Here is a 72,089-nt window from a genome sequence, read left to right as displayed (position 1 = left end):
ACAAGCGGCATGCCAATGTAACAATTCTCTCGTGAAGAAGCAATGAAGGTAAGTCCGGCGGAGGGCTTTTTGGCCTATGTTCATTGTACTACATTGATCTTTCCACTTGAGCAGGAGTAGCCATGAGTTTAGGAGAGTCAAAAAAATCCAAATACGGCGGCGTATCGGGATTAACCGGACGGTTAAGAATCATCTCGGGGGAAGAAGCGGCAATAGAAGCGACCTTCGAGAGAAATGGATCCTTAGGGTTTATAAGAGGAATATGCAATTTAACAGCGTTTTTTTATCGGAGCTCCAAAGAAGTGGTGGCCATGATGGTTTTAGGCTCCTGGTTATATCTATCAAATGAAGAAGTAGATGGGGTGTGAGAGAGAGTGAAAGAAAATCACAAAAGATAGAGTAGTGGGAGTAAAAAAAGCAAAGACACTTTGGTCCACAACCAGTATAACAGCTTCCAGTTCCGTTCCCTCCCCCTTTCTCAAGTAAGTGGCCCTTTTTAAATAAAAAAAATACTAAAAGTGGATTTAAAAGAGAAAGTGGCATGTGGAAAAAATAGAGAATAGTGGAATGGGTAGGTGGGGTAGTGGGCTGTTTGTGGTTGAGATAATGGTGGGTGCCTGCAAAATAAAATAAAAAAAAATAATAAATAAATAATAAATAATAATAAATATATATGTGTATATATATAATAAAATAAAAATATATAGAAAAACAAAATAACTTCGGGCGAAAATGAGTGTCTACAGCTTCCCCTCGATTCAATTTCAAGTAAATTGTGTCACTTCGAGTTCAATATCCTTCGCTGTGAAGTTGAAATTGACTTTGAACGAGACTCAAAAAGTTATGAGGTCGAGCAACCACCCTCAACTTTTGAATGTGCTTTTGAATCGAGTATCTTTCATCTTGAAGTTGACACTTGACTCAGAAAGCTGCAAAAAATTATGTATACTAAAAATGATAAATACGATGTCTAAGATGCATGCAACATGAATTAATTCTCTTTTATCTCTTGGATGGAGCCTCATTCCTTGTCTGTTTGTTCCTGCATGTGGAGGAAAGGCCTTCAAAAGATCTGATAATTCACATCAAGATGTTGAATCCCCAAAGATGCCACAATATTCGATATTGAATCTTCAAAGATGCCCCCATTGTTCCTCATTTCTTGCTTCAGCATTGATTCTAAGCATGAGTTTTGTGTTTGAGAACCACATGTCATTTACCAAGATCCACTTTAGAGAGATTTTCTTTTTTTTTTAAAAATATTTTTCTTTCTCTTTTATTTTCAAAGTTCTGAAAATATCAATTAAAGGAGTTTCGAAAAATGTTTAATCAAAAGTTTTGAAAATATTACCCCTTTCATGGTTTTACAATTGAGACGAATCATAAAACTAGAGTTAATTAGATATCAAAGAATTAATTACATTGTTAATCCTTCAATAAATTATAGTTATTTGACAAGTGCCAATATCAAAGCTATCTTTGGGAAATGGTTAAACAAGAAAAAAAATCTCAGGTTATTGTGTTTGGTCAACAGTTTGACATTTTTGTTTATTTGATTCTCAATGGTTTCATGGGGTAGCTCGCATGCTCCTTTACTGGAAGTGTTCTCTGACTCCCAGCTCTCATGGTCACACTCAGATTGTGCGATACCTTATCAAGGAATTTGTATATTCGAGCTACCTTTTTAGGTTTTCAACTTGAATCCTCCTTTAATTTCAAGGCATAATCAGAATCTACATCTTGAACCCCCTTTGTTTTTTCTCTATCATGCATTAGAAAACTTTTTGCAAACAAAGATTAATCCTGATGGGTGGGATGAAATATAAATATAGTCTCTTCTATTCAGAAATCCATGTATGATTAGAACGGACTTTTAAGGCACGTAACATAGACCATGGTTCATGGTTATGAAAGAAAAGGATAAATATGCCCAAATAAGTGTTTTAGGGTATTAAACCAAGGATCAATTCATTCTGATGCCTTGAATTTGCTCGTATGTGTTTCTCTTGATTTTCTTTGGATTCTACATGAACTTCGAGTGAAGTGATTCGGGAATGATTGTGCTTGATCAATCTTTGTTTTTATCTTTTTTCTTCTTCTCTTTTTGTTCTTGATTGGATCTTCGCACTTGGCATTTGGTTTACCTTTTGGTATCTCCTTGGATTGATGTCTTCACTCATGTGAGAAGATATCTTCCAGCTTACCCCCCATTGTGGAGGGTGATCCTTGGTTAGGGTTTAATCAGAAGAAAAATACTATAGGCTCAAAAGGGGACACAAGGGATTTATATTTTCTCCTGTTGTGAAGTGATAAAGAAAGAAAGTCGTTCATCATTTCATACATGGATGTCTTCAAAGAAGAGGTATCCCCAGGGGATAGATTTTCAGGATTAATTTTATTCACATGAAAATAGTGTAATTAATGCATGATATAATTATTTAGAATGAATTATTCTTTCTGCTTCTTGCTCTCAACATGTCTCAGTGTTCAGGCTCCCTACGAGATGCCCCAAGTTGTGTCTTAGAAGAATGCTCATGTTCAAATGAACAACTCAATGCCTTAGGTTTTAATGGTATAAAAATGTCAATTTTGAGTATAAAAAGACAATGGTATGATTTTATTGACTCAAAGAAAGGTATGAGTATAACTCTTTGTGCATCGAAAAGATAAAGGCAATGTTCAAAAGTTTCAAAGGGAGGTAATGTCCAAATCTGGCCTTTTGAGTAAAGAATCAAGGTATTTTATTTTGGGTTTTTGACAGGATAAGAAAGGTCTGATTTTGTCATATGTCAAAAATCAAGAATTCTTAAGGAATTAAAAGAATATTTAATTTATTTAATATTTAAAGAACTAAAGATTAAAACTCGTTCAAATATTCCACCTAAGAAGTTAGCATAAATTCAGTCGTTTTAAAGATTAAGCAATCATGAAAGATCAAAAACGCGTTCAAACAAAACAATGCTCCCAGTACAAATGGTAGGTGCAATGCCCCTTCTTCGATTGTCCATGCCCCTGAATCCATTAGGTTTTGGATATTGCTCTTCAGTTTCTTACAGTTCTCATAGAAATGTCTGGAGCTTCCTATGTGGCAACTGCACCCAGCTTCAACGTCGTAGATCTTAGGATATGGGGACTCTTTTCTCAGATCATCCTGGCATGCTTAATCCTACAACCAGTTGATCAGGCTCTCACTGTACCGATTTCAGCTCTTTTCTTTAATTGTTAAAATCTTGTTTCCATGTGGTGTCATGTGGTTAAGAACACTTCATTGAATCCTCCATGAAGAAATTTCATGTTTATGAAAATTCTTAAAAATGAAATGTAGATACAAAAATGCAAAATGTAAAAATGCATGAAATGTTCGAGGTATTGATCCTAAAACATGTATGTTATTATAAATAACTTTATTGGGACAAAAGTGTTTTATCTTTTAAGAGACAAAAATATCAAAGGCATATTATGATTAAATCCTCTAAACCCTGAACAATTTCTAACAGGTTGACTAGTCCTCTGCCTTTGTCTGTTATCAGCTGAATACCCCGTCTAACCGCTCTAGCCTCTCTGATTGAACCGTGCAAGTGTCGAGCTACTTTTTGTACTTGTTTCAAGGAGTCTCGAATGACTGCATCTGTGGCTTTCATCTTTTGTTGAATCGGTACCCGACGAGTACGTCATTGGAGCCCTCCATAGAAAGGAAATATCTGAAGTTTACTTGCTTGCTTCTTGAATTCCTCAACAATGGCCTCTAATTTCAGCTGTCGTTTTGTCACCCTGCTCTTTTTGTCTTTAAAGAGACTCTCCAGGTTAATAGCCTTTTTCTCATCTTGCCCCTACAAATTTTACCAACTCAAAAGGTTGACTTTTGATGTGCTCGATGTAAATCCCGGTCTGTTCTGAGTCCTTTGCAATGCATCAAAGTGGCTTATTTTTTATTGTGGGTACCACGTATTCTTGATTGAATTGTCTTGCAAATTGTCTCTCTGACCATAGCCGGACCTCTGCATTTTTCACCTCTTGTATTACAACCCTTTTGTCCATTAATGCAAATTATTTAGGTTTAATGAACACGTTTTAGTAGATCAACACCTATTTTGAATGATGCAAATAATAAAAATCAAATGAAAAAAAACAAACAATGAAAGGAAAAAGTTAGTGAGATAAGGATAATAATGAAAATAAAAAATCCTACCCCACATGCTTATTATTTCTGCCCAAACATGATCTCTATCCCGCAAGTTGATTTTGAATAAGTCCTAACCGCATAAATTTCTAGTTCACATGCTTTGAACAAAAAATAAAGCGGGAAATAATTCAGGCATCAGAGGGTTTGAAATGAGGTTTTGGGGTGGGCTCTAATTCCATGTACTCTCTGTTTAGATCCTAAAAAGGTACTCGAGTTCTCCCTGTTGGTGCCCCCTTGGGCTTGCCAGACCCTTATTCCTAAGCCCATTACAAGCTTGTGTTGACTAAGTTAAACTCGAGAGGATACATTCCCTTATGCCTATGCGATGAATAAATTCACACGAAGACATAAGGTATATGAATCCCGAAGGTTACTTGCTAGGCCTGTGCGAGAATAAATTCTCACAAAGGCGTCGTTTTCACCCCACTTAAAAAAGAGGTTTGGAGCTCTGGTATAGAGCTAGAGATAGAAACTTTTCAAAAATTTGAAATTATTGAAAAAAAATGTCAGTACAACTATTTATTTGAAAAATAATCAAAGGTAAATAATTGGAATCGAAAAAATAAATTAAAATAAAAATTTAATATTTTCGCATAAAACGATAAAATTAATTCTGGCATGAATCACTTACTTGTCCCCATCAGAGTCGCCAAGCTGTCGTGACCGTCTTTCGGTTGGGCCTGGAATTGGGCTTCGACGTGAATAAATGGGTTAGAGTCACCACCGATCACTTTAAAAACATTTAGATGGATCATTTAGGTGGATCAGACACCATCTTACCTGATCTGCGCTTTGCCAGAAATATGTCAGGTTCGGGAATCGGTTACGGTAAAGGAAGGGTTAGCACCCTTGAACTGCCCTTTCGGTACCAATTAATTTGTCGATTGTTTTAATAGAGAAAATTGAAATTAAAATTAAAATTAAAAAAAACTATTCAAATTACTTACCTTTGATTGGTTGGAGTTTCTTGAAAAAAAGGGTCAAAAAATTATATTGTAAAAAAAAAATATGAAAACCATGATACTGTTAAGAGATTAAAGGCCATTCAGGTTCATATTATAGCCTTGTTCCTTTTCACCAGTATGATTTATTTAATCTACAAAAAGAAATGTCGAGATCCAACTTTCAATATAACTTGGCTTACTTCTTGTCTTAAATGATATAACATATGATTGTAACAACTCCAAAAGTTATATAATACAAATGCATCACATTTATTTATTCAAAGCTCACCTTTTCACCATCATCACGAGTTGTTCCAGTAGAGTTTATGTAAAGATATATCGGTTGCTTGGGATCCATCCACTGAAGATACATTAACTCAGCAACTACAAGCTCGGTCACCGTAGGCACAAGCGGCATGCCAATGTAACAATTCTCTCGTGAAGAAGCAATGAAGGTAAGTCCGGCGGAGGGCTTTTTGGCCTATGTTCATTGTACTGCATTGATCTTTCCACCTGAGCAGGAGTAGCCATGAGCTTAGGAGAGTCAAACAAATCCAAATACGACGGCGTATCGGGATTAACCATACGGTTAAGAATCATCTCGGGGGAAGAAGCGGCAACAGAAGCGAGCTTCGAGAGAAATGGATCCTTAGGGTTTATCAGAGGAATGTGCAATTTAACAGCGTTTTTTATCGGAGCTCCAAAGAAGTAGTGGTCATGATGGTTTTAGGCTCCTGGTTATATCTATCAAATGAAGTAGATGGAGTGTGAGAGAGAGTGAAAAAAAATCACAAAAGATAGAGTAGTGGGAGTAAAAAAAGCAAAGTCACTTTGGTCCACAGCCAGTAAAACAACTTCCAGTTCTGTTCCCTCCCCCTTTCTCAAGAAGTGGCCCTTTTTAAATAAAAAAAATACTAAAAGTGGATTTGAAGGAGAAAGTGGTGTGTGGAAAAAAATGGAGAGTAGTGGAATGGGTAGGTGGGGTAGTGGGATGTTTGTGGTTGAGATAATGGTGGGTTTCTGTAAAATAAAATAAAAATAAAAATAAATAATAATTATAATAATTATAATAATAAATATATATGTATATATATATAATAAAATAAAAAGTATATAAAAATAACTCCGGGCGAAAATGAGTGTCTACAGGCCTTATTCCTTGGTCATTAATAACGTGTTTGACAAAGTTTAATTATTTTTTTATGATTTATTAATAAAATATTAAATTAATTGTTCAGATTAATGAATATACTTTTGTTCTGTAGGATTTATTTTTGAATTTTCGCTTAGGGTCCAAAAAATGTCTAAGATGACTAATTTAGAAAGAGTGATATAGTTTAGGGATGGAATTAGAATATTTAAAAGTTTAAGGACTAATTTAAAAGGAAAATCATAATTTGAGAATAAAATTTAAATATTCAAAAATTTAATGACCAGTTTAAAATGAAGGTTATAGTTTGGAGACATATAATGTAATTAAGTCTTCTTAATTGTAGATGGTTGATAAAAAAATGATAAGACTTATTATTTGATACAATATTAGTAAAAAAAATGAAAGTTCTTAAATAATGTTAAAATGATGGCATGCATATTTTTGAATAGATTTGTTTTTTTACAAAAAAAATAATCAAAATTTATCAAAGTCTTTTAATTCTACTTATGTCAATTTTACGTTTTACTCTTAATGTACATGGTGTGTAATTATTTTCTTTTAATAAATGATATATTTTTCATTCACCTATAGTTTTAATATAATAATATTTTACTTTTTTATTTTATCAAAAAATTGATATACATATATATACACACACGTACAAATTAAGTGACATAAAATTTGATCAAAATCTATAAATTATATTCAAAATTTTGAATAAAAAGAACTCATCAAATGACTTCAGTGGTTAATAGAAGTATAATTATTCTTAGAGATTCTGAGTTCGAGCATGTACATCCGCAGGATGTGTGTGCGTTATCAATAACTAAAAAATATTATAAATAGATATTATCTTATAACCATACTATATTATCTTTTAAAGGCTTAATATATTTTTAGATGCCCAAATTATACCTTAAATTTACTTTTGGTGCCTAAAGAATTTTTCTCTAAAAATAGGTTCATAATATTCTCAACATTACACTTTTAGGAGTTTTGACCATAACGACCGTTAAATTTAGTCGTTACCTGTCGCGTGTCACGCATATAAAATTTCAAAAATAAACTATTTAATATTATAATTAAAAACTTCTAATTCAATCATCGATCGATCACCGTCAGTCCGTCACTCCCCGCCTCCCGCTACCCAAACCCAGTCTCTCGCCTACAGTGAAATTGCTCCGATCGTTATGAAATGCATCGCGAAGGATCACTGATTTTCTAAGTTTCCTCTACAGTTTTCTGGCGATTCCAACAGCTACAGCTAGCCATACGTTACTACAACCATCACCATTGTGCTCCTCATCCTGCTCCAAACATAACTCAATAAGTGGTGACCCTTCATCGTAGTCAGAGATTGGGGGATGGGAGGGAGAGGAACGACAGGGGGATTTGCCTTTTTTTATTTTTTTTTATTTTTTATTTAAAACAATATTTTTTATTATTAAAAATAAAAATATAACGGTTGACACCTCAAGTGTAACAGAGAAAACGTTAGACACCTATTTTTAACGAAAAATTCTTTAGACACCAAAAATCAATTTATAATACAATTTAGACACTTAAAAGTGTATTAATACTTATTTTTTTAAAATGAAAAGAAGAAATATTTAGTCCTATTGACATATAACTTTACCAGCACTGATGATTTGTTGGAGGAGTTTGGAAGGGTAACTAATAGTTTTGTTAAATTATAGTATATTTTTTTATCAAATATTTAATATTAATGAATTATAAATTCGTAATCTTAAATAAATTAAAATAATCCATACCGATTGGTTTAAATGCTTGATACTACTTTCAGTGCAAGTTTTTAATGGCTTAATGGCATGAGTTTTAAAGGTAGATTGTTAGGGGCTTTTCATAGAAACAAAATTTTATTTTCATACATAAAAATAATAAAAAAAATAAATATTGGGATCAAATATACACTTACAAATTTTATTTATGATTAGGGATTTTAGTAGGAATGCATAATACGAACTTTGGGTTTAATTGGATTGAGACTCAAAATTTTCGAAAAATATTAATAATAAATATTTAATAAAATTTTATAATCAAGTGGTTTGTTTCCATTGTGTATTTTCTTTTAAATAATTATTTAATATATTGATTATGTATTTTCTTCATAATTGATTTTAATTTTAATTACACATCTTTAGTTATTTATTTAAATCCCAATTAAGACGACAGATTAAATTTGATCATAAAAAAATCTCTCACACTAAGAAGTTAATACAAAGAAAACAGCTAATACCCCTACGAGAATTAAAGAGGCACATTTTGCGTGATATAAGTAAAACTGTAGTCAAGGGTGGATGCAGTAATTACATCCTTATTATTTGTGGATAAAGTGTAGAGTTTAAAATCAAAATAGCCAAATATCTATACATCCATTTTTTTAAAAAATTCAGATATTCTATAACTTGAGGAATTTTATGCAAATATTAATTAAATGAGATATTAAATGTATAATATTGAAATTACAAGTTGTGTTATCTTTGGATTTCCTCGGTAAAATGACTCGTCACACATTTAGACCTCTAGAGAACCCCTCCACAGTGGAAGTCCCTGGAGAACATCAATAGAGAAAGGACCTAGGAAGCCTTGTATCCCTCATAAAGTGAACGTAGGTAGTTGGAAAAGAATTAAGCTTAGTTTAGATGGTCCAACATCGTCTCACCTCTTCTTTGTCAATGATCTTGTACTCCTTTATGAGGCAACATCATAACTGTAGAACATAAGGAAAACATTAAAGGATTTATGTGGTAGCTCGAGACATCGAGTTAGTAAGGCCAAAACTCAAATATTTTTCTCTAAGAACATGAGCATTTTAAACTGCAAGGATATTGTTTTCGGGTTTATATTTGTCGAAATTTGTTGGTCTTGGTAAATAACTCGATATCCCTCTCTTTCACCAAAGAGTAAATAATGCCACATATGCATATGTGATAACTTGATAAAAAGAGATATTTTGTACCCCTTTACAAGAATTATTGTTTGAACTTAAGCTCATTTAGTTGCATATGTACATTTTTCTTAAATATATTTGAAGTTTTTGCTATTTGTAACTCATCTTATGTTTATGTTTCTTTTGGAGGAGAAAGTGTTGTTGTTGTGTTATCTTTTTTTGTATGATAGTTGTCGAAACAAGGAGAGAGAGTTTTAGAGATTTTCAAGGCGAGCGAAGTGAGAAAAAAGATCTGTCAATTGTCAGTCGTGGTTTACTGTTCCAATTGCCTGTCATTTGACCTAAGAATATCGTCGGCTCTTTGTAGATTTAAAGGGAAAGAAAAGGGAATTTGAAATTTAGAGATTTAAATTAAATGAGAAGATAAAAAATTAGATTTGTTTTAAATCGTTTCCTCTTTAAAAGGAGATTAGTGAATATTTAAATTTTTTAAATTATCTCCTAAGAAAATATTTAAATTAAGAGAATATTTTCTCTTTAAAATGGGGAAACGTCGATCACAATAAAGGAGAAAATAGATGAGAAACCATAATCTCCTTTTTCCATCGTCACAAGAGGAATGAGGACAATCTTTCACTTCACTAAGCTATCGACGGAGGCTTAGCACTACACATTGCTCAGTCTTGGGGAGAAGAGACAGAGGAGAATCAAAACAAAATCTCCTCTCCAGTTTTTATCTATCTTTTCTCTTGATTTTATATAATGATTTGGGTTGTAATTTCGAATGATTTCCACCCAGCCATGAACTGATTTTATTTGGTTGTGGTTATTGGGGTTTATGATGTTATGAATGGATGATATTTTAATTTAGGGTAAACTACTTGAATGACCACCCAACTACAGGATTAATGTCGAAATGACCACCATTTTCAAAATTTTGTCAATATGATCACTTGACCAATTAATTGAGTTCAATAGCTACCTATTGTAGTACCTTAATCCGATTCGACCCAAAATCTAGAGGATTAAAATATTATATGAAATCACCAAGGTGGTTAAACATTTTTTAAATCAAAATCCATAGCCATCATTTAAACCAATAGTTCAAAGACAATAATAAAATACTTTTTCTTAAGTCGGAGATCCATGACGCATAGTATAAATCAATAATACAACTCAAAGTTTACAATTTCAAATACATAAGTAAGGGTCCGATGAATACATATATTTTAGCACTGATATACTAAAGTGCCTTAGAACTAATACACTTAAGTTCCTTAGCACTAAAAATGGTTGTCCCTTTTTCCCATATGTATGGGGTAAGGGGGAGGTAAGATAGTAGGCTACCCCCAACACCAGGTTGAGAGCAGCTTCCGTAAGAGACCTCCGGTGATATATCCGGATATTACACATACATATAATTTAGACAATCGTCATACATATAAGTAGCTTGAGTGTCCTCATTGTTTCATGAGTGTCAAACAAAGGCATAAGTCTTATAAAATCTTATCTCATAAAGTTCTTATGATTATCACACAAATAACATTATTATTATCTCATTATTATTATAAAGCTCTTCTCTAGAGCTAATGTCCCAACACAAACGTTAACCAATGCCACGAAGGCAATCGAAGTTGCTCGACTACTCGCTGTCGAACTCATCATAATCATGTGAAGTCATCCCTTCACTCGACTTTATCTCACTCGTTCTCTCATATAGAACATTATGAAAGGTATTTTTAGTTTTTTTTAGTATTTTATGCCCTTAAGGAAATCAATATTCCTTGCTACCACTTGGTGTATTACTTCTAGCCCAATACTCGATTTGGGGTTAATTGTTGGATAATGACTCCCTAGTCGCTCTCATCACACTCCTCGTTGGTTCACCCTTGAACCGATAAGATAACTTGTTCATCTTTGATTGTAGGTGTTCATGTGGTATTCAATTCCATCTCTTTCAATCGTCAGGTCATTTTTCGTTTCACTCACTGACACATCTTTCACAATGATCCTTCGTTCGTTGTTACTTGATACATATTCGATTAGAGATATTTGGAATTATTATTCCTAATATGATTACTTCAGTCGTAACCTACCTCTAAACACCTCCTTAACACTTATTTTAGTGTTTTATACATATTCGATCCCATTTACAATTATACTAGTCCATGGTCTTCTAGGTGACATTTTACGCCTAATCGGTCTCCGTCTTTATCCCTCCTACGCTTCATGCACACTCACTCTATCTCGCCTAACCAGAGCATCAAAGTTCCTTTCTCGATGGGTAACAACTCGACTCCTGATATCATATCTGACTCAATTCTAGAATTTCAATCACTGATCCAACTCGATGTCCATAAGCACAGTAGTATAGCGGCTCAATCTGATGAACTTAATCATATAACCCATGACAGACATGTCACCATGCTCCAAATTATGAAACTCTTGATGTCGCTCCTGTGGGTATCTCTCTCCGATGTAGAGACTCTAAAAACATTCCTTAAAAAGATCTCAAGTCAACTAATTCACCGGGATACTTATAGAAATGAAATGCCACCATCTAAACCCTTCTTTCTTAAGCAAGGCTAGCACTTCCTTTAACTTTTGCTTGGGACTTAACTCCATCTCATCCATATTTCTCCCTATATTCTCCAATAAGTACTGAATATCAGTCAAAGGTCCCCAGTAATGCCCTCAAATGGAACTACTCAAGTAGCCACCAGAGACGTCGATATATCTATAGTAGACATATTAGCAGGAGCTCTAGTCGTCCTCTAAAACATACGATAGACAACTCTATCAATGGAACATTCATTCATCTCAATATACTAGTCCTCAATGACGGGAAGGTATCTCCTAAGTGTAATCAGATCCTATCGGGAATTAGACGGATGGACATGTAGAGAATAAGGATCTCTAGCTAACGTCGGGTTATCTATAGAAACAAAAGGTTGAGTCGCTCGTCTACAACTACGGTCATAACATGGCCTACGACCTCGATCACTCATTTGACATAATTATGAGGCTCTACAGGAAGAATTTAAACTTAAGTTAGACTATCATCATAAATCTCGAATCCTTTTGAAAATTGTAAACCAATGTGACATGGTGTTTATAAATATAAAAAAATATCTTTTGAAAAATATAAGGTATTTATAAATCATCTATAGTTCGAGTATTTTGAAAATTGAAAGCTCTGATACCACTAAGTGTAACACTTAAACCCAACCTGAAGGTTATGACCGAATCTATGCGGTCACATATTGTATTCAAAATTCTTTTCCATGTTCAAAACGTAATTAAAATCCATTTAAGTGAATAAGATATATATATATATATATATATATATTAACAATAGGGTCTATATGATAAATATCAACATCAGAAGTTTGTATGAAAACATGTTCAGAACACAATATTGGTAATACAGACACATAAAGACAAAAACAAAAACATGTATCACCAAAATATAACAGCGATACGCATAAGAAAATGTACAGTTGTACAAAAATGGAGAACAGTAAATCCGCATGATGCAAAGTCTTCTATCCTACTATCGGATAATATCTAAAAAGTTAAAAAAAAATAAAGAGTGAACTAAAAAGTCAGTGTTCTCCTTGCGGTGTAAGAAAACATTTAGATAAATACTTCAGTAAAAATTAATTCATAAAACATGATTTTAAAACATAAACACTACCCCATCCAAACACCATAATGTGTAAGTTCCCCCTAAACCATAAACCCACGTGTACACCTAGTAAGGTCTTTATATTGATATCATAAGGACCTATGGTAAGGACTTACAATATGCACAGAGCAGAGGAACCTGCGATAAAGTCTTACAAGTTAGAGACTAGTCCTGACATACTTCCTTCAATAATATCTCCAATGATAGTAAATATGCATGTATTTGAGTAAAAATGATAGTTTAATTCTTTAAAACATGAAAATATTTCTTATTCTAGAATCATATACATAAATACACTAACTTGAGATCTTGTGAGAAATATGTTGTAAATCATATATCAGAACTCAATACATAAGATAAAGCATATATCATGCAATCAAAATATTTAAAATCATATGAATTCCAAAATAGTTCAGACAAATAGTTTAAACATCAACGTAACACCATTAGGAACACATCTGTATCGGTCTGAGAAATTAGATACGGTAGCCTACTGCTAAGTCTGCCTATCACGGTTAGTGGTAGTGCTAGATCATATAAGTCTAAAAATTGTATCAGAATCATAATGAAATAACTAATAAACTATGTTTTAATAATTTATGAAAACCTACGAGTAGCTCTCGAATAACGTGGATCGTACATATATGATAGATAGGAAGCATCGGATCTAGTCAACCCTCGATTAGGGAAAATACGAGTACCTTCATAAAAGTACTATTCCAAATCAATACTATATTCAATACCCAAGTAACCATGTAAAAAGTGCTAAAACTACTAAGTATTTTCAGGTTAAAGGGCTTATTTTGGGGCATTTAGGTTAGAATTTAATGAAACAGACCGTAAAATCGGATTCAGAACGTCATAAAATATCAAGAAAGAGTTTTTGAAAAAATTCAACGGTAGTTAACGGTCAAATTCAATGCATGTTAATGGTCAATGATCAACGTTCAATGATCAATCAGTTCATATGGATTGGTTCAGTCTGATTCAGATACTCCGATTCGATTCGGTTCTGTTGGGTCGATTCAATAGTGGGTTGATTTAGATTTTGGGTTGGACGGGTTTGATCGGGTCAACGGGTCAACTTGACCCATTTCTAGAAGTTTCATTAGGTGGTGGATAAGCTTCCCACGCAATGGCGATGCTTACAAGGGTTTTGGTGGCCGAAAAAATTTGCAAAAAAATCTTCTAAATTATTTCTATGGTTTTAAGGCACTTACTAAGCTCGGTTCACAATTATGAACGGTGCAGAGCTCAATATTGACTCAACAAAAAATTGTTATTGTTGACCCCTCCACACACCGGCAGCAACGATGACAAAATCAATACCGATGGTTTCGGGACAACAAAAGGAACACGATAGTGTGGGTGATGTCGAAAACAGAGCTACGATCAGTAATGAAACGTCGTTTGAAGTTTTCCCGAGAAAGTTTCTAAAAAGGAAAAGTTTAAGAAAGAGATTTTAGATCTCCGAAGATAAAAACTTTCTTATTTTGAGGGGTTTAAACCCATCCAAAAAGGAAAATGGAAAAATCATTCCATGGGTCCTCCAAATTTTGTCATTTTCTAATTTAAATCTGATTTAATTAAAAATTAATTTTGGTCCTCGAATTTAACTAAAATTTTAATTTAATACCCAAAATAAATTTAAGAAAATACTAGCCTATTGAGTTAATCGATTGACTGAATCGGCCAAGAGGAGGGTGAATTGGCAATACAAATTTTGATGGAAGCTTTTGCAGAAAATTGAAAGAAATTGCACATCGATTTAGAGTGGTTCGACTTTATCAACCAAAGTCTACGTCCACTACCTTAGCTATCCACACTAAGGATTTTCCAACAAATTCACTAATTTGTTCTTTCTTTTGAGGCCAAAGAGATAACCTTACAACTCCCTCAAGAATATACCCCAATTCTTGAGAACACTCTTTTCTCAAAGAGAAATACAAATTTGCAAACTTACAAGAAAAACCTCACAAGGCAAATATGTTTGCACAATTCTAGAACAAAGAAAGAACACCCAAGAATAAATACAATTGAGCACAATAAGTGTTCTTGAAAGCAAAATGAATATTGAATGAAAAATAGGCATGAAATGCTCAAACTTGAGGTTTGATGCTTTCTCTTTGATTCTCTCTTGATTCTAATTGCTTGATGTTTCTTGTTATTGATCAATGGCTTTTAAGCTTTCTTAAATACACCTTGAATCACTTCTGAACGTTGAGGATGATTAGAGAAAATAATATAGCCTTTTAGTGTGAAAACAATTAATAAAACAGTTTGGAGCGTGGGGGGAATCGGTACCCCCTATGGGGAATCGGTTCCCTATGTGTAAAATTCAAATATTTCGACCGTTATACAAGGGGGAATCGGTACCCCCTGGGGGGGAATCGGTTCCCTCCGAGCATATTGGAATTCTCGGAGCCAAACCATTCAGGGGGGAATCGGTACCCCCTTGGGGGGGAATCGGTTTCCTCTGAGCAATCTGGAATTTTTGGCTTTGAAATGGTTCGAAATACTTTGTAAAATTATTTTAAAATTGTTTTAAGATTAAAACTTAATTTTACACTTGAGTAAGGATTAAAAATGATCTTTGAAAGATTTGGAGTAATGTTTTGATATTCGAATAATTCTATAGAATATACTTAGAAAATCATTTGGAAAATCTTAAAATTCATTTAACTTAATTTGTTATATCGAAATATCAAAATGTTTTCAACAATCTCCCCCTTTTTGATATAACAAAAGATTTTAGTAATTTTTAAGATTTTGAGATTTTAAAATCAAGTTTTGAAATTACTCCCCCTTACTTTAACACTTCTCTCATTTATCATTTAAAAACACATTTAACACTTCTCCCCCTTTTTGTTAAATCAAAAAGACATTTTAAAGAATTAAACAAGGTTTTGAAATCATTTAGCCAATTGATTATATTTTAAGCTGCTAAGATCACAAGCAAGAGAAACGTTAGCCATTAGTTTCATAATCAATATTCATAGTTAATGTGAAATGGCAAAATTGGTCATATATCTAATCATGAAGTAAATGATGCAATAATGAATAAATTTAATCACACCAAATAGATAAGTTCTAACCATTCATAAATCCAAAAAATTCAAAGTCAATCAATCCACAAATTCAAACATTCCAAAATATTCAAAATGTTAAAACAATAAGTTTGGAGTTCAAAGCAAAACATAGAATCACATATCAGGATCAAGAGGAGGAAAACGAGCTCGCATAGCGGCCATTTCGTGAGTGAGGTCATTAATACGCGTGTTGGTTGCTTCGTTGTTTGCACGTATCTCCCGAAGAATTTCTAATTGTTGAGCTCCCATTGTGGATAAGTGGGACTCTATAGAAGTAAAGTGTGAATCCATGGTAGCATATCGGAAATCGAATGTCTCCATAAAGGTTTGAAAATATGGAGGCATTTGATGCGTTTGTTGTACTTGCTCCTCGGGCTGCTCCTCGGTCTGCTCAGGCTCATCTTCGGCTTCATCGATGTCTCGCATTAATTGCTCAAGCTCTAGATCTTCGTCAGCTTCGGGTGGAGCTTGTGAAGAACTAGCTCACGGAGTATTTGCAGAAGATCGAATCCATTCACCGGTTTCTTATCCTTAATCCATCCTGCTCTCGTTAAGAAAAGAAGGTTAATTTGTTTTTTAAGGGGAAAAACGACATCTAGACCGACTCTAAGCCCAGCTTTGGAAAACATATTACTCAAAATGCAACCGTAAACTAGAGATGAACATAGTTTCTTGTTAGGAACAAGATTTACAGTTTTAATAATTTCAGCAAAAATAATCTGAGGTAGGTTACTTTTAATATTGTTTTTGAAACAATGTAACCACCAAAGATCTAAGGCTCTAAGAGTAGAATAACGACCTCCGGATGGTCAAAACCACCAAGAAATCATTAGATGAAGAAAACGTTCATGAAGGTCTAAGACACTTGCATTATCCCTTCTTTTATAACGAGATCCTAAAACCTGTTTTTCATTTGAAATACCATCATTATCTAATCCGAATGTATTGGCTATGTAAGCCGAGTCAATATATAATAATTGTCCTAGGAGGTAGGAACGAATTCCTATGGTTTCGGTTTCAGTTTGGTTTTTAACACAAACGGCATTAGAATAGAAAATACGAACAAGTTAATGGTAAACGATGGGTTCAAGGTCAAAGAGTTTATCAAATTTCTACTCTTGTAAAAGAGGAAGATATTTAAAATTGATAGGTAACATAGCTTGACGAGAAGGAATACGTTCTTCCCAGATTTTGTAAGAGTCGAAATATTGATAATACCAAAAACGATGATTTCTAGGACCAAGATGATTGAAACACGAATTTTGGATAGTTAAGTTAGGATCAATGGGATTGTGATTAGAAATTGGAATATGAGGAGGATTTGGTTGACGGTGTGAGCGACTAGATGATGACCTAGCACGTTTAGGATTGGACATGGTTTAGGAAATCGAAATAGAATTGATAACCTGCAATTTAGAAAACACATGTATGCAATTCAATCAATCCCAAAACTCAATTGAGTCCTCAATATTTTAAGGTTCTCTAAATCAATCCTAATGGGCAAAGTTTTTGAAAAACTTTTGAAAAATATGGTTTTGAGAAACAATATATGTATAGTTTTCATAACAACAACATAATTTAATCAAAACACAATAATTTGAAAATTAACATTTTTTTTAATTTCGAAAATTTTAAAAAAAATTGGAAAATTATTGTGTTTTTGATGAAATTAGTTGTAATATCTAGTTTCTAATCACTAAACAATCAATGCCCGATCTAAAGTTCATCCTAGAACTAATTAAAACTAGTCCTATGTTCAAAATCAATAAAATAGTGAGTTTAGAAAATTTTACCTTGGAGGATGAGATTGAGTGGATTTTGATGTTGTTTGCACGATTTTAATGATGATTGCAAGTTTAGGAGATGATATTTGAAGTGAATTCCGATTAAAATCGATGATTTGAGGTAAGAATGGAGATAGGGAGAGAGTTGAGAGGGAACGACGGAAGAGAAAGGAGAGAATTTTTGAGGATTTTAAAGGGTTCTGCCGTGTATAACCAGAACCCCAGGGGGTATCGATTCCCCTGTGGGGGGAATCGGTTCCCCTTCAAAGGGGGAATCGGTTCCCTCAAGGGGGGATCGATTCCCTCTGCACCAAAATGCTAAAATCTGATTTTAAACACCAAAAATGCTAAATTAATTTCCTCTAGTGGTATTGGCAACTCATATATTGAAAATTAATCATGTTCAAACAATTAAATTAATCTTTAAATGATATTTGAACAAAAAATTAATTTTTCATCAAGAATCATAAACTCCCTCTAACTAATATCAATTAATGCAATCAAAAATTACTATTATAAGCATTTTTCATTTATTCTTAAAAGTGGCAAAATTATTTTAAACACTAAGTGAAGATAGGTTGGTCAAACCTAATTCTCTCCTAAGTGTCCAAAATATTTCCTTGTCTAAGGGTTTTGTAAAGATATCCGCTAATTGGTGCAAAGTATCAACAAATTCTGGAACTACATCTTCCTTAGTGACATGGTCTCTAATGAAGTGATGTCTTATTTCAATGTGCTTAGTTCTAGAGTGTTGGATGGGATTTTTAGTGAGACAAATAGCACTAGTATTGTCACACTTGATAGGAATGGTACCTACTTCAATTCCATAATCAAAAAGTTGTTGTTTCATCCATAAAACTTGTGCACAACAACTACCAGCTGAAATGTATTCGGCTTCAGTGGTAGATAATACAACACAATTTTGTTTCTTTGAAAACCAAGAAATTAGCATATTTCCAAGGAATTGGCAAGTACCGAAGGTGCTTTTCCTATCTAATTTGCATCCTCCATAATCCGCATCAGAAAAAGCATGCAAGGTAAAGCTAGAGTCTCTAGGATACCAAAGTCCTAAACTAGGAGTGTCCTTAAGGTATCTAAAGATTCTCTTAACAGCTAGTAAATGTGATTCCTTACGACATGATTGAAATCTAGCACATAAGCAAACACTAAACATAATGTCCGATCTACTTGCAGTTAGATAAAGCAAAGAGCCAATCATTGACCTATATAATTTGACATCTACACATTTACCTCCTTCATCTAAGTCAAGCTTTGTTGAAGAGCTCATTGGAGTGTCATGAGGTTTCCCATTTTCCAGTCCAAACTTCTTGAGCATATCTTTGATGTACTTAGCTTGATTGATGAAGATGCCATCTTTTCTTTGCTTGATTTGGAGTCCCAAGAAAACTGAGAGCTCCCCCATCATGCTCATTTCGAATTCACTTTGCATTAGCTTAGAAAATTCTTGGCAAAGAACATCATTAGTATAACCAAATATTATATCATCAACATAAATTTGAACTACTAATAAATCTTTACCTTTATGCTTTAGAAAAAATGTAGTGTCAACCTTCCCTTTTGAAAAACCTTTTTCAATTAAAAAATTTGACAATCTTTCATACCAAGCTCTATGAGCTTGTTTTAAGCCATAAAGAGCTTTTGTCAATTTAAGAACATGATCTGGAAATTTTGAATCTTCAAAACCTGGAGGTTGTTCCACATACACTTCTTCCTTTATAAAACCATTTAAAAATGCACTTTTAACATCCATTTGATATAATTTAAATTCATGAAAACATGCAAATGCTAGTAACATTCTAATTGCTTCCATCCTAGCTACGAGAGTGTATGTTTCATCATAGTCTATGCCCTCTTCTTGAGTATACCCTTGAGCAACAAGTCTAGCCTTGTTTCCCACTATATTACCACTCTCATCAATCTTATTCCTAAATACCCATCTAGTACCTACAGTAGATTTATTACTAGGCCTTTCAACTAATGTCCATACTTTACTTCTCTCAAATTGATTTAACTCTTCTTGCATAGCCATAATCCAATGTTCATCATTTAATGCTTCTTTAATATTCTTAGGCTCTATGCATGAGATAAATGCAACATAATTACAAATATTTCTAAGAGAAGATCGAGTTGTTACCCCTTTGGATGGATCACCTATAATTTCACCATCTTTGACATAGTTGTACTCTCTTGGATAAGATACTTTCCTTTCTTCAATGGTTGGATTCTCAAGAGGATCATGAGTTTCCTCATTTTTCGTTTCTTCCTTTGATGATGGTTTTCTAACGTCATGTGTAACGTCATTTGTATTTATAACACCTACATCATCATTCACACAAGAATCCTTCCTCGGAAGGGGATTATCATCGAAAACAACATGTATAGACTCTTCTACAATTAAAGTTCTTTTATTAAATACACGATAAGCTTTAGAATTTAAGGAATAACCCAGAAAAATTCCTTCATCACTTTTAGCATCAAATTTGTCAAGGTTTTCTTTATCGTTGTTTAAAACAAAACATTTACATCCAAAAGGATGAAAATAACTAATGTTAGGCTTTTTATTTTTGAAAATTTCATATGGAGTTTTCTTTAAAATTGGCCTAATCATTACTCGATTTACAACATAACAAGTGGTATTTGTGGCTTCCGCCCAAAAATATTTTGGCAAATTATTTTCACAAAGCATGGTTCTAGCCATTTCTTCTAAAGTTCGATTTTTCCTCTCAACAACTCCATTTTGTTGAGGGGTTCTAGGTGCTGAACAATTATGGATAATACCGTTAGAGTTACAAAATTCAGTAAATCCAAGATTTTCAAATTCAGTTCCATGATCACTCCTAACACTAGTTATAGAGTAACCTTTTTTCATTTTGGATTACTTTTGAAAACATGATGAATTGTTCTAATGCTTCATCTTTAGTACTTAAAAATAGAACCCAAGTATATCTAGAATAGTCATCTACCAAGACAAATGCATATTGTTTTCCACCCAAGCTAGTAGTTCTAGTTGACCCAAAAAGATCTAAATGGATCAATTGTAAAACTCTACTAGTTGATACATCATTAATGGATTTAAAAGAAACTCGCTTTTGTTTTCCTTTAGCACAAGCATCACATATTTTATCATTATCAAATTTAAGCTTAGAAAACCCTCTTACTAGGTCTCCTTGAATTAACTGTTGCAAAACACTCATACTAGCATGTCCTAGTCTCCTATGCCATAACCAACTATCATGCTCATCCTTAGCAACTAGGCATAAATTAGTCATATCAAAAGAATCTAAATGCACCATGTATATGTTTCCTATTCTATGACCAACAAGCATAATCCGATTAGATGCAATGTCAATGACTTTACAACCATTAATTTCAAATAAGACATTGAATCCTTTATCGCATAATTGACTAATACTCAATAGATTATGCTTTAATCCATTCACATATAAAACATTTTTAATTTGTATGGAAGAGGTATTACCTATTGTACCAATACCTTCAATGTGACCTTTTGAATTGTCTCCAAAAGTCACTTCTCCATTTTTGGCGTTAAGCTCAATGAACCGGCTTTTGTCTCCGGTCATGTGTCTTGAGTATCCACTATCAAGGTACCATGAATTTGAATTTGTTTCCCGTGCCTTGTAGCAATGCTCATTTCCCTACAAACATAGATTAATTTTTTATTTTTGGTACCCAAATTCTTTTGGGTCCATATTCATTAGTTTCCAAAATCTTAGTCCCCTTAGGTATCCATTTGTGTAGGATATTTTTATCTTTAGTAGTAATGAGTTCTTTAGGAACCCACATACTTCTAACGATTTTTCCATTAGAGGTTCTTTGGGGACCTCTATGATTGTAGTTTCTAAAACTTTTTCTAACAAAGTTGGATTTTGAATTTCCACCTTTTTCAAAATGTTTTGTTCCAACTTTATCAAAAGAAGTTTTAAGATCATCAATTTTCTTTTGATGATCATCATTGATCTTTGAAAGTAAATTTTGCAAATCTAAATTTTTCTTTTCAAACTCTTCTAGTTTGATTTACAAATCTTTGATTTTACTTTCAAGATCGTTGTTGGTTTTGGATATGAGTTTGTTTTCATTTTTCAATTTTGAAACATCATTTTTATATTTTAAAAATAATTTCTCATTATCTGAAGCTAACCCAGTATATTCCTCTAATAACTCATCATAGGATAAATCATCAAAATCGGATGAGTTAGAGGTTACCTTAGAATCTTCCCCGAATGCCATCAAGCACAAGTTAGCTATTTCTTGTTCCTCTTCATCGAAACTTTCTTCATCGCTCCATGTAGCCACATGAGCCCTGTGCTTATTCTTTGATTGGCCCTTTTTCTTCAATTATTGGCAATCATATTTGACATGCCCTGGCTTTTTGCATTCATAGCAAATGATTGGGTCCTTCTCTTTCGGTTCATTTTTGAGGCCTTCATTTCGTTTGAATTTTCTTCCTCGATAAGGTCTCATCATTTTTCTGAACCGTTTGGCAAACAATACCATTTCCTCATCATCGTCATCGTCATTCGAATCACTCTCATCTTTTGTGGATTTGAGAGCAACTCCAATGTTTTTCTTCTTCTCCTTCTCCTTTGGTGTCTCGTCAATCTTGTCGAGGTCCACCTCACAAGCTTTTCATTTGAAATGATCTCTCCATATGATTTGAGACCATTGAAAATCGTTGAAAATCTATCTGTCATAGCTTTGATATCTTCATTTGGTTTCATCTTGAAATTTTCATAGCTATACGTTAGAATACTAAATTTAGATTTCTTTACCTCATCGGTACCTTCATGAGTGACTTGAAGTTTGTCCCATATTTCTTTGGGGGTTGTACACGATGAAAATCTTCATCTGGTCCAAGAGCACAAAAAATGATATAGATGGCTTTGGAGTTGAGCTGGAACATTCTTGTCTCTCCTTCACTCCACAACCTTGGATGAGTGAGAGGTTTGATGTATCCTTCTTCTACGGCATTTCATGCTCCCATTTCACTTGCTTGAATGAAGTACATCATTCTATTCTTCCAATAGGCATAGTTAGCTCCATTGAAGAAATGAGGCATGTTGACGGGCATCGAATCGAGACCGGAGTCGAAGTTTGAAGCGGAGGCCATTGATGACTTTGATTATCGATATAACTCTTCCCGAATCGACTCAAGAGGCGATTAAACCTTCAAATGAGTTAGGCTCTGATACCAATTGTTGAGTTAATCGATTGACTGAATCGTCCAAGAGGGGGGTGAATTGGCAATAAAAATTTTGGTGGAAACTTTTGCAGAAAATTGAAAGAAATTGCACAACGATTTAGAGTGGTTCGACTTTATCAACCAAAGTCTACTTCCACTACCTTAGCTATCCACACTAAGGATTTTCCAACAAATTCACTAATTTGTTCTTTCTTTTGAGGCCAAAGAGATAACCTTACAACTCCCTTAAGAATATACCTCAATTCTTGAGAACACTCTTTTCTCAAAGAGAAATACAAATTTGCAAACTTACAAGAAAAACCTCACAAGGCAAATATGTTTGCACAATTCTAGAACAAAGAAAGAACACTCAAGAATAAATACAATTGAGCACAATAAGTGTTCTTGAAAGCAAAATGAATATTGAATGAAAAATAGGCTTGAAATGCTCAAACTTGAGGTTTGATGCTTTCTCTTTGATTCTCTCTTGATTCTAATTGCTTGATGTTTCTTGTTATTGATCAATGGCTTCTAAGCTTGCTTAAATACACCTTGAATCACTTCTGAATGTTGGGGATGATTAGAGAAAATAATATAGTCGTTTTAGTGTGAAAACAATTAATAAAACAGTTTGGAGCGTGGGGGGAATCGGTACCCCCTATGGGGAATCGATTCCCTAAGTGTAAAATTCAAATATTTCGACCATTGTACAAGGGGGGAATCGGTACCCCCCTAGGGGGAATCGGTTCCCTCCGAGCATACTAGAATTCTCGGAGCCAAACCATTCAGGGGGAATCGGTTCCCTCTGAGCAATCTGGAATTTTTGGCATTGAAATGGTTCGAAATACTTTGTAAAATTATTTTAAAATTTTTTTAAGATTAAACTTAATTTTACACTTGAGTAAGGATTAAAAATGATCTTTGAAAGATTTGGAGTAATGTTTTGATATTCGAATAATTCTATCGAATATACTTAGAAAATCATTTGGAAAATCTTAAAATTCATTTAACTTAATTTGTTATATCGAAATATCAAAAATGTTTTCAACATAGCCCCTAAGTTAGGGTGTGACAATATATATGTTATATTTCACTTAATGCCAAGAGAAAAAAGAAAAAGAAAAATAATAACGATGTGATTTAGACCCATACCAAATATAGATTTTGGGAGCATCTAACCACATAAGTAAAACTTATATATGATTTATAGTTAAATAGATATATATTTTAAATTTTAGCTGATACAATATTAAAAGAAATTTTGAATTTAAGATTTTTATATGTATAAATTAAATTAAATATTTTTCATATTTATAATTTAATGACTATATGTACAATCAATAAATTGAGTCTTCTAAATGGATTAATAATTTTATTTTATTAAAAAATAAAAAATAAAGTTTATTTTTTATTAGTTTAGAGTAAATACAATATAATATATGTTCAAAGACTTTTAAAAATTTAACATTGAATGTTTATACCATTGCATATGTGATGTTTGAACCCGAGATCTCAAAGAACAATAATAATTCATTAATCTTCAAGATTGTTTGATTTATGCTAAATTTATTGATATAAATTTTAAAGAATACTTTAAACACGTAGATAAGAAAAATAGTTAGCCATCAGGGCCGACCCTGGGCCAAGGCAATAGGGGAGCCCTCCTAGGGCCAATAAATTATTAATATAATAATTTATCTTATTTTTATAATAAATTTAAAAAAAATAATGGGGCCTATGAGTTTATTAAGGTGTCAATATTCATTATTAAAATTTTTAAATTAACGTTAATAAACTGTTTCACTTCCTATAAAACTCTAATTCAATATTTTTCCAAAACTTTTAAAAAAATCAATTGAATCTCTTTAATTTTTAGACTTTACAAATTCTCACCATCTATGCACCAAATCTCTTTCCCGGTTTTCCATATCAATGAAAAATTTTATTAACATTATTTTATTCTCTTGAAAATTCAATGGGAGGAAAAAAATTAAGTATAATTAGCTTACTTCTTTTCTCTTTTATATTTCACAATTCCTTTGAAAATTATTACTCACTTTTAAATTTCTCATAAACACAAAGTAACAATTGTTTATCATTAATTGTGGTGCTTGAATCATATTGAATATTGTTCTTAAAATTCTAGATAAGATCATGTTTCCAAATTCTTTCTTTTGATTTTTATATATTTCTAAATTCTAAATGAGAGCGTTCTTTTATCTCCAAATGTTATGTTATGTATTAAAAAAATATGTTTGAAAGCATTGATGTTGACACTATCAATAATGATTGTGCATCAAGAAATTCTCGAATGCAATTTTTTACAAGTATTTTATGCTTAAATATATTTTTGACATTTTTAATAGTGTAATGGATTATTATTTATTTAATTTAATTAAAAAATTCTAATAGAAATTTTATATTACATATTTCTTTTTTTTTAAATCAGAGGCTTGTTTTTTTAATTTCGAGTAATAAAATAGTAGGAACGACCCTGTTAGCCATATTACATATAACACCTTGCAAAACCGCCGTTCACAAGTTGTTGCGCTAACACTCAACCTGCTTTTGGTAGAAGTAGGAGAGGGTCAGGTATTATTTTCAAAAAAATCCCAAAAATCTTATCACTTTACTCGATATGTCACACCCCAATTATGGGGTAAATTAATTAAAAAAAATTATGAATGAGGATGATAGAGTAGGTAGAAGTGGACAAATTGTTGGGTGAGATGAGAATAAATTAAGGATAATGCATTGCCACCCTTGAATCTATCGTTTTCCAGCTTAGAGGAAATTTTATTTTATTTCCTACTTGTTGATTCACAGCTTAATTAGTTGACAAAAGAAAGAAAATGGCTCCACAACATTTATTGCTCCTTCTCATCTTCCTCCTCCATATCTCTCTTCTTCTTCCTCCTCCTCCATGTCTCTCTTCTTCTTCATCGAATGCACGTTTCATCGCAGGATGTTCATCTCTGACCGATCTTGTTTCCGACGAATATCCACCTTAAAAAAATCCGCCGTACCTCATATTCAAACCTCCAGTTTCAGCCAAGTAAATGTGTGAACAGACCTATGGGTTCTTACCTACACCACCACGGCCCTTGGGAACTTGTTTTTGATAATTGTTTATGGATACCTTATGTTTTAACCACCTATTATGATCACTGCACATTCATGGGCCGTGGTAACACCCTGCTGGAAGTTTTCGTTTTAGAGCTAAAGGGGCCAGTCGAGTGGAAAGCCGCGAAGAGTCCAGCGTATTACAAACGTGTGGATTTTGTTCATGGTTTGAAGGTGGATGGTATGTATGCCCTCGCTGTGAAGCAAGCTTGCAAGTTTGCTAAAGAACATGCCTTGAAGAGTGGACCAATAATTCTTGAAATGGACACACACCTGTAGGTATCATGGTCGCTCCATATTTGATCTTGGAAGTACCTATATAACACGTGATGAGATTAGTGGTGTTAGGCATGAGCGTGATCCAATTGAAAGAATTAGGAAGTTGATATTATCCCATAACCTAGCTTCTGAGAAAGAGTTGAAGGACATCGAGAAGGAAGTGAGAAAAGAGGTGGACGATGCAATCACTCGAACAAAGGAAAATCCAATGTGACTTTCGGTCCTGCAATTGCTGTGGGGGCCAATGAATTATCAATTACTTTCGGTGCTGAAATTGTCGTGGGGTCCAATGCATTTTCAATTGTTGCATTTGCCGTGGAGACCATTCCATTATCATTTTGTTTATTCATTGCAAACACATGGCTATTCAAATCATTATCAATCTCCAATGTCAAATGTGGGGCCAAATTTATTTGATTTCCACCTACAGCTTGGAATTTCGAAGAAGCATATGGTAAGAACTTGGCCTTGTCTCCTAATTTTCATTAGTTTTTGTTTACAGCCCAATAGTGTAAATTATTTTGGTCCAGTCTCTAATTTTAGTGATTAATTATTAAAGTAACCCACAAGTATTTTATTATACAAATTGGGTTTCCAAATTATTATTTAAATTCTAATAAGCTATCTTTATGGCGAGGGAAATTATTTGGATACGAGTTAATAATTTTGATGGCCTGGATCGTGAGGAAAATATTGGAAGTTAAATTAAAGATCGAGGGCGTTCAAATGGAATTTAAATGGTCGATCGATATGGCACGGAAAATCGAGGTAATACTTTACTACCTCTTTATGCTTTATGGAACATGTTGATATTGGTAAATGCATGAATAAGATAATGTTGGTCACTTTTGTGGAGTTGAATAATTTATTCACTCGATATGAATGTGGTAGAAATTCTGTAACTAAATACGGATCGAATGACTAAGATAAGAGATTGATAATTGTTAGAATTAAATTACAAGTTTGTGATTGGTGATAAAGAAATCAGCTCTGGATTTGTAACTTATATTTTATATCATCAAGGGTTAAATGTTAAAGATACTTGGATGAAAAATTATGAGAATACTCCGATATGGTAAAATTACGAAATTACCCTTATGTTGGAAAATGATAAGAATTGCCACTGGAAGTTGGTTAATAACTCTGAAAAGATATATTGATCCGATATAACTACTGATGTGCATAAGAAATGTTAGTTTTATTTGGAAATTATGGATAACCGGTTTTAATCCTATGAGAGTTTGTGAATGAATCATTTCAAAATCAAAGAATGTTCGGGAAAGCAATTGATCATAGGATCTCTAAATTATAATTATTTTCATTAAGAGCTAATATTGAAATTTAACTGGTTAAGAAATTACGAAAATGCCCTTGAGAGAAAAAATAGTCTGAATTGACCCTGAATGAGAGAGTACTTTGAGGATTTGTACTTAACTCGATTAAGTACGAATTTAATTGTTAAGATCATGTCTTTGTACAGAAAAATTTATAATATTCCGTTTGTAAAATCTGAGAAGACACTTGACCCGAAAATATTCGAATAAGGAGTAAATACTTGAAGAGTAATTTAACGGAGGTATTCTGCTGACAGAATTGTTCGAAAGGACTGAAGTAAATGATAAGATTGAATTAAATAATAAGACCGGATGGAAGGAAATGATTGAAATATTCTAGAATTATAAAATGACCAAATTACCCCTGGAATGGAAATGACTCAAGAATGTCACCAAGCTCAGGAATGAATGGATATACTCAAGCTTTGAAATGAATAGAAAAAAATGTTAAGCACCAAAATGACCAAAATGCCCTTATGACCTAGAATAAGTAAATGTCTTGGATTAATTAAGAAATCCAAATAAACATGGATGTTGTGCTACCAGTAAAAGTTGTGGAACGCAACTTAAGTGATTAATCAACGTTAGTACTATATCATTACCTGAATGATATAAGTATCACTTGAATGTTTGTTCATCTTCTCAAATTTGGATCGATGATAATTCTGGAAGTACTTGGCGCAGCTCAACTCTAGAGCGCATACAGTACTAATAAGTGGGTAGTCGTTAGTCAAATCAACCACGAATACCAGAATGACTTTATTATATGAATAAATTGAAATGAAATGAAGTACAACGTGTATTTGAAATTCAGAAACGTCTGAATTATTCTGGAAAACTTTAAAGTAATCGGGATAGACTTGCTTACCAAACGAACTAAGTAACATCAATGACTAAGGATTAAATAGGTGATTTGATGAGTTTGGAAACACTGTTGAACTTACATGATGGATTGTCATTATGGGTTATGATCCATGGATCAAGTACGTCAGTATTTCCTGATATTGTTGAAACGTGGAAATGAAATAAAGACCGTTGGAAGATTTATTCAGTGATGATTATGGGGATGATCTATGGATCTGCACTATGGTATTAAAGAGTGAATACACTGGAAGGATAATGAATTGACTTGTTGACATGCATCAGTTTGAGAGTTGTGTAACTCGAGTTGTTTGATAATATGATCGATAGTCGTAGATTGTAAATGACTTGAATCTTCGATTCTATATTTCATCTAAAATCACTTCGGTCATGTTTGAAAAAAAAAAACAAGTAACGCAGATGAAAAAGATTCTGAATATCTCATTTGGTTCAATTGGGCTGAAATCCTATGAATTTAAAGTATATTCCTGAATACCCTGATTGTTTGGGTAATGGAATCACTCGCAGTAAATCTGAATTTAGAATTATTATGTATAAAGGTTCCTGAACGTTTTCCTAAAGCACACGAAAATATAGTGGGATTCTAATGTATCAACATTAAATGTCTGGCTAGATCGGTTAGTAATCGATTCTCCTCAATAGAACCTTGTTCCAGGAATTCGTTCAAATTTCATAAGTTTCATGTTATCCAAAATGATAACTACAATGGCCTCTGGAAATACTTGGATTCTCTAGTGTGTTCCCTACTTATTACTGAACTGTTTTATTGGTTTTAATATGTGGTACACCGAATTCATTGGTTATTGTTTTATGGATGCACCAATTTAATGCGACAATTTATGGAATATGGCTGCTATTTAATTTTTGTTTTGAAATGGTATATGATTACCATGTTTTTGGATTTATGGAATTTATGTCACGGTGCAATTGAATTTTGGAATTGAATTACGATGGAATAGCTCTGATCAAGCTAAATGGGCCTAATGTGACTCTTGAGGGCCCCAAGATGTTTCATTAGGTCGGCTTTCCTTTGCTGTGTGCTTAGGGTAAGCTATATGGACTTATTGACTTGGGCTTAAGGATACAAGCTTCATAGCCTATCCTTAAGTCGGCTTTCTTTTTGCTATGTGCATAAAGTAAGCTATATGGAAAATAATTTTTGGGAACTACTGATGGTGTACCAGAAAAGGGTTTAAACTATGATTTTCAAAAGTTAAACTCTTTTACGAAATTGTGAGATTTACTGGACTATGATTTGTACCTATTATGATTTTATTATACTGTTGGAACACACTAGACATCCTATTCGATCTCCTGAAAATGTCATACTTTGAAAGGTTTCTTATGAACTGAGATTCATGGCTTCTACTCGATGAACTTTTAATGGAACCCCAAATTATTCTGCAAGCTAGTATACGTATGATTCAATAAGGAAATTATATGGCTTTCCATTTATCTACATGTCATGTAGCATCATCTGGTAGTTTTGTATTACTGAGCTTTCCAAAGCTCACTCTATTACTCACCTTTTCAGGTTAAAACAATTGTACCAGTGCATCTATCGACTTCAGTAAGGGAGTTCTTCCGGCGTGGTTGCAGAGTATGGTACTTGTGATTAGGGGGCATGTAATTGTATTTTGATTTATATACGAGTTTGGAAATCTGTTTTATTTTTAAATAGTGATAAATGATTTTATAAGTTTACATGTTCTGATAAAAAGTTTTAAAATTTCCGCTATTTTTACGGTGGGTCGCTCCGGTGGCCCTAATGTGACTTCCCGAATTGGATCGGGCTACCCGCATCGGTTTGGGGTGTTACATTTAATGGTATCAGAGCTATGGTTTGATTCAAAATTTTTCAAGATAGACCGGCCGGTCGAATGCCAAAATATGTCTGATCAGTACATGTCCCTAGACTGCAATCGTACCTCTCTGAGCCGGAACTCTAGGGCTGAGTCCCTATCTTTATCGAGTAAACCGAAGTTTCTATCCGTTAAGGCTATACTTGTACAAAAAGGAATACCAGTAACATATGTCTAAACGACGTAAAGTACCTCACGAGCCATGTGAAAGTTAATTACCTGAGAAATTTTGAATCGACTCCGGAAATGAAATTTGGCTATGCTACTGCTATATGAGCCTATTCTCATGACAAAGACTGAATTGATTATTCAAAGAAATTTTCGTTCGGATTCTTTTATTGGAATGAGAGAGAGTTTTGAAAAGAAGGTATACTCAACTTGTTAAGAATTTGTGGAGGATCCGTACTTTTGTAAAAGCTACTTAAAGATATGAAAGAACTGTTGGAAGTTTCATTTCTGCAATTATGCGACATGAATGAATTTCGAGGACGAAATTCTTTTAAGGAGGGGAGAATTGTCACACCCCAATTATGGGGTAAATTAATTAAAAAAAATTATGAATGAGGATGATAGAGTAGGTAGAAGTGGACAAATTGTTGGGTGAGATGAGAATAAATTAAGGATAATGCATTGCCACCCTTGAATCTATCGTTTTCCAGCTTAGAGGAAATTTTATTTTATTTCCTACTTGTTGATTCACAGCTTAATTAGTTGACAAAAGAAAGAAAATGGCTCCACAACATTTATTGCTCCTTCTCATCTTCCTCCTCGATATCTCTCTTCTTCTTCCTCCTCCTCCATGTCTCTCTTCTTCTTCATCGAATGCACGTTTCATCGCAGGATGTTCATCTCTGACCGATCTTGTTTCCGACGAATATCCACCTTAAAAAAATCCGCCGTACCTCATATTCAAACCTCCAGTTTCAGCCAAGTAAATGTGTGAACAGACCTATGGGTTCTTACCTACACCACCACGGCCCTTGGGAACTTGTTTTTGATAATTGTTTATGGATACCTTATGTTTTAACCACCTATTATGATCACTGCACATTCATGGGCCGTGGTAACACCCTGCTGGAAGTTTTCGTTTTAGAGCTAAAGGGGCCAGTCGAGTGGAAAGCCGCGAAGAGTCCAGCGTATTACAAACGTGTGGATTTTGTTCATGGTTTGAAGGTGGATGGTATGTATGCCCTCGCTGTGAAGCAAGCTTGCAAGTTTGCTAAAGAACATGCCTTGAAGAGTGGACCAATAATTCTTGAAATGGACACACACCTGTAGGTATCATGGTCGCTCCATGTTTGATCTTGGAAGTACCTATATAACACGTGATGAGATTAGTGGTGTTAGGCATGAGCGTGATCCAATTGAAAGAATTAGGAAGTTGATATTATCCCATAACCTAGCTTCTGAGAAAGAGTTGAAGGACATCGAGAAGGAAGTGAGAAAAGAGGTGGACGATGCAATCACTCGAACAAAGGAAAATCCAATGTGACTTTCGGTCCTGCAATTGCTGTGGGGGCCAATGAATTATCAATTACTTTCGGTGCTGAAATTGTCGTGGGGTCCAATGCATTTTCAATTGTTGCATTTGCCGTGGAGACCATTCCATTATCATTTTGTTTATTCATTGCAAACACATGGCTATTCAAATCATTATCAATCTCCAATGTCAAATGTGGGGCCAAATTTATTTGATTTCCACCTACAGCTTGGAATTTCGAAGAAGCATATGGTAAGAACTTGGCCTTGTCTCCTAATTTTCATTAGTTTTTGTTTACGGCCCAATAGTGTAAATTATTTTGGTCCAGTCTCTAATTTTAGTGATTAATTATTAAAGTAACCCACAAGTATTTTATTATACAAATTTGGTTTCCAAATTATTATTTAAATTCTAATAAGCTATCTTTATGGCGAGGGAAATTATTTGGATACGAGTTAATAATTTTGATGGCCTGGATCGTGAGGAAAATATTGGAAGTTAAATTAAAGATCGAGGGCGTTCAAATGGAATTTAAATGGTCGATCGATATGGCACGGAAAATCGAGGTAATACTTTACTACCTCTTTATGCTTTATGGAACATGTTGATATTGGTAAATGCATGAATAAGATAATGTTGGTCACTTTTGTGGAGTTGAATAATTTATTCACTCGATATGAATGTGGTAGAAATTCTGTAACTAAATACGGATCGAATGACTAAGATAAGAGATTGATAATTGTTAGAATTAAATTACAAGTTTGTGATTGGTGATAAAGAAATCAGCTCTGGATTTGTAACTTATATTTATATCATCAAGGGTTAAATGTTAAAGATACTTGGATGAAAAATTATGAGAATACTCCGATATGGTAAAATTACGAAATTACCCTTATGTTGGAAAATGATAAGAATTGCCACTGGAAGTTGGTTAATAACTCTGAAAAGATATTGATCCGATATAACTACTGATGTGCATAAGAAATGTTAGTTTTATTTGGAAATTATGGATAACCGGTTTTAATCCTATGAGAGTTTGTGAATGAATCATTTCAAAATCAAAGAATGTTCGGGAAAGCAATTGATCATAGGATCTCTAAATTATAATTATTTTCATTAAGAGCTAATATTGAAATTTATGGTTAAGAAATTACGAAAATGCCCTTGAGAGAAAAAATAGTCTGAATTGACCCTGAATGAGAGAGTACTTTGAGGATTTGTACTTAACTCGATTAAGTACGAATTTAATTGTTAAGATCATGTCTTTGTACAGAAAAATTTATAATATTCCGTTTGTAAAATCTGAGAAGACACTTGACCCGAAAATATTCGAATAAGGAGTAAATACTTGAAGAGTAATTTAACGGAGGTATTCTGCTGACAGAATTGTTCGAAAGGACTGAAGTAAATGATAATATTGAATTAAATAATAAGACCGGATGGAAGGAAATGATTGAAATATTCTAGAATTATAAAATGACCAAATTACCCCTGGAATGGAAATGACTCAAGAATGTCACCAAGCTCAGGAATGAATGGATATACTCAAGCTTTGAAATGAATAGAAAAAAATGTTAAGCACCAAAATGACCAAAATGCCCTTATGACCTAGAATAAGTAAATGTCTTGGATTAATTAAGAAATCCAAATAAACATGGATGTTGTGCTACCAGTAAAAGTTGTGGAACGCAACTTAAGTGATTAATCAACGTTAGTACTATATCATTACCTGAATGATATAAGTATCACTTGAATGTTTGTTCATCTTCTCAAATTTGGATCGATGATAATTCTGGAAGTACTTGGCGCAGCTCAACTCTAGAGCGCATACAGTACTAATAAGTGGGTAGTCGTTAGTCAAATCAACCACGAATACCAGAATGACTTTATTATATGAATAAATTGAAATGAAATGAAGTACAACGTGTATTTGAAATTCAGAAACGTCTGAATTATTCTGGAAAACTTTAAAGTAATCGGGATAGACTTGCTTACCAAACGAACTAAGTAACATCAATGACTAAGGATTAAATAGGTGATTTGATGAGTTTGGAAACACTGTTGAACTTACATGATGGATTGTCATTATGGGTTATGATCCATGGATCAAGTACGTCAGTATTTCCTGATATTGTTGAAACGTGGAAATGAAATAAAGACCGTTGGAAGATTTATTCAGTGATGATTATGGGGATGATCTATGGATCTGCACTATGGTATTAAAGAGTGAATACACTGGAAGGATAATGAATTGACTTGTTGACATGCATCAGTTTGAGAGTTGTGTAACTCGAGTTGTTTGATAATATGATCGATAGTCGTAGATTGTAAATGACTTGAATCTTCGATTCTATATTTCATCTAAAATCACTTCGGTCATGTTTGAAAAAAAAAACAAGTAACGCAGATGAAAAAGATTCTGAATATCTCATTTGGTTCAATTGGGCTGAAATCCTATGAATTTAAAGTATATTCCTGAATACCCCTGATTGTTTGGGTAATGGAATCACTCGCAGTAAATCTGAATTTAGAATTATTATGTATAAAGGTTCCTGAACGTTTTCCTAAAGCACACGAAAATATAGTGGGATTCTAATGTATCAACATTAAATGTCTGGCTAGATCGGTTAGTAATCGATTCTCCTCAATAGAACCTTGTTCCAGGAATTCGTTCAAATTTCATAAGTTTCATGTTATCCAAAATGATAACTACAATGGCCTCTGGAAATACTTGGATTCTCTAGTGTGTTCCCTACTTATTACTGAACTGTTTTATTGGTTTTAATATGTGGTACACCGAATTCATTGGTTATTGTTTTATGGATGCACCAATTTAATGCGACAATTTATGGAATATGGCTGCTATTTAATTTTTGTTTTGAAATGGTATATGATTACCATGTTTTTGGATTTATGGAATTTATGTCACGGTGCAATTGAATTTTGGAATTGAATTACGATGGAATAGCTCTGATCAAGCTAAATGGGCCTAATGTGACTCTTGAGGGCCCCAAGATGTTTCATTAGGTCGGCTTTCCTTTGCTGTGTGCTTAGGGTAAGCTATATGGACTTATTGACTTGGGCTTAAGGATACAAGCTTCATAGCCTATCCTTAAGTCGGCTTTCTTTTTGCTATGTGCATAAAGTAAGCTATATGGAAAATAATTTTTGGGAACTACTGATGGTGTACCAGAAAAGGGTTTAAACTATGATTTTCAAAAGTTAAACTCTTTTACGAAATTGTGAGATTTACTGGACTATGATTTGTACCTATTATGATTTTATTATACTGTTGGAACACACTAGACATCCTATTCGATCTCCTGAAAATGTCATACTTTGAAAGGTTTCTTATGAACTGAGATTCATGGCTTCTACTCGATGAACTTTTAATGGAACCCCAAATTATTCTGCAAGCTAGTATACGTATGATTCAATAAGGAAATTATATGGCTTTCCATTTATCTACATGTCATGTAGCATCATCTGGTAGTTTTGTATTACTGAGCTTTCCAAAGCTCACTCTATTACTCACCTTTTCAGGTTAAAACAATTGTACCAGTGCATCTATCGACTTCAGTAAGGGAGTTCTTCCGGCGTGGTTGTAGAGTATGGTACTTGTGATTAGGGGACATGTAATTGTATTTTGATTTATATACGAGTTTGGAAATCTGTTTTATTTTTAAATAGTGATAAATGATTTTATAAGTTTACATGTTCTGATAAAAAGTTTTAAAATTTCCGCTATTTTTACGGTGGGTCGCTCCGGTGGCCCTAATGTGACTTCCCGAATTGGATCGGGCTACCCGCATCGGTTTGGGGTGTTACACGATAACTCCACTATCCTTGAGCTGTAGCCATGGAAATGGACCTATTTTGCTCATTTCAGTGTTTTCTTCTCCTTTCTCTCGTCATTCTTTACTGTTTCTTCTTCAGTTTACACCATAAACGGAAAGTAAACAATCATGGCTTCAAAAGCTACCCCATACTCGGTTCCTTGCCTGACTTCTTGAGAAACCGGCATCGGTTCCTCGATTGGACGACTGAGATCCTACGGCAGTGTCCGACTAACACCGCCGTGTTTCGCCGTCCTGGGAAGATCCATGGGGTGATAACGGCGAACCCTTTGAACGTGGAGTATGCTCTGAAGAACAACTTCAAGAACTACCCGAAAGGGGAGCGGTTCATTTGGATGCTCAACGACTTCCTCGGCCGGGGAATCTTCAACTCAGACGGCGAGGTATGGAAGATCCAAAGGAAGACGGCAAGCTACGAGTTCAGCACCAAATCGCTTCGCAATTTCATGATGGATTGCGTCAGGGTCGAGATTTCCACCAGGTTGATTCCTGTCCTCTACCAGGCTTCCCAAACCAATCAGGTATGCTTGGATTATGGGAGTTCAAATCAGGGATTTAAATTGGGATTAAATCACGTTTTTAATTATGTTTCATCATAATTATAATCACAACCGCTGATATTCAAGTGATTATGGATAGCGTAGTCATATAATAATAGTTTCGGACCACATCATTATGTGGAGCGGATGCACTTCTCCGTTTTTAAAATCTTAAATCCGTTATTGGCTACTATCATTATATAACAAATAGGGGTGAGTAAGCTCGACTCTACACGAAAAACTAAATTTTTCGACTCGATTTGACATGACTCGAAAAACTGAATTTTTCAACTCAAAAAAATTCGACTCGAATTGATTTCGAGTTCAAATGGAGATGTAAAATTTCAATTTTGAGTCGAATTGACTTCGAATTCAAATCGACTCAAACTTCTGAATTATATCAACTGATGAATGCAATGAATTTCCATGGTTTTTAACAGGTACTTGATTTGCAAGATATTTTGGAGCAATTCGCGTTCGATAACATATGCAAATTGGCTTTCAATGTCGATCCCGGTTGTCTCGCCGGTGCCGGAAATGGTTCTCATTTCATGCGTGCCTTCGAAGAGGCTGCAACGCTCAGTTCCGGCAGATTCATGTATGCTTTCCCATTTCTATGGAAATTAAACAAGCTTCTCAACATTGGATCGGAGAAAAACTTGAAGAAATCGACCGAGATCGTTCACGACTTCGCCGATAACATCATAAACACAAGATTGCAATCTAAAGAGGAAACCAAAGACAGAGACTTACTCTCCAGGTTCATCGAGAACGACGACAATTCACCTCAGTTTCTCCGCGATATCATCATAAGCTTCATCCTAGCAGGCCGAGACACCACATCTTCAGCTTTTAGTTGGTTCTTTTGGTTACTATCACGAAACCAAAATGTCGAACGAAACATATTGAACGAACTCGAAACGATCCGAACACGGAACGGAAAAACCATTGGCGACGCGTACACATTCGACGAACTACGTGACATGCACTATCTTCACGCGTCGATTTCCGAGAGTATGAGATTGTACCCGCCGGTTCCCGTCGACACAAAAGCTTGTCTAAATGAAGACATACTTCCGGACGGTACATTCATAGGGAAAGATTGGTTTTTCACGTATCATGCGTATGCGATGGGGAGGATGAAGGTGATATGGGGCGAGAATTGTGAAGAATATTTTCCGGAGAGGTGGCTCGATGAGCATGGGAAGTACAGGCAAGAGAATCCGTTTCGATTCCCCATATTCCATGGGGGACCAAGGATGTGTTTAGGGAAAGACATGGCTTATATTCAGATGAAATCCATTGTGGCAGCTGTGTTGGAGAGGTTTGTGGTTGAGGTTCAAGGAAAAGACAAGAGTCCCCAACACTTGTTGTCTTTAACTCTTAGGATGAAAGGTGGGTTATCAATCAGGGTAAGGGAAAGATGAGCCCTTTTAATTTTTAATAATTATTGGTATTTAATATGTTGATCGATTAATTCATATTAAATACAATATGTCTAATATAAGACGATCCTTCCAACTAAATTTGCTCCATTTGTAACGACATGATTTGAACCATGTAGGATAAGGGAAAGATGAGCCTTTTGTTTTTTGCTTTAGAAAGAAAGGACTTGGAGTTTTATTTTCTTTTCTTATTTGATGATGATTGCTGCATATCGCATGATCCAATGAATTGAGTTTTTGTTTGATAAGGTGAAAAAAAAGAAGAAGAAGAAGAAAGTATATGTATATATAATTTTCATTATTTTTATTCGACACTCGATGTAATGTATAATTGTACAAGGCTTAAATATACCTTTACCCCCTAAATTATATCCTTTTTACTGAGTTACCCCTTAAAGTATTTTTCGAGATATTTTGTCCCTTAAAGTTTAAATCGTTACCTTATTTGCCCCATTATGTTAACTCCGTTAAAAAACAGGTGGGTAAATTACATATTTAGTCACTCAACTATTCGTGCAGTTATATTTGGTCAGTCAACTATTTTTATTTTTAAAATCATCATTAAACTTAAGTTTTTATTTCGTTTTGGACACCCAATTCGATTAGATTTATTTTTTTAATTTGCAATGTATAAGAATTCATTTATATCACATATTTTTTTTACTCAACACATAAATGTAATGTATAAGGATAAATAATATTATAACGTAAATAATTTACAACATATTTAGTTGTTTGTAATTAAAAGTTTAATAAAAGAAACGTTAAATATTAAATTAAAATATTACATTCCTATAGCTTCAGCCTTTCCGCATGTTCATGATAAATAAATTAGAAGCGACATTTTTCCAATTGAAAGAAACCAATAGAAGCTTGAACATTAGTTAACCTTTATGTTTTTGAAGAAGGGCAGTATAATACCCTAGGCTGAATTTCTGCTTGAGTTTAAAAACAAACCAAAACCGCGCAAATCTTCTATCTAATAATTAAAAGAAAAGTATGTTATATTATGATGTAAATCTGGCCATCTTAATCGTTCTATGTCAAGAGATTTAGAGGAAAACATAGTAAACTCACCAAAACATTAGAATGAGTAAGAACACATAAAATTAAGTTGGGTAAAATATGTTGTATATTATTTACATTATAATATTATATATTATTATACATTAAATTTATGTGTTGAGTAAAATAAATATGTGATATAAATAAATTTATATATTGTAAATTTAAAAAATAAATCTATTCAAATTGGGTGACCAAAATGAAACAAAAAATTAAGTTTAGGGATGATTTTGAAAACAAAAATAGTTAACTGACCAAAATTGAACCACACAAATTGTTAAGTGACTAAATATGTAAATTACCCACATTTTAACGGAGTTAGCATATTAGGACAAATGAGGTAACAATTTCAATTTTAGGAAGTAAAACGTCTCGAAAAATACTTTAAGGGGTAACTCGATAAAATGGGTATAGTTTAGGGGAAAATGTGTATTTAAGCCATTGTACAATATTATTACATAAACAAAGATGCGAGTATAAATAATTTTTGGGTAAAGTATATAAATGGTTTCTCCGAATATAGGGCATTGTTTCATCAAGTCTTTCGACTTTTAAAAGTTACATGATGATCTTCCAATTATATATTGTTGTTTTATTGAGTCTATTAATTATTAAAAGTTACAAATTTATCGTCATATTTTATTTTTACGTCAATTTACTTAAATTATTAAGATTTCAATTTTTTGTATGTTTAGGAAAAATATATAAAATAGTCTATAACAATTACTAAATTTAACCGATCCCATCAAAATAAAAGGTCTTAATTGATATAACTAGTTAATTTCTCAAAATATCTTTTTGATGTAATTTCTCAAAATATTTAAATTGGTAAAAACATCAAATAAAAAATTATATGTTATGCGTAATTTTAGTCTTAAGTATCTAGATCAGCCCCACACACAGGGTTTATAAGGTCTCCTTTTTTTCGTACCTAAAATATATAGGATACACCAACCAAGTGATTTCCATGATAAATGAATTTTATTATTTCTTGAGGTTTCGAGTTCGAGCATCGTGTAAGTATTTAATATCAAATGGTTGAGAGTTATCTTTAAACAAATAATACATTGTATTTACCCAGATTAATAAAATATATATATATATATATAGGATATAAGAAGTGTTTCAAGATATATTTCAATTGATTCAAATATTTATCTTCTTGATACGATTTTAAAAAGTTGAAGAAAATTCAAAATTGTGTTTTCGAAATAACTATAGTAAAGATTTTTCTAAAATATAAAAGTTGATCGATTTAAGCTTTAATTTAATGAGGAATCTGAATCGAATGAAAAACAAAGAAAAATCAATGTTGTAAATTAAAGGAGATATGCGACCAAACCAAAGGATGATTGCTGAATGAAGATTTTTTTTCTTTTCTTTTCTGAATTGAATTTGTAGTTTTATTCGATATGGAAAATTGAGATAAACAAATAAGAGTAGTCAAAATATAATCTAACACCCTAACTGATCCGACCCGAAACTCGTTGGATTAGGATATTACACAGAACCACCGAAGTGGTTAGCCTTTTTTTTCTTTCAAAACACCATATATTTATGAAAAGACATCAATAATAGTAATAAAACCTTTTTTATAATTCAAAGCTCCATGATATAGTTTAAATCATTTAGTACAACTCTAACTTTACAAATCATAATGCATAAGAAATGGGTCTTATGAATACACATTGTTGAGTTAATCGATCGACGGAATAGGCCAAGAGGGGGTAAATTAACAATAAAAATTTCGGTAGAAGTTTTTGCAAAAAAATTGAAAATATTTGCACAACAATTTAGAGTGGTTCGACTTTCTCAACCAAAGTCTACGTCCACTACCTTAGCTATCCACACTAAGGATTTTCCACAAATTCACTAATTTGTCTTTCTTTTGAGGACAAAGAGTAACCTTACAAATCCCTCAAGAATTATACCCCAAATTCTTGAGAACACTCTCTCCCAAAGAGAACAATACAAATTTTACAAACTTACAAGAAAATCCTCACAAGGAAAGATGTTTGCACAATTCTATAACAAAGAAATAACACTCGAGAATAATACAATTGAGCACAATAAGTGTTCTTGAAAGCAAAAATGAATATTGAATGGAATAGGCTTGAAAATGCTCAAACTTGAGGTTTGATGCTTTCTCTTTGATTCTCTCTTGATTCTTGATAATTATATTGATAAATGGCTTCTAAGCTTGTTTAAATACTCCTTGGATCATTTATGAACGTTGGAGATCATTAGTGGACTTAATAGAACCGTTAGTGTATGAAAACAATTAATAAAACAGTTGGGAGCGTATGGTGCATCGATGCATAGGCTTTGTGCATCGGTACACTATGTGTAAAATTCAAATATTTCGACCGTTGGAAGACTTAGTGCATCGGTACACTAGGGTGTGCATCGGTGCACAAATTTGCTTCGATGTTTCAAAAATAGTCGGGGTGCATCGATGCAAGACTTGTTCATCGCTGAACAAAATCAATTCGATGTTTCAATAAAATCCTGAGTGCATCGATGCATGGTTGTGCATCGGTGCATAAAATGCATTCGAAATGGGTGTGCATCGATGCATCAAATTAGTGCATCGGTACATCCCTTCATAAAATTGATTTTTGGCTTGTTTTTTGTTCGAAATACTTTGTGAAAATTGTTTCAAAAATATTTCAAGTATAAAACACAATTTTACACTTTAGTAAGGATTGAAATTTAACTTTTAAAGGCTTAGAGTAATATTTTGATATTCGAATAATTATATCAAATATACTTAGAAAATCATTTGTAAAATCTTAAAATTCTTTTATCTTAATTTGTTATATCGAAACATAAAAATGTTTTCAATAATCTCCCCCTTTTGATATAACAAAACATTTGAGTAATTTTAATATTTTTAAAATGATTTTTGAGATCAATTTAATCAATTTTGAAATTACTCCCCCTTATTATAAAACTTCTCCCCTTTTTTGTTAAATCAAAACGACTCTATAAAACGTTTTGAAACCAGGTTTTTGAAAAACATAGCTAATTGATACTTATAGATATAGCTTAAGCTTCTAAGATCACAATCAAGAGAAATGTTAGCCATTAGTTTCATAATTCAATATTCATAAACAATGTGAAATGGCAAAATTGGTCATAATGCTACTAATATGTAAATGATGCAAAACTAACCAATATTAAGCTCAAATTGAAAATTCAAACCAAACCAAATATATATATTAAGTTCAAACATTCAATCATCCAACAAATTCAAACATCCAAAATAAAAACAATCCATGAACATCAAAACGTTCCACAATTCAAAGTTTTGAGTTCGGGTTTCAATTCAAGCAAACTAAAGCAAGGTAGATCTAGCCGTCCATAGGAGGATCGGGAGGAGGAGGATAATGTGCTCGTACTTCAAGTGTGAGAGCATTCATACGTTCAAGCATCTCCCGTTGAAATTCAGTCAGCTGAGACTCCATGGAAGCAAACCTTAGATCAAATGACTTCATAAATGTTCGAAAATATGGAGGCATTTATTCCTCTTGTTGTGCCGGTTCCAGTGCTGGAGAGTCATCATAGGGTACGACCTCGACAAATCATTTATGAGTTATGCAAGACTTAAAACAAATCTTACACAGAAAGAGAAATCACAAGTTTACAAGCATCGGAACTATTGCGTTTGAAAAACAGTTTTGCATTTCCATTGAAAAAATAAGAAGCACGACAAATCATCAAAAAGAAAACTACATAAAATTTTATCCAAACATGTATATTTACAAAATAGATAATTTAATATTAATATTTCTTTTATTAAAATTTTAATTACAAACAACTAAATATATTGTATATTATTTACATTATAATATTATATATTATTATACATTAAATTTATGTGTTGAGTAAAAAAATATGTGATATAAATAAATTTTTATATATTGTAAATTTAAAAAATAAATCTAATCAAATTGGGTGACCAAAACGAAACAAAAGATTAAGTTTAGGATGATTTTGAAAAAAAAAATAATTAATTGACTAAAATTGAACCACACAACTAGTTGAGTGACTAAATATGTAAATTACCCACATATTTTTTTTAACGGAGTTAGCAGATTAGGGCAAATGAGGTAACGATTTCAACTTTAGAAGGTAAAATGTCTCAAAAAAATACTTTAAGAGGTAACTCGGTAAAATGGGTATAGTTTAGGGGGAAAGGTGTATTTAAGCCATTGTACAATATTATTACATAAATAAAGATGCGAGTATAAATAATTTTTGGGTAAAGTATATAAATGGTCTCTCCAAGTATAGGATATTGTTTCATCAAGTCTTTCGACTTTTAAAAGTTACAATATGGTCTTCCAATTATATATTGTTGTTTTGTTGAGTCCGTCGATTATTAAATGTTACAAAATGCTATTCATTATGTCCAATTATATAGTGTTGGTTTGTTGAGCCACTCGACTATTAAAAGTTACAAATTTTCCGACATATTTTATTTTTACGTCAATTTACTTAAATTATTAAGATTTCAATTTTTTTGTATGTTTAGGAAAAAATATATAAAATAGTCTATGCCAATTACTAAATTTAATCGATCCCATCAAAATAAAAGGTCTTAATTGGTATAACTAGTTAATTTCTCAAAATATTTTTTTTGATGTAATTTCTCAAAATATTTAAATTGGTAAAAACATCAAATAAAAAATTATATGTTATGCGTAATTTTAGTCTTAAGTTTCTAGATCACCCCCACACACAGGGTTTATAAGGTCTCCTTTTTTTCGTACCTAAAATATATAGGATACACCAACCAAGTGATTTCCATGAATCCTAGTTCGAGCATCAGGAATGTTATGGGTATAAGCGTTTAATATCAAATGGTTGAGAGTTATCTTTAAACAAATAATACATTGTATTTACTCAGATTAATAAAAAAATAAAAAATAAAAAAATATATAGGATATAAGAAGTGTTTCGAGACATATTTCAATTGATTCAAATATTTATCTGCTTGATACGATTTTAAAAAGTTGAAGAAAAGTTGAAAATTATGTTTTTGAAATAATTATAGTAACGATTTTTTTTTTAAATATAAAAGTTGATCGATTTAAGCTTTAATTTAATGAAGAATCTGAATCGAATGAAAAACAAAGAAAAATCAATGTTGTAAATTAAAGTCGATATGCGACCAAACCAAAGGATGATTGCTGAATGAAGTTTTTTTTTCTTTTCTTTTCTGAATTAAATTTGTAGTTTTATTTGATATGGAAAATTGAGATAAACAAATAAGAATAGTCAAAAAAAATATAATCTAACACTCTAACTGATCCAACTCGAAATTCGGTGGATTAGGATATTACACGGAACCACCGAAGTGGTTAACCTTTTTTTTCTTTCAAAACACCATATATTTATGAAAAAAAACATCAATAATAGTAATAAAATCTTTTTTATAATTCAAAGTTCCATGATACAGTTTAAAACATTTAGTACAACTCTAACTTTACAAATGATAATGCATAAGAAATGGGTCCTATGAATACACATGCCCACTACAAGTGACCAACCAATACTCATGAGGAATGCTGGAAATCCTACTGCGACGTTGCTCCTCAAATGACTCAATATACTAACCTGCAAACGAAAATATTCGAACGTTGAACTTACAAGCCCATTAATATAATTGCTAATCTAAAGCAACATATGAATCTCATAAACATAAGCATGCTAGAAGACATGGTAATAAGCAGTAGGTACATACATGGTCCTAATCAAGTGCTACCCATTTAAGGTTCAATAGTTATATCTCTTTAGTGTAAGTCTCACACTTCCCTTAGCCTCTTCTAAGGGCCTCGCCATGAGTAACGTATACTAGGTTTCTAGTCTCAATATATTTCTACAATGCATAATTATGTGACACACAATGATAGTATCTGGTATCACAAAGGCGCTAGGAACAATCACACAACAAGTAAGCATCATGGTGTAGTTCAGGGTCATTTTAACATCATAGAACTCACACCCCTATTTTCTTAATAGAGGTACCTTAGGTAAGATCTAGGTCACATATAATCAACATCTCACAAGTAACCTAAGGGTGGTCCGGGTCACATAGCATCGTTACCTTGCAAGAATCTTAGGCTAGGTCCGGGTCACATAGCGCCTGTCCTTGCTAGGATAGTCTACTTCTCTGGAGTACTCGAAATGTGTCTGGGTCACATAGCATCAGCACAACTTTTGACTAGCATATGAAGTGCTCTTGCACTGATTTGGATATATCCTGATATTCTATGCACACAAGACAATTGTCCTACTACTAAAGTAACTCGGGTATTCTCATCGTTTTTCGAGTATCAATAAAGGCAAAAATCTTATGGAATCTTACCTCATAAGGCTCTTGTGGTTATCACACAATTAATATTGTTATCTTATTATTATTATGAAGCTCCCCTCTAGGGATAACGTCTCAGCATACACATCACCCAAAGCCACACAAGGCAATCGAAGTAGCTCGGTTACTCACTATCGAACATATCAAGGTTAAGTGAGGTCATCCCCCTCACTTGACCTAATTTCACTCGTTCTCTCGTCTAGAACGTTATGAAGGGCTCATTAGTCTTTTGGTGTTTCATGCCCTTAAGGCAGTTAGTATTCATCTCTACATACTGCGTATATTATTACTAGCCTAGCACCCGACTTGGTTAGCTAATTGATGTCGACTCTCTTTATACTTCCCATCGGTTCACCCTTGAACCCGTAGGGTAATTAGCTCACCTTTGATTATAGGTGTTCACGAGATACTCTATTTCATCTATCCTGCTCATTAGGTCATTCATCGTCTTACTTGCTACCATGTCTTCCAAAATGATATGTCATTCGCGATTACTTGTTACATGTCCGATTGAAGATACTTGAAAGTATTTTGTCTAATATGGTTACTTTGGTTGTAACCCACGCCTAAGAGTGTTTCTAGACACCTTTTTCCATTTAAGTCCTTTACGGACTAAGTTATACCATTATGAACCATTCACGACTCTTACAGGTCTTAATGAGATCAAATCTAACCATCCAAAGTGAGTAGGGTCAAGTATGAATACCCTAGGGTCAAGTATCAATACCCCATGAGTACCAGTAAAAAATAACTTATGTTGCTGAAAATATGGTCTAGTATCGATATTGTTGTCCGAAGTATCGATACTCTTGGGGCAGTATCGATACTCTCCCTATCAATATCAATAATCCCAGTTGAAAATCCCAAATTTTGTCCCAATTTATTAAGTATCGATACTCAGATCTAGAAATGTGTTATTTATGCTCGAAAAATACTCAAATGTCTTAGTTTAGTCCTCAAAACATGTTCTAAAGTTTAGGAGAGTTATTTTAGGGTCTTTTAGTACTATAAAAACATTATCTTTACACCAAAAACATCATCTAGAATGAATCAAGCAAAAACCTTTAAATATGCTCAAATACACAAATCTCCAACAAAGCATGATGTTTAGGAAGTTCATAACACAACAAAGGATTAGAAATACATTATCTTTGTTAAAGAATCCCGAAATGAAGCTCCTTCAGCTGACTATCACTCTTCTCCAATATTTGGGTGGCAAACCCTCACTTTTTCTTGCAAACAAAGAACCCAAGACTTTGAATCATTAAAAGAAGTTCGATGGAGGGATTGAGGATGAAATTGAAGCTTAAAGAAGTGAAATAGGTCCTCAAGAACTTACCTTTGAGCTAGGTACTTGGTGAGGAAAATGGGAGAGAAGGAAAGATGAAGAAGAATGAAAATAAAGAGAAGAAGATGGAGGATATAAAATCCTCATCTTTTTTTTTTCAAATGGGAGAATCAAACTTTTGGTCCTTCCCATTTTGCCTTATATCCAAAATCCCATTTTTATGGCTAAGTAGGCCCAATTCTAACCCAATTAGGCTAAACTTGGCCCAACGACTAAAATCACAAAATCCTCGAGGCTCACATACCTCTCGGGTAAACTCGAAACTATTAGTCTAAAATTTGGAGTGTTACACATAAATTCAATGATTATACTAAATAAAGAATTCAAAATGAATGGAAAAAAAAGAGATGGAAGAAGAATAGATGTTCTAACTTATTTAAATCTCTTAATTAAGAATAATAGAATTAATTTAATTAGAATCTAAAAAATATTAAAAAATTATGAGAAATAAAAATTTCCATATTGCACTCGCATGAATTTTTTTATTTTTATAGTCTTCGTTGAAATGAGCATAACTTGAATTATTAATGTTCGATTGAAATATTACAAGACCCTTTGAAAATTTAATAGATAATCAGTTGATTCAAAATAATATATCTTGAACCAGAAATATCTTAATCACATCTTAAAATGTATCATAAGTGAGTTGATATTACAATCTTGAAAAACAATTGTATTGAATTATTTTAAACAAATTATTTTATCCCTCCTTTTCATGCATCAAGATATCAAATTCAATGACAAAAGTACTTTATTCCTTGGGACTAAAATTGTTAGTATGCATACAATATTGTATTATAAGTTTAGGTAAAATAGTATTTTAATAATTTAATACTTACAATATTGTGGTATAAGTTTAGGATGCGAAAAGCAAAACTAGTAAGTCCTCCTCCATTCATTTATTTTTATAATGAAATTATTATTTTTAAAAAATAATAGTATCGTAATGCATTAAAATTTAATATAAAAATACTTCCAATATCGTTATGAGGTGTAGCTTAAGATGTATAATTAAAAAGATATCCTCTACGGTCCTTATCCAAGCTTGTTGAACCAAAAGATTTAATTTAAAGATTAGTAATACCTTGTGTGGAAATAAAATCAAATTAGCTGGAATAGCTCAGTTGGTTAGAGCGTGTGGCTGTTAACCACAAGGTCGGAGGTTCAAGCCCTCCTTCTAGTGTTCACTTATTTTGCAACTTGTAATACACATTCTCATTTCAATAATATTATTATATAGAAAAATTCGTCCTTTCCTTTCACAAGGCCTATTAGCTCAGTTGGTTAGAGCGTCGTGCTAATAACGCGAAGGTCGCAGGTTCGAAACCTGCATGGGCCATTTCTGTTACTCTTTTTACACATTTTCCAAACTCCCATTACTCGGCCTCCATTTTATTTTCAGCACGGATGCAGCAGAAAAAACATGCAGAGTAGCGTCAGATAGGCTCAACTTTGTGTGAAGAATATAACTGACGGTCCTTCTTGTATTGTTTGTGGACATGTCATGAAATCAATTGATCATGTTGTTCGTGATTGTCTCGATACGACCTAAAAATGATTAATGAACAACATGGCTACTTCACGATGGAGTATTTACCAATTGTGTTTCATCAAAATCCTCTCTGTATCATTTACCTTTGGGTGTGTTGTTTACAATAATCTTGTGGGGTTTGTGTAAGTGTCGAAGGATTTTTCAAGGAGTGAGAACATCATCTTGTTCGGTATGATACATGGTAGTAAATTTTCTAGAAAGACTTCGTTGGTTCATCGTGTGGCTAAATGTCCGAGTTGGGTTCAGTGGTTAAAATCAGCTCCATCAACTTGTTTACTATATTAAGTTATGATAAATCTAAATTTCTAAATTACATAAATATTTATGAGAAATTTCTTTTACTATATTAATCATTGAATAATAAGCTCAGTTGTGGATTTTCAATTTCCTTGAACGATGTTACCAAATTACGAACTTGACCAGTATGACAATAGAATTATATTTTTGTTATCGGGAAGGGTTGGTTTTTCACCAATCATGCGTTTGCAATGGGGAGAATAAAGGGTATATGGGTTGTCTTTAACTCTTGGGAATTAAGATGAAAGGTGGGTTACTAGTAAGGGTAAGAGAAGCATGAGCCTTTTGTTTTTTGCTTTAGAAAAAATGGTCCTAGGGTTTTCTTTTCTTTTCTTCTATGATGATGATCACTGCTTATTGTATGATCCATTGCATTAAGTTTTTGTTTGATATGCTGAAAAAATTATTTATTAGTACTTGAGTGCTAGATATATAGAAAGAATATCTTTAAAAGAATAATCTCGAATTCCTAACATACTTTAGGAAGCCACAACTAGCTAATATGACCTCTAACATGCCCACGTGACCTATCAGAATTAAATCCATGCCACCTAATCGTATCTACCTAACATGTCATCCTACGAGTAGTCATTAAACCCTACGACTGCCACACACTAACACATCCCTATAAAACCTCTCAAGCAACTAAGAGATGGAATGTGACCTCAATGAAACCATTTTAACTTAGTTTTTCTCTACTCTACCTCTTCATGGAGACAAAGTACTTTGACACCAATCAACGATCGATTCACCACCGACTACAAATCTCCATCCAAATTAGAAGAGTGAACCGCCAATAGTCATCCCATCACATCAGGGCACATCAACAATTATCATAAGAGTTTAGGCACATTTTAACGAGCTCTTTATTGTATTGAATTTCCACCAATTGCATGGTAAATGAGAACAAATCAAACACTTCTTTTTTATTCAGAAAACCTCAATCACACTGCCATTATGATCATAGTATTAAATTGCGGTAACAACGCATCGTAATGGTTTTTGATGTTCAGATTAAGGGAGTAAATTCAAAGTGGATAAAAACAGATTACATAAAAAATTATAGATCAAGCGGACTTTATGTCAGAACCGAAAAAGGGTTTTTCATCAAAAAATTTATCTCGTTGCAGTCGTTCCAAGGAAGAAGAAGCATTTAATGCTTTTAGCATTGGACATTATCATGATGATATTGCAGGGAATAAGCTCAGTAAGCATGATAAATTCATGGGGCAAATGGAAAATTTGTGCAGCTGCCTCAAGGAGGCTTCACCGAACAAAGCCAAGAAAAAAGTTTTCCCTTCTGTCTTGGAGAAGTCGATGTACAGAGAAGAAAACACAATGGTACGGGTAGATGAAGAGGCTAGTGTCGGCGCCATAAAGAAATTGGGAGGCATCATTAATGGTGATCTGGAAAACCAACTTATGAAAAAAAACAACTATCGAGAAGGGCTTTGAGAGATAGATCATGGACAGGATAAGGGAATAGAAGCCAAAGTAAATGTTAGAGCTCTAGATGATGTGCAATTTATGGGATTTAATAAAAAAGACTTACATCAAGGGCTGGTACAGGAAGATGATTCGGATTTAGATATCTTGGATGAACTAACTGAGGTGAGGTCCAACGGGACTGAATCTTGGGCTGAAAGCGTGGACAAGCAGATCACTAATCCATACCTAGGAGTCGAGGATGCAAGGACGGACAATGGAGTTTTGATAGAGAAGCCAAAATGTTCAAACTTCAAAGAGTTTACTGGAAAAACAAAAGAAATATAGATCTTTGGCTGACATTCAAGATAGAACCCTATCAAAATTGGGAAAAAAGAGGTTTCGTGATCTTAAAGAGAAAAAGAAGTGAAAGCAGGAACCATTTGATCTGGAAGGAATGTCTCTTTCGGATTCAATAATTTAAGCTAGATGGATGATCCTGACTAGAGAAGCCAAAAAAACTTTGGAGCTAGGTAAAAATTTGGGGATTCAGTTTCTAGGTAGAGAAGAAGATGTGGTCCGAGATATTACTTTATTAGAGGTCTCGGAAGACGGCTCTCGAGTTTTTTAGAAGCAGAATCGTGATAGGTGTGTTAAGATAGTAACCCTACTGCTAAGTATAGAAGAAACAAGAGAGAAAATAACAGAACACTTTGCATCTTATTATGAGAAAATCATGTGTACAAGAGTAAAAGCAAACTAGTTATTTATAACAACTTACTAACAAACTCTACCCTCAACTAACTCATAACAACCTCTAACCAACTCATAACTATACAGCTGAAACCAACACCATCCTACACACTAACATTCTCCACGCCATTCACATTTATAAGACGCTAACATTCCCCATGCAATCAAACCTTTCACTCTTCAGCTTCATCACCTAATATTCTCCATGCAATTCACGTCTTCAGCTTCATCATTATTCTCATGTCGTTCCTCAGCTGTATCTGTCTGGAAAAACTAGTCAACAAAGTTGCTGACCCTTCCTCACAAATGCGAGAAACCAACAGTTTCTGTCGATGATGAATAAACATCAGAGCAGACAACGACTTAGTAAGAACATCAACAACTTGCTCATACGCTGGAACCACATGAACCTGCAACTGACCAGCCGCAACCATTTCTCGAACAAAAAACAAGTCCAATTCAACATGTTTGAACATTGAATGAAGAACTGGATTGGAACACACAACAATAGTACTCGTATTGTCACACCATAGAGTAGGTTTTCCATGAAACGATCACTGCAACTCTTTGAGTAAAGATGCAAGCCATATGACTTCTGAGGTAGCCGAAGCAACACTGCAATATTCTGCTTCAGCAGTAGAACGAGCAACCACCTGCTATTTACGGGAACTCTAAGAAACAAGATTGCCACCAAAGTAAATACAATACCCTGACGTGGATCGTATGTCATCAATATCAGCACCCCAATTCGCATCAGCAAAGCCAACCAAGGACAGTCGAGAAGAAGACGAGAACCGCAAATCATAATCCGAGGTGCCCTGCAAATACCTCATAATCCCCTTAACTGCCTGAAAATGCATATTTCTAGGAGCTTGCATAAATTGACAGACGCGATTAACCGCGTAGGCAATATCTGGCCGGGTAATAACCATATATTAGAGGGAACCAACAATACTTCTATATTGTGCCACCTCATCAATGGGTGATCCACCAGTAGCAGAAAGCTTACAGTGTGTTATCATGGGAGTAGGAAGATCCTTAGCTTTTGCAAAACCACTCTTTTGTAAAAGATTAATAATATATTTTTGTTAACTTAACACAAAACCACTAGAGTCATAGCAGACTTCAATGCCCAAGAAAAATCGAAGAAAGCCAAGATCCTTTAAAGCAAACTGTGCATGAATCTTATTTATAGCATCTTGGATTTCATTAGAGTAACTCCCTATGAGAATAATATCATCCACATAATCCAAGAGGTAAATTACACCAATATCGATTTTGCGAACAAAGAGAGAGGCATCTGATCGTGACAAAACAAATACCACAGAGATTAAATATCCCTTTAGACTCTCAAACCATGCACGTGGTACCTGCTTCAGACCGTAAATTGCTTTATTAAACTTGCACACCAGATTACCATCACCTTGTTCATATCCCAAATGCTGAAGCATATATACTTCTTCATATAAACGTCCATTTAAGAAGGCATTATTAATATCCACCTGCCTCAGAGACCAACCTTTTTCTAACGCAAGAGAAATTATAACTCGAACAGTGACCGACTTTACCACAGGACTATACACCTCATGAAAATTAACCCCAGGTTGCTGAAGAAATCCCTTAGCCACGAGACGAGCCTTGTAACGAGCAATGGATCCATATGCATTCTGTTTGATCTTAAAAATCCATTTGCAACTCACGGCTTGCCTATCCTTAGGAAGAGGAACCAACGTCCATGTTTCATTGCGAACCAAGGCATCAAACTCCGCCTGTGTTGCAGCCTTCCAATGAGGATGAAGTACAGCCTTTTTAATAGTTGTAGGCTCTTTATCATTAAACAAAACTTTCAAGACCTTTGGTTTTCGTATCCCATTTTTACCCCATGTAACCATGGGATGAATGTTTTGACTAGTAGTAGTCTGATTAAGAATAGATCGATCAACATGTATATTGCCACAAACAGATGGCACAATATCAACCAAAGAACCTACTGCAAGATCAGGAGCCTGTACATGATCAGTATCCTTAGGATCTGAAAATATCTCTGCAACAGAAGGACCAACACCAGGTGATACATGACGTACAGGAGCAACAGTAGACTCAATAGCTACTTACTCATTGCGAATTGAACCACTAAAACCATTAGTAGTTGGAGATGTAGCAGTATACAAAGTTTTATCCTCATACACGACACTCGGCCCAGACATAAATGGAGTAACAATAGGAAGTAGCCCTTCAGTGACCTCCGTATGACACAGATCACCACTTGTCATTTTGCAAACTTGAAAAGGAAAAACATGTTCATCAAACACCATATGTCGAGAGATGATCACCTTGCTATCATCATCTAAACATCGATAGCCCTTATGAGACGGACTATACCCCAGAAAAACACATTGTCTCGACCTAAACTCTAGTTTGTGACGATTAGAAAATCTCATGCATGGAAAACATGCACAACCAAAAACACGCAAAAAAGAATATTCGGGAATCCTGTGATACAATATTTCAAAGGGAGATTTGCCATCCAAATCCTATATGGGTAATCTATTAATAAGATAAACAGCTAACACGAAAGCATAACTCCAAAACTTCAGAGATAACAACACTTGAGCTAGTATAGCTAATCCCATTTCAACGATATGCATGTGTTTTCGCTCAGCTCAACCATTCTGCTCGGAGGTGCCTGGACAAGAAATTCGATGCTCTACACCATTTTGTTGAAACCAACCCTTGAGTAACTGATATTCACCACCACCATCTGTTTGTAGAATCTTAATTTTACAGCCAAACAACACTTTTATCAACTTCTAAAAATTAAGAAAACACGATAACACCTCATATTTTCATTTAAGTAAGTAGAGCCAGGTGTATCTACTCGAGACATCAACAAAAGAAACATAATAAGAAAATCCATCTGAAGAAGTAAATGGAGCAGGACCCCAAACATCCAAAAAAACTAACTGAAAATGATCATTATATTTCGTTAAAGAAGAACAAAAAGGAAGCTTGTGAGCCTTCCCTTGCATACAAGCAACACATACATGTGACAATCGATTTTTATGAAATGATATATTAATACATTTCATAACATATTTTACTACATCAACAGAAGCATAAACAAGACATCAATGCCACAAATCCAAAGGATTTAGAGTCACAGAAACAATGTTTAATTGAGCAGCCAAACTCGCCTCAGCACAAGGAAGCAACTGATAGAGACCTTTATCCGTGAGCCTCCCGCGAAGAAGAACCTGTCGAGTCTGAGCATCCTTCACAACACATTCATACGGGTGAAACTCAAGAAAAACACCATTATCTCGAGTGAACTGAGAAATAGAGATCAACTTTTTCTGGATGTTAGGACCATGTAACATGTTACGCAAAAAAAAGGCTTCATACTAGAATGTAAAGTACTTTTCCCTACATGAGCAATTTTAACACCATCACTATTTCCCATGTGCAAAACATTATCACCTGTATACACCATACCTGAGTGAAAAACTGATGAATCATTAGTCACATGATGAGTAGTACCAGTGTCAGGATACCAAACGGGATCACTTAAAGGCTTCAAGAAAGACTGAGCACCAGAAGACGGAAGCATGGAAACAAAGGTCACATGTGTTGAGGGTGCTAAAAAGGGATTCTGACCAACCACAGATGGACTCGAAGCATCATTAAAAGAACCAATTGAAACTCCCGAGGACAGATAATAACCAAGGACTACCGGGGAACAGAACGAAACATTAAGAACCATCAAATTAGTTGGATACAAGTAAAAAAGAGGAGCATGAACAAAACCAGGATGGGAAACCGTATTCACAGTGTGATTATACACCTGTGTAGAAGACTGACGTTGATCTACCACTGAACTACTCGACCGTTTGGAGTAATTTCCAGCTGAAGCACCGAAATCAGCAACACCCGTGTAATTACGATCAAATCGATGATAACATTTCTGAACAACATGACCAAACTTACCACACAACTGACATTGTGACCTATTGGAGTTATATTTCTACCCACGACCTCGACCTCGATAACCACTTGCCTACTAACCACGCACCTGAGAAGAATGGTCATCGGAAGAGCCTTTGATATCTGACTCATCATTAAACTACAACTGAACAACATTAGTCGAAATCCCTTCACCCAAAAACACCTTCTGTCGAGCCTCACAATCAAGTAACATTTCAATGAGAGTATCCAACGACAATTCCTTTCTAGAAGCTATAGCAATAACAAACTCAAACTCTATAGTTAAACTAGCTAAAGTAACATTAACATGCTCTCGTTCAGTAACAATACTGCCAGAAGCATTTAACATATCACAAACAACTTTAACCTTTGCTAAAAATTCATGAACAGACAAACCAGATTTCTTTTGAGAATGCAAAGTATGGCAAAGTGAATAAATTTTTGCACTAGATCGCGCACCAAACAAACAAGTCACAACATTCCAATTAGCAACTGCAGACGTAAGACCAATAAGATAAGGCAGAATCTTCATACTTACAGTGGTTAGCAACCAGGAAGCAAGTAGTTTATCTTGCTGCCTAAACAAAAAAAAAACTATGGATTCTCCTCGAGCTGCCCAACATCGTTAGTAACAAACTCATTTGGAACAATTACATTAGTGGAAATAAACTTTAGCAAGTCATAACCATCAATGATTAAAGACACTTGATGTTTCCACAACAAATATGTACTCTCAGTAAGCTTAACTGTATCATGCTTAGGTATATATTGAATGGAGTTCATACGAGCAACAGTGCAACTCATAGGGGAATTAATCTGAGAAATATTCTCATCACGAGTTGGATCAGCCATAAGATCAACCATGTCAATCAATACTAGAAAAAGAATCACATATCTGAATTCAAGAAATCAAACAAAGAAATCTGGAAACCAGATTTAAGAAGCAGAAAAAAACAGTGCAAAGAAACCAAAGAACAAGCACCTTAGCTTCATAAATCGTCAACAAGAAGAGAATCCACAACAACACCAGGAATTGGCGACTGATACCATGTTAAGATAATAAACCTACTGCTAAGTATAGAAGAAACAAAAGAGAAAATAACAGAATACTTTGCATCTTATTATGAGAAAATCATGTGTACAAGAGTGAAACCAAACTAGCTATTTATAACAACAGCTAACTAACAAACTCTACCCTCAACTAACTCATAACAACCTCTAACCAACTCATAACTATACAGTTGAAACCAACACCATTCTACACACTAACAAGGTGGGCGTTAGTCAGGAACGTCATATCTTGTAATAGACCTTAGAAGGAGATAAAGTGTCTTTTTAAGGAACCTCAGAAGGAGCTAGTGCTGGAAGAGATACTAAGATGCTTTGGAAGGTTGTTGAATTTGAGTTTAGGGTCTCTAAAGCTTCTAGAAGGCATGGGTTAGTTACGATATGGTTATGAGTAAGTTTTCAAATTATGGTTGATGACTTTTGAAATTGTGTATTAGTGGCAATGGGAATTGTTTTCGAGCGTTTTGTTCTTGTCCCTTTGGAAAAGTTCATGATCCTTGTGATATAACCAAGCATAGGCTATTGTGGTATGGCTTTGTAGCGTTAAAATGGTTCAGGCAAGGCAGAGATTTTTATGGGTGGTCTCCATTGGGGTGCGATGTCAAAGCGAGAGGAGAGGTTGAAGAGGAAGTCAAATAGGATTGGAGGAATTCATTTTATTAGGTGTACTATGATTATAAAGGGTATTGAAATCAATGCAAATTGGAAATGTTAATAGGGGTATTGAAGACTTGGAAATGTCGATTCTCAAGCACATGATATAGAAAAGAAATTCAACAAAAATTAAGCCAGCTCGAACCTGGGTCCGTTGTGCCTTGCTTTGTTTGAAGCCAGAGTGAAAGTTGATTCCAGAAGCTGATTTTTGGGTTTGAGTTATGTGGACTCCCATTTCTGGAAGCGTTAAAGCCTCCCATTGGTTGCTCGTTTGTTGTACAAGCACTGACCAAGGGTTTCAAGTCAGGTTTAAAGGGAGTGTCTTGGCTTATGGGGTTTGGTTTCCCAAGAGAAGTTATTGACCCATCTTAAACTTCGGGTGCTTCATAATCCACTGTGGATGTGGATCAAAGTGTACTTTCTGCCCAATGACTGCGTGTTTTGTATTGATTCTGAAATTTCAGATCAAATTATGAATTGAAGGTTCTTTTGTTTATGATTGTTGATTGGTGTGGAAGTTGAGAGAGGTAAAACCAAGGTATCAAGGAGTCATGGAGTGAAGCCATCACGTTCGTGATGGTCAAGGTCGTTGACACCACAAATTCAAGATTGGTTTGTATAACAGATTATATTGCAAAGGCAAGTTCAAAAGTAAGAGATTCTACAAAGCTTGGTGGTATCAATTCATATGGAGGCGTGTATCTTCTTTGTAGGGGTTATGCTTTCTGTTTACTGGTGTTGGGATTGGGAAGTCTGCTATCTTTTCAGTTAGTTCCATTGCAGTGGTGAATTTTTGCCTTGTTTCCCTCCTGTTTTTGTGGAGCACTCTTTTCCTCTATTTAGGTTCATTTAAGTTAGGGAGGTTTTTAACGAGTCTGACAATTCAAGGTTAAACGTATTATTATGTCTAATAAATAAAATAATTTATTGCCGAGCAAAAAAAAAGGCACTGAGAATTGAAAGGTGGTCGTGCTCTTCCAGTATATGGCAATTAAGGTGTAGGCTGCTTCATAATCTTCCATTTGGCTCCATGTGCGGCCAATCTAAAACACATCCACAACTTTCACTTACATCGTACTTCTTGTTCTAACAGATATAGTGTTACTTTCAAGTTACAACGCTTATATGAGAAAAGTTAATGACTAACCGATAAAGTAATAAGAATTGAAAACTTAGGATGTATAATAGTGGACGTGCCGGAGTGGCTATCGGACATGACTAGAAATCATGTGGGTTTTGACCGTGCAGGTTCAAATTCTGCCGTTCACGTTGTCTTATTAGGGTCTATTGACTACCATGTTGGGATTAAACCAAGATGTTCTATTTGTATCTCTTGTATTATTGGCGTTATATATGAAAATTTTACTTTTGCACCAGATTTTACATGGTAACGAAAGCCTCACTGCCATAAAAATGGCCACTGATTCCAAGGACTTGGCAAAACAGTTTGTAACCAATTTAAGACTATACTCGAATCAGATTCCACAACTAACGAGGCCTTATGAGCCCAATCCGATAGATAACAGCTAACATTGCTGAGTTTTGAATTAATCCCTCCAAAAGTAGAAACATTAAAGCACAAGAGCACCAAGTGTTTGCTTGAACTTGTGAAATTACGTTACCCATCTTTGAGAGTTTAAAGCCTCACCATTTTAGTGAGAAATGTTAAAAGAACAAGAGTTCAAGTAACTTATGAATGTTGGAAATATTTATACTGGAAAACCAAACCGTTAGCACTAAAATGATAATTTAAACAAAATAATTTAATAGGATAATCTGAACTGTGTCATGCTGAAATCACTGCCTTAGAAACGAATTCACCCCGATGTGTGTAATCACTGTGATAGGCGGATCATCCCCCGAGGTTAATACGGTCGCTCTAAGGATTCATACACTCTAAAATCAGAGTGCACTACGGTGGTACTACTCTTCTCTTAGCACCGGAGAAATGAAGTAAACTTAGAAAGTTGCAGAGAGCTTTTGAGAGGAATTGGGAATGTCTGAGAGTGAGTTAAGAAGCTGAAAATGCCTCTCTATTTATAGGTTAGACTCAAGGACAAAAACGTCCAAATAAAAAATCAGATTAAATTCTGATTTTAATATTTTCAAATTTAATGCTTGTCATAAACGAATAAACTTGGTCTCAAAGTTGTCTAGGTTCATGATTCGGAGATAGTTGTTACAATGGCTAATTAATCTTGCAATTAAGCCCCGTAACTGAAGCAACATAACAACTATCCATTTTATTATGTATATAGCTAAAATACTATCCAAATACATCATATATTCAAACAAGATAGAATTCCAAAAATAATGCTTCTCAATTGCAACTGATTGTTACTGACTCAATTTATAGAATTCAAAATGACAACTCACTATTCAACCTATAAATATAAGAGAAAAATTCTTTTACATTATTTGTTTACCCAGAAAATTCCTACGAATTATCTCTAAAAAGATAGTACACGTGAAGACGTATCGAAGACACGTATTGCCATGAACCACAACAATAGTGGTGACGACGCACGAGACTTGTTCTGTATCACTCAACAAGGGAGGGGAGAATGAACATTATAAATACCTTTGCACATAGTATTTCCCACTCCATGTGGGATATTGTTTGTAGCATTACTAGCATTCCCCCGCTAATGCAAAAGAATTCTCTTGAAACTCGAAAGATGACCTTTTTAGAAGAGCAATTGCGAGATTAGTTGCTTAAGCACTAGTGAACGTATCTTGAACTAGTACATAGTGATGATGAGCAATTATTCTCTTAGATAAGTGAAATCAGTCTTGCACTTTCTAAGATAAGAGTAAAAACTCATAACACATAACTAACCCCTTCATCCACCGAAGTCCTCGATGTGTAATACACACACATACACATACACACGAAAGTATATATTTGACCATCTTACCTTAGGATTTTAGTAAATGTACAAGAAAAACATCCTAACGTTTTTCATAGAAGGTGGCGAATCCTTCTCAATTACGTAAGTTATTTCATCAGGTTTATCTCAACATAAACCACCCTAAAATTGGGCTATGAAATAATTAAGAGCTTTTACAACAATTCAACCTCTCTATTAGTTATGGTGACTTTCTTCAAATTCATTATAAATAAAACCACCCAAACTCTGGGATAAGAGGTCATTAAGAATAAATATTCAACCTCATTGATTGGTGAATTCAATATGTCTTTCTCACCAGGACCAAACTCTTGAATTTGAATTCATTAAGAGTTAAAACTTGACCTTCCTAGAGGTAAGTTCTTCTTGTTCTTTAAAATTAGGAATACCCACTCAACGCTGGCTTATGAACTTATTAAGAATATATAATCAACCAAAGTAGGTAAATTCATCAAGTCTTTCTCACTAAGACCACCCAAAATTGGGCTATGAATTTATTAAGAGCAATGAAGCTCATCTTGTGCATGTACATTGTTCGTCATATGGATAGATAAATAGAAATATACACTATGAGTCTTTCCATGGCTTTATTTGAACACATTGAACTTAGATAACGAAGTTGGGTATCACCATGAATTCCTCAACCAATGGGCTTTAAACCCATCCCCATCAACGAATCTAGGACTACTTTCCTACTTAACCATTTGGTAAGAGGATCTGGTAAATTCCTTTATGACTTCACATACTCTAAAGAGCGTACTATATTCCTTATTAAGTGTCTAACATATTCACGTTTTATGCGAATGTGTCTTTTCTTACCATTGTAGGCTTGGTTCTTAGCCACATATATAACATCTTGTGAATCACACAATGAGGAGACCGAAGGAGTCGATCTTCCCCACAATGGAATTTCTAATAATAAATTTCTAAGCCACTTGGCTTTTTGCCCAGCTAAGTCAAGAGCTATAAACTCTGACACCATGGTGAAACGAGCAATATAGATTCGCTTCGCAGACTTCCACGAGATCACTGCTCCACCTAAAGTAAAAATATACCTAATCGTAGAGCTTACCTCATCATTATTAGAAACTCAATTGACATCACAATATCATTCTAAAACCACAAGATAACAAACAAACTCAAGTTTCCAAAATATCGTACCCTTAAGATATTTGAGTAAGCGTTTAAGGGTAACCCAATGTTCACTACTTGGATTATGAGTATATCTACTAAGTTTGTTCACATCGTAGGCAATATCAGCCTGTGTATAGTTCATTAAGAACATTAGACTTCCAGTTTTTTTAACATATTCTATTTGGGAAACACTACTTCCTTTATTTTTAAAGAGATGTATGGTAGGGTCATAAGGAGTTCGAACTCGGATGACATCAAAACTATCAAGTTTATTTAACACATTCTCAATATAATGTATTTGATTTAAAGAAAATCCATTTTCAATTTTGGTAACTTTGACTCCTAATATTACACCGACTTCTCCCAAATCAGTCATCTCAAATTTAGTATTAAACAAAAAAAATTTTGTTTTGTTAACGGACTCAATGTTAGTACTGTAAATCAACATGTCATCAACATATAAACTTATGATGATGCAATCAGTACTGAACATTATTGTTATTATTAATAATAACAATAATAATAATAAAATAAAATCCGGACAAAAATGGGTGTCTACAATATTATTATAGGAAATTACTTATTTTTCATATTAATAATTTTATTTACAATTAATGATTGATAACTTAATTAAAATCAAATTTAAAATAAAATGATTTAATTAACAAAAAATTAATAATCAAAATAAAATCAGTCCAAGTGACTATAGACTTCAATTTCCCCTTAATAAAATTCTAGATTGTTCCACGATAAACGGGACAAATGAAGCGATTGCAGAAGAAGAAATCCGACGGTTAAGATTAGCCGAATGTTACTGCAGAGAATTTATAATCCGAAATGTGGATAGCATTTTCAGTAGCGGAGAACAGCGAAACCTCCTCAAAAGCCTAGAAGGTGAAGTGTACTCCATTTTCTTCTCTTTTACTCCCCTTCCTTATCCGCCGCTGCACCTCTTTATATCTACGGTGGTCAAACACCTACTCCTGCGAACCAGCCACCGCTTCCCTTGCCGGAGTTTGCAAGACCTCACTCACTCACGCTGGTTCATCAGTACCTCCGGCCACTATCAATCACCTTCGCTTTCTCGTCGTTCTCTCCTCTAAACTGCGTTTTCTTCTCTTTATTTCCCCTCTACATTTCCTTCATCATCGTTGCTATTTCTTTCCGCCTTTGCCGCTCAGTAATCGTTTCAACTGCCTCTGCCCCTCTCTCTCGTTTTATTTATGTCTGTTTATTTTTTATTCATTTTGTGCTAATTTTCGTTTGTTTTCTAGAATTTGCCTTTATTTAAGTGGTGATATTTTAGCTTTATTTGGTTTTAACAATTTTTTTAGTTGACGACTCTTTCATTTCGTGCTTACAAGCGGTTTGAATTTGATATATTTTTATTTGTTTTTCGGTGTTATTTTAGCTTTGTCATTTCATTTACGTTTTTGAGTTGTAGAAAATGGAAATATTATGATTAATCCTGCTTATTTCTCCTGGAAATGGAAGTCATTTGCATTTTTCATTGGAAGTATTTGCTATGACTCATGATATTCATTAATTTACATTTGAGCTAGCCTTAATTCTAAAACCGTAATTTGGAAATATTTCAGCTTGATAGTAGCGTAAGATGGCATCGACTTTAACAGCCATGTCTTCAGTTGGCTCATTCATTGCACCTAATGGTCTGGTCATGGACAAGAAGCTTCCATCTTCTTCAAACAGATTGTCATCTTTTGCTTCCGTTTCCCCGTCCTCTTTTGGTAGTAGACGAAATGTTGTTCTTAGAAAGTCTCGTCTGCCCAAGATTTCTGCAGCAAAAGAGTTGCATTTCAACAAGGATGGGTCAGCTATAAAGAAACTGCAAGTGTGTATCTGTTTCAAATGCTAAAGTGTCTCTAACTGGATTGTGTTTAACTGAATTTCATAGTGCTCAATCCAGTTTATGTTCTTTTGTTGTAGACTGGCGTAAACAAGCTTGCTGATTTGGTAGGAGTCACACTTGGACCAAAAGGCAGGAATGTTGTTCTGGAGAGTAAATATGGCTCCCCAAAAATTGTTAATGATGGTGTGACAGTAGCTAGGGAGGTATGCACTTGCTCTTAACCAGACATCCAAGTTGAAACTAGAATTGATTGTGTGCAAAAGTATTTTCTATGCTGTATGTTTCACCTATGACTTGATCAACGACCGACTGAATGTTGTTACTGTATCAATTTCAAGGTTGAGTTGGAGGACCCTGTTGAGAATATTGGGGCTAAGTTAGTAAGACAGGCAGCTGCTAAGACAAATGACTTGGCTGGTGATGGAACGACAACATCTGTTGTTCTTGCGCAAGGTCTGATTGCTGAAGGTGTCAAGGTTTGTTAATCTGTCATCAAGTCATTATGTTTAGCTATAGCAGTTGCCCACTCAGGTTATTTGTGGTTTACTGCTGAGTGCAATTGTTTTTCAGGTGGTGGCAGCTGGTGCAAATCCTGTCTTGATTACTAGGGGAATTGAGAAGACGTCAAAGGCTTTAGTATCTGAGCTTAAGGCTATCTCAAAAGAGGTATTCTTAATGTTCACACTTTCATGTTATGTGAAGTTTATATCTGAAGGGAATATAATAAGGCTCCCTTTGGATTTAGGTTGAAGACAGTGAGCTTGCAGATGTTGCTGCTGTTAGTGCCGGGAACAACTATGAAGTAGGAAATATGATCGCTGAGGCCATGAGTAAAGTTGGTCGAAAGGGTGTGGTAACCCTCGAGGAGGGAAAAAGTGCTGAAAATAACCTATATGTTGTTGAAGGGATGCAATTTGACCGTGGTTATATATCGCCTTATTTTGTCACTGATAGTGAGAAAATGGCAGTAGAATATGAGAACTGCAAGGTATATGTTGTAATCATGAGGTTGAAATATTCATTCTGATAAACATAAGCCTTCCTTCTACTGAATGTTGACAATTGCCTGCTGCCTGTGCATTCTGGTTGCAGTTGCTACTGGTTGATAAAAAGATAACAAATGCAAGAGATCTTATAGGCATCCTGGAAGATTCTATTAGAAGTGGATGCCCGATTTTGATAATTGCTGAAGACATTGAACAGGAAGCCTTAGCTACTTTGGTTGTGAACAAACTTAGAGGCTCTTTGAAGATTGCTGCTCTCAAAGCTCCTGGTTTTGGAGAACGCAAGAGCCAGTACCTTGATGACATTGCTATTCTCACCGGAGGTTTGTACAACTCCTTTTATTTGCTGGAGGTTTGTACACACCACTTATCCACTAATTATTGAGTGATATCTACCGTTTGTGCACAGGCACTGTAATCAGAGATGAGGTTGGTATTTCCTTGGACAAAGCAGACAAAGAAGTCTTGGGTCATGCTTCTAAAGTGGTGCTTACCAAGGATACAACCACCATAGTGGGTGATGGAAGCACCCAGGAAGCAGTGAACAAAAAAGTTGTGCAAATTAGAAATCTCATTGAGGTAGTCATTTGAGTTTATGCTAATCTTGGTTAGCGGTATTTAATGCATACTTGTTCTTGCAATGCCCAAGGCTAAGGCACTATCTCTTCAATACAGGCTGCAGAACAGGACTATGAGAAGGAAAAACTTAATGAAAGGATTGCTAAATTATCTGGTGGTGTTGCAGTTATACAGGTAACCACTAGTTCGCTGAATTTATCTGAATGAACTTTGATTCAAGAAATATTTATTTATATCTAATTTGTTGTCTAATGTTCTTTTAAAAATTTGAAGGTCGGAGCTCAAACTGAAACAGAACTTAAAGAAAAGAAGTTGAGAGTAGAAGATGCTCTAAATGCAACTAAGGTAATACATCTCTAGTAGCTTGTCATGATGTTGTGTTTTAATTGGCATTAATACCATATAAAACTGTCAGGCCTTATCGATTTTCAGGCTGCAGTTGAGGAAGGTATTGTTGTTGGTGGTGGTTGTACTTTGCTAAGACTTGCCTCTAAGGTGGATGCTATTAAGGTTTCACTTGCTAATGATGAAGAAAAGGTAAGCCTTGTCCTGACAATGTACCGACAGCTTGATCTGTTCATGGGAGATTTCAGATTTTTTATAGTTCCTTCCTAAATTTCTTGATTTGCTGTAGGTTGGAGCAGATATTGTTAAAAGAGCATTGAGTTACCCTCTAAAATTGATAGCTAAGAATGCTGGTGTTAATGGAAGTGTTGTGAGCGAGAAGGTACGAGATGTAATGTTAAGTTACTGTGAGCATTACTGTACCATTTTATGTAGTTTGCTAATTTGTGGTTTCTCCTCCTGTTATATAATCATTTGCAGGTGGTCTCCAATGACAACACTAGGTATGGGTTCAATGCTGCCACCGGAAATTATGAGGATCTTATGACTGCAGGAATTATCGATCCAACCAAGGTTAGTAAGAACCTTCCTCATTAGGGAGGTGGGTAAACTATGTTGGGCAGTATTTCTGATTTCAAAACAGATGAACTTTTGAGGATTCATTGTAATATCGCTTGCATATTAAACCGAGATTCTTTCCCAGTTTCAGTTTTGTTACAGTGAAGTTGCGGAGAACTGATGATTGGTTGCATTTTTCTTAATATACAGGTGGTCAGGTGTTGCTTAGAGCATGCAGCTTCAGTGGCCAAGACATTCTTGATGTCCGACTGTGTGGTGGTCGAAATAAAGGATCCCGAGCCTGTGCCTATGGCCAACCCCATGGACAATTCAGGTTTGCACTTCAGAATCAAAAGTGACTACTTGTTGTTTTTGTCTAAATATCAGATATTAACATGTGTCGGGATCGTGGATTGTGTCAGGATACGGCTATTAAAGGAGATGTTAAAACGGAAAGCGAATAAGGTATCGGATCTCCGTTGTAGCCTCGGTAAATGTGTTTAGAGTAGAATGCATCTTTTACGTTGTGGATTGAGGGAAATTCATAAGATTATGTAACAATTTTGAGCACTTTTTTCTAAGGGAAGGAAGAAATTTGATATTTTCAGTTATATTTAGCAAATTCTACATGTTCTAATTCTTCATCGAATCAGCCATTTGGGCAAGATTGGTTTCCATTTTGGATTGCAAGGATTGGTCTGTCAAGTTTTGTTTTTGTAAGGGCACACCTTGTATTTTGCTGTTTTTTCAAAGGATATCAAAGTAAAAACAATGGCGACAAGTGTCATAATTACGTATGATGATGAAACTTGAAAGACCCACAAAACGAAGAATAAAGGGAAAACTCAAAGAATAGAAGGCACCAGTATCCAGAACTCATATATCAAACCATAAAGCATGCTTCATGCATCAAAGAGTAAATAATGTTAGGCGTTAGAGTGGATCTAACGTGATAGTTCACCATCTTAAGGAAAAACCTAATTTATATTCATATTTTATTTTTGTAATGAAATAATAATTAATTTGATTAAGATTAATTGATTAATATATCAAATATTTATAATTATGTATAAATATTTTTTTAATTAAGCTAAAGGTGAATCATTTGACAATAAACGTTTAATTACCTTTGCAGTTATTGGTAGGAGTAAGTAAAACTCGACTCAACTCGAAAAATTAAATTTGTTGACTCATTTGACTCCAAAAACCTTGACTCGAATTGACTTCGAGTTGCAATTTCATAAACTCGACTCAACTTGAAGAAATTTCAAGTTCAAATCGAGTTGTAAAATGCAACTCGAATAACTCAACTTTTTTAGTAATTAGTGGATATATTTTTAAGTTTGAGTCGAGTCCTTGGACTTTGTATGATATATGTATATCACGTATAAAAAAATATGAAGAAATATATTTGTATTGTATATATGGTTATAGAAAGTCACTTAAGTTGGAATCAAATAATATTATAATATTATAAATATTTACAATTAAATTTAAACAGAAACTCGAAAAATCAACTCGACTCGACCCGAAAAAAATTCAAATAAAGTTCGAGTTATAAAATAGGACTTGTAACTCGAATAACTCAAAAAAATTTTACTCGACTCAATTGAACGCTCACACCTAGTTATTGGTGTTCGAATCTGTAATTTTTAGGAATAACGATATATTTTTTAACTACTGAAATAATTTAGTTGATACGATTATGTATAATATTTATGTTAATGTCTATTTTAGGTTTAATACGACCCGATTTATTTTAAAATTTGGTCCTGATTTATTTTAAAGTTCAGTAAGTGTTTGTTTGTTTGTTTGTTTTTTTGAAAATTCGGGTGTTGGTTTAAACATGGATTGTAATAATAAAATGATTTAATTTTAGGGTAAACTATACTAGTGACCACCCAACTATAGCCCATTTTCATTTCGACTACTATTTTTGAATTTTTATCAATCAGACCACCAAACTCATTAAATGCATTCAATTAGACCACTAGTCGTTAACAGAAGTGCTAATATTGTAGTTAATAAAATTGGTATAATTTACATTTAGTCCTTATTACTTATATTTTATCAAATTAGTCATAATTTTAAATTAATTAATTAATGTAATTATTATAAAGACACATGTCACGATATTATTGCATAGCTTTTTCAATCATGTCACCATCTTATAGGAGAAAATAGAGATTGATTTAAAAGTTGTGCTGCTGATGGGGTTCACCAAGTTCTCCAAGGACTTAAGCATCCTCTCAACCACTATGCTTGATAAGTTTTCCACAACATTAATTATTTAACTTATATTATGAGGAAAGCAAAAAACTACCTAGAAGATGTTTTTCAATCAATTCAATTTTCTTTCAGATGGTGCCATGTGTCATCATCTGATTGGAAGAATGAAATCTTTATATTAAATATTAATTAAATTAAGAAAAAGCCACCCATTAATGTTGTTACATGTGTGTCACCATTGACACATGTCTTCATGTAAATGAAGCATTAAGTTTATTTAATTAATTTTAAATTATGATTAATTTTATAGAATGTGTAAGTAATGAGGACTAAATGTGTAATTATACCAATTTTATTAACGGCCACGTCAGCACTTCCAGTTAATTGTTAAACGGTTAGTGGCCCGATTGAATGCATTTAAATAGTTGGGTGGTCTGATTGACAAAAATTTAAAGATGATGGTCGAAATGAAAAGGGGCTATAGTTGGGTGGTCACTGGTATAGTTTACCCTTAATTTTAATATATTATATTTAGTATTTTATAATTAAGTTTATTTTTTTTCAATGGGCCTTTAAGCAAAATCAATTTGTTCAAAGTTGAAAAGAACATGATATGCGTTGCTTCACTAATCCTATTTGCGATTTTATTTGTAGAATTTGCAATAGGATCGACATTAAAAGCGATCATGTAACTTTAATTAATATTTTTAAAAATATAATCGATAGGTTTAATCTTATTTGCGTTGAAGGGCCGGGATTTCTGGTCCACTAGGTATGAGCCATATTATAGCTGGATCATGAAGAAGTTGCTTAAGTTGAGGGGAGAGGTTGAGCTTCTTTTTGTTGGGAGAGTGGACTGAATTGAAAGAAGGTCAATTGTAGATGGATTTGGGAGGGTATAAGGTATAAGTGGGAGAAAGTTGTTTGGTATAAGGTAATTTGGTTCCCTTTGCATGTTCTGAAGCTATCCATTGTGTTTTGAATGGTCATTCTTGACAGATTCCTTACAAAGGACAAGATTGTTCGTATGGATATAGTTATGAGTAGTAATTGTGTGTTGTGTGGTTCTGAAGAAGAGTCTAGGAATAATATTTTTGGTGTGTGACCTTATGCTTGCAGTGTGTGTGACAGAGTTATGTTGACCTGCCGGTTACCTTGTAGGTTGCGGGATGAATAAGAGTTTGGATTGGGTGGTTTGTAATCTGAAGGCTAAATCCTTAATTGTGTGTATATTGAAGATTGCTTGTGTAATACCCCAAATAATAAGTCAGTGATTAATATGAAAGGAATTAAAAATTTGGAGGACTAAATTGAGTAATTGGTAAAGTATAAGAAATGACTTAAGTAAGACCAATTTGTACAAGATAGTTTATTGAAAGGGTATTTTGGTCTTTTAGGTGTAATGAATTTAAAACACATTTAAATTAGGGATTTGAGAAAAAGAGGAAGGAAAACACTTATTTTCTCTTCTTCTTCTTCTTCCCGTGGGTGAGAGTGCTCTTCCATAGCTTAAGGTAAGCTTCATCTAGCTCATGTTTTCGGTTGATTTTGGTTGGTCCTTGTAACCTTAAGTAATAAGTAAGCTTAAGGAAAGGTTATATGAGATTAAAACTATGAAATGGAGGAAATATTAGAGATTTAAGAAAATGAGTTTTAAAATGATATATTGATATATGAGTGTTTATTAATGTTTATTGGTAGAATTGACTTGTCAAAGTAGTAAATAATATATTAGAAGCAATGGATGAGTTAAAAAACAAGTTAGAAATTTTGGTGTGATTCTTAGAATCCAATGATCTTGAGGGGTACTAGATGTTTTAAGTATTAAAATGAAGGAATGTTAGTATGGATAGTTAAAGAAGAGTTTGATAGTATTGTATGGTGTAAATATAACAAAATTTGACCCTATTTATGTAATAATCGAGTTGAAAACTGGAAAATTTGGGCAAGGGTATCAGTACTGATAGAACATTACCGATACTATAGGCTAAAATGGGATGAATTAGTTGAGTAGTATCGATACTGATTCAATTAGTATCGATACCGACGAGGTAATATCGATACCATGGTAAGGGTATCGATACCAAGCCACATCAAATCTAAAATTGGTATCGATACCGGAAGGGGGTATCGGTACCATAGTATGGTAGTATCGATACCATGGTAAGGGTATCGATACCATGGTAAGGGTATCGATACTAGGCAACATCGAATCTAAAATTGGTATCGATACCGGAAGGGGGTATCGGTACCATAGTATAGAAGTATCGGTACCAGTGTAGTAGTATCAATACTATTGAGCTTGGAACGACCAATTAGGTTGAAATTGTTATAGAAGGTTAATAATATATACTTTTGATTAACGTTTGAGTATATTTGGTAGGAAATATACTAACAATTGATATTGTGTGTGTCGTTATTGGATGCTTGAATAGATCGAAATCAAGCTCCCGAGTTAAGCAAAACTAAAGACAAAGGCAAAGTACCGGAGTGATCAACTTTTCATTTTGGATATGATAGCGAGGCAATCAAGGTGAGTGCATTTAATGATGTACGTACATGTTATAATAGTCATAGTTGTAGGAATTATTGATGTATGTATGGTGATTACCAAATGACACTTTGTTTGCAAAAATGTTATGAAATTCATACTAAATGTATAAATTTCCGTATTGGGCACTTTTTGTGCAAAAAGATAAGAAATTCATACTAAGTTTATGAATTTCCGTATTGGGCACTTTATGTGCAAAAAGATAAGAAATTCATACTAAAGGTATGAATTTTTGTATCGGCCACTTTATGTACAAAAAGTTAAGAAATTCATACTAAGTGTATGAATTTCCGTATTGGGCACTTTGTGTGCAAAAATATTAAGAAATTCATACTAAGTGTATGAATTTCCGTATTGGGCACTTTGTGTGCAAAAATGTTAAGAAATTCATACTAAGTGTATGAATTTCCGTATTGGGCACTTTGTGTGCAAAAATGTTAAGAAAATCATACTAAGTGTATGAGTTTCCGTATTGGGTACTTTGTGTGCAAAAAATATAAGAAACTCATACTAAGTGAATGAATTTTCGTATAGGAAATATATGTGTATAAACATAAGAAATGTATAATAAAAAAGTGGATTTTTATATTGGTAATGAGTATGCAAACCACACAGGTTTTAGTAATAGTTGAGAAATGATGGTAATAACACTAGCAACGTAAATCATAAAAGTATAATGTTTGAAAAAGTTAATTAATGTTATGAATAATTATTATAGTAGAAACTGGTCTAAAATAAAAGATTAAGGGGCCTAACTGTGCAATTGACAGAAAGGTGTCATTTATGCCAGTTAGATGAAATGTTAAATGCCTTTGAGGCCTAACTGTGCATTTTAAAGAAAGGTGTCATTTATGCCAATTAGATGAAAGGCTAAGTGCCTTTGAGGCCTAACTGAGCAATATGCAGAAAGGTGTCAATTATGCCAGTTAGATGAATGGTTAAATACCATTGAGTAAAAGAATAATGGCCTAACTGTGAAATTGGCATAAAGGTGTCAATTATGCCAGTTAGAAGAACAGTTAAACACTGTTGAGTAAAAGATGAAAGGTTAAACACTGTTGAGTAAAAGAATAATAGACTAGCTGTGCATTTGACAGAAAAGTGGAAAATATGCAAGTTAGATGAAATGCTAAATACCTTTGGGTAAAAGAATAGAGGAATTATAATGTATTGTGATATGAATGGCACATAAGTGATATGAAGGGATGATATATGTTTATATATAATGTATAACAATGCATAACTATTATGAATGGATGTTATAAAGGAAAATGTAAACATAACATAATGGGCATGAAAGGATGCCCAAATGAAAATACAAAACAATGTAATAACAATATTTAAGGTGCCGCCATAATGATTATAAAAGATACATGATCAATTGGCACCTTGGTGAAATACATGTATAGTACTTTCACATTTAATGTACACATTTCAATTAAAAAATAAAGGGGGGGAAATATATACAAGGATAGATATGATGGGCATACTAGGAATAATTTCCATGATGGTATGAAAGAATTATGGTTTAACTGAGAAGGGCTTAATTGGTCCTTATAAATGATGCAATTAAATTCTTCATTCAGTAGTCATAAGATACTGACGTATAATTGTAATATCCTTGCAGTTTTATGTCTCACTAAGTAAATACTTAACGTATGTTTCTTTCACGCGTAAGTAAAGACAAAGATTAATTGTGTAAGGAGTGCAGTAGTAACAACAACTTTCATCAATTAAAGGTTGACTCATCAGTAACATTATGACAATATTATTCAATTTGAGAACTTAGTTGGCATGTAATGAAACTAAATTAAATATTCCGTAATGTACTTAAATGATAGTTTTAGTATGTTAATGCTATGAATATCATATTTTGTAGTTGTTCAAATTAAAACAAAATTTTACGGGTTTTCAAATGACAAAAAGTTTTATAAAGTGATGTGACCTATATATCTCGTGTACGGAAAGGTATACGGGATATGGGTGTTACAGCTTGGACTAGTTTCTTGTATTGTATTTGGGAAGAGCATAGTTCCAGCTCTTTAGGGGAATTGAGCGATCCTGGGAGGTTATGTATGAGAAAATCGTCAACCATTCAAACTATGACATATGTCGTGTTTATAAAATTTTAAAACTTAAAATTATATTTAAAAAGACTCAAATTTTATCAAAAATCACAAAAAATAAAATAAAATCAAAACTCGAAAATTCCTAATTTTAAACTCTCATTATCAACCATCGTCGATCGTCACCATTACAATTGTTGTTGTCGAACAATCACATCCATTCATTACCTATCGTTATTACTATTGTTGTGGTTCATCAAACCCCTAAAATTAACTTGTTCATGATTTTATATCAAGAATCCAAAACCATTTGTATTTGTGCACCTAAATTAGGGATTTAACACCAGATGATTTCAATAGGGAACAAAATGAGAGAAGGGTAAGATTAGCTCCATCCTTTACTTGTAATAATTTATGTTCGTCAATGCTGCTTATGGAATTGGGTGCATAGCCATTGATAAGAAGTAAATAGGAGCTGTTGATTTTCACACTAGTAATTTGCACTAGTACATTTGCTCACCGGGGACTTCTGGTGTGCTTCACCTAAA

General features: G+C 33.9%; 2 protein-coding genes and 3 non-coding genes across 8 annotated transcripts; all 5 read left to right on the top strand.

Moving 5' to 3' along the window:
• The first annotated feature begins 25,595 nt into the window (after nucleotides 1-25,595).
• Nucleotides 25,596-37,760, top strand: LOC120129502 (cytochrome P450 94A1-like). Of its 3 annotated transcripts, XM_039146979.1 has the most exons (3): nucleotides 25,596-25,610; nucleotides 35,784-36,311; nucleotides 36,770-37,760. In XM_039146979.1, exons 2-3 carry the CDS (start codon nucleotides 35,793-35,795, stop codon nucleotides 37,754-37,756), a joined length of 1,506 nt encoding a protein of 501 aa, XP_039002910.1. In that variant the 5' UTR covers nucleotides 25,596-25,610; nucleotides 35,784-35,792; the 3' UTR covers nucleotides 37,757-37,760. The 3 variants fall into 3 exon arrangements, with proteins under 3 accessions (XP_039002910.1, XP_039002908.1, XP_039002911.1); XM_039146977.1 differs by lacking the exon at nucleotides 25,596-25,610 and having other exon boundaries at nucleotides 35,778-36,311; XM_039146980.1 differs by lacking the exon at nucleotides 25,596-25,610 and having other exon boundaries at nucleotides 35,778-36,315; nucleotides 36,774-37,760.
• Nucleotides 37,761-47,675: 9,915 nt separating this feature from the next.
• Nucleotides 47,676-47,749, top strand: TRNAN-GUU. Its single transcript has one exon. It is a non-coding gene; the product is annotated as a tRNA-Asn (tRNA).
• An 82-nt stretch (nucleotides 47,750-47,831) lies between these two features.
• TRNAI-AAU lies at nucleotides 47,832-47,905 on the top strand. The gene has a single exon. It is a non-coding gene; the product is annotated as a tRNA-Ile (tRNA).
• Nucleotides 47,906-57,483: 9,578 nt separating this feature from the next.
• Nucleotides 57,484-57,565, top strand: TRNAS-AGA. The gene has a single exon. It is a non-coding gene; the product is annotated as a tRNA-Ser (tRNA).
• Nucleotides 57,566-61,939: 4,374 nt separating this feature from the next.
• Nucleotides 61,940-65,296, top strand: LOC120129421 (chaperonin 60 subunit beta 2, chloroplastic-like). 2 transcript variants are annotated; one of them, XM_039146926.1, is made up of 14 exons: nucleotides 61,940-62,191; nucleotides 62,287-62,412; nucleotides 62,548-62,685; nucleotides 62,780-62,875; nucleotides 62,955-63,197; nucleotides 63,302-63,536; nucleotides 63,623-63,792; nucleotides 63,889-63,966; nucleotides 64,066-64,137; nucleotides 64,225-64,329; nucleotides 64,427-64,519; nucleotides 64,618-64,710; nucleotides 64,906-65,029; nucleotides 65,118-65,296. In XM_039146926.1, the coding sequence occupies exons 1-14, from the start codon at nucleotides 61,955-61,957 to the stop codon at nucleotides 65,129-65,131; spliced, it is 1,824 nt and encodes a 607-aa protein (XP_039002857.1). In that variant the 5' UTR covers nucleotides 61,940-61,954; the 3' UTR covers nucleotides 65,132-65,296. The 2 variants fall into 2 exon arrangements, with proteins under 2 accessions (XP_039002857.1, XP_039002856.1); XM_039146925.1 differs by having other exon boundaries at nucleotides 64,427-64,528.
• The last annotated feature ends 6,793 nt before the right edge of the window (nucleotides 65,297-72,089 follow it).

Source organism: Hibiscus syriacus, unplaced genomic scaffold, assembly GCF_006381635.1.
Source record: "Hibiscus syriacus cultivar Baekdansim isolate YM2019G1 unplaced genomic scaffold, ASM638163v2 tig00110500_pilon, whole genome shotgun sequence".
Classification (NCBI taxonomy): Eukaryota; Viridiplantae; Streptophyta; class Magnoliopsida; order Malvales; family Malvaceae; genus Hibiscus; species Hibiscus syriacus.
This window is presented reverse-complemented; position numbering and strand designations above follow the sequence as displayed.

Excerpts from the sequence above, each read along its gene's own strand:
- LOC120129502 (XM_039146979.1), top strand. The coding sequence starts at position 35,793 with ATGGAAATGGACCTATTTTGCTCATTTCAGTGTTTTCTTCTCCTTTCT. Across the intron at positions 36,312-36,769 it reads AGGCTTCCCAAACCAATCAG|GTACTTGATTTGCAAGATAT; the intron begins GTATGCTTGGAT and ends GGTTTTTAACAG.
- LOC120129421 (XM_039146925.1), top strand. The coding sequence starts at position 61,955 with ATGGCATCGACTTTAACAGCCATGTCTTCAGTTGGCTCATTCATTGCA. Across the intron at positions 62,192-62,286 it reads CAGCTATAAAGAAACTGCAA|ACTGGCGTAAACAAGCTTGC; the intron begins GTGTGTATCTGT and ends CTTTTGTTGTAG. Across the intron at positions 63,537-63,622 it reads CATTGCTATTCTCACCGGAG|GCACTGTAATCAGAGATGAG; the intron begins GTTTGTACAACT and ends GTTTGTGCACAG.